Below are 68,126 nucleotides of genomic sequence, written 5' to 3' on the forward strand. Positions count from 1 at the left end.
TATTTCTGCAAAATGAGGATGTACTAAATACTGATGTATTTTTATTTTTTTTTTCTGTTGGGGTGCCCAAATTTATGCACCTGCCTAATTTTGTTTAAAGAAATATTGCACACATTCTGTAAATCCTATGAACTTCATTTCACTTCTAAAATATCACTGTTTGTCTGCTATATGATATATTTAACTGAAATTGCTGATCCAAACAACCAATGATTTATAAAGGAAAATCATGGAAATCATCAGGGGTGCCCAAACATTTGCATACACCTATATTTTGCAGCAGTGAGGCAGTTAAGAGGAGCTGAGCTCAACTCTACCCCAGCAGAAGGGGCCAGGTCGCCAAGCTGCTACAGGGGGAAAAAAACAAAAGTCATTACCCTTTACAGCATACAACGGTCCTGCCATGAGGCTGAAGTCCTCAAAAGAAAAGCAGGTTTGACTTATGGTTTTGATTTATAAACCAAATTAATCCAGATAGTTTAATGACATTAATGTCAACTCTGTCATTTGAACAAAGTGAAAATATACACACCTTTTAATTTTAAAATAATGCACTAATTCTGAAGTTTTGAACATATTAACACACACAGATGCCAAACTGCATTATGGGTAAACTGACTCGCAGTGGTCAGTGTAGTTTGGTTTCAGCACTCAACAAACTTGATTTGCTGTCAAGCAGTGCTCTGTTCAATACGCCGCACATGGGCTTCAACATGTCACACCAAGATGCAATGTGGTATCCATTTTTTCATGGAAATTACATGATTGAGCAAATGTTATAGTGTGGAAGGTGAAAGATGATCCTAAACGTGTAATACTAAGTACTGTAGTACTAAGTACCAAATACAAGTCACCTTATCCTACACATGAAGCACCTATGGAATAATAAGGTTCCGTTGGTAAGCACCTTTAAGATATAGCCAAAACGTTCAGAAGAATTTTCTCCTTATTCATATGCAACAGTCAATGTATTTTCTGGAGTTCTGATTGTCACTTTATTCTCATTTTTCCTTTTTTTCATTTACTAGTTTTGTAGGCCGTGTAACATATATGCCAAGTGTTACTAATATAACACAAAATTACACATTCATTATTATTATTAACAATAATAACCATTTAAAGTTGGATTCAAAATAGTAGCAGTGTTTATTTGTATATGTGTGTGTGTGTGTATATGTGTGTATGTGTGTGTGTGTGTGTGTGTGTCACAACAAATCCATAAATGCATAAAGAGGTGGAACATGGGCAGCTCAGTGTATGAGAAACAAAGTCAAAACATGCCCCCATCTTCCAGTCTGAACCAGCTAAGCTAACAGGCTAACTTCAGTTGGGGTTTGGGGAGCGCGTGGTGGTTCTCATAACTATTTGCTTTGGTGTTGGCATCAAAAGCTTGACCCTGATTTGTTCCTCACTTCAAAATGTCCTCCATTTTCAGGATTCTCTGGCTCTGGGTAAGACGGACGATGAAGCACTGAAGCAGTTTCGCCATAAGTTTGACGAAGCCCTCCGGGAGAGCTGGACAACCAAAGTCAACTGGATGGCCCATAATGTGGCCAAAGACAACCGCTCCTAGAGTAGCTTTGAACTTTTAAGGTCAGCGGTCACATGCCAAGTGGACATGGTGTAGTAGGACAGAGTGCAATGGGCAGGATCTGCCAAGGAGACAGGGTGAACATCACCTTTACCTAAAGAAGGGAAATTGAGTAGAATGCTCCAAAAAATAGTCATCCCACTGTACTGTACATAAGGAGTAAAACTACTCTCCTAAAAAGTTCTCATACCTTGCACTCATATGTCCCAGTCTTTGCCTGACAGTGTACCTCCTGGAAAGAAATCTACATTCCTGGTCATGTGAGATTCATGTGGAGTCGTGATGCATAAAGTTGTTGCATGTTTTGCACAATATTAATGGAGTAAATAGCCAAAGGAATTGACTGGAACTGGCCACTCTAAACCTTTGGAAATGAAGCGTCACTACGTAGCGGGCCGAAGCACAAATGTTTTGGAGTGGTTCTACTTCATCTTGTGGACTTGAAGCTGTTTGCATATTTGGGCCTGGAAGAGGCACAGTCTGAGCATCCAGTCCTGTATTGAATGACACAGTACAGCAGGAAAAAGCATCTGATTCCCCCCTGTCCCGTGATGTAAAATAACCACAATGTGTGCATAACATCTTCAGGAGGCATGTTATTGGGGTATTTTCCTCCTGCTGCTTCAATGTGTGCCTCTAAACTGCAGTAAGATTGTATGTATGTATGTGTGTGTGTGTGTATATATATATATATATATATATATATATATATATTTTTTTTTTTTTTTTTAAGTATTCCTCAATAGCCTATTTACGTGCCAGACTACTAGTCCTGAAATGGTGACGACAGAGTGGTGGCGGAAAAACATGGCCTGAGCCTTTTGGTCCAATGCTTGAATCTCATTTATCATTTGGACCATTTAACACTGGATCCTCCCTGCAGAAAGACATACATGAAATGTCTTTTTTTTTTTTTTTCTTTCTCAATTACAGTGACTTGCAAAAGTATTCAGCCCCTTGGTATTTCATGCATTTTAATTTGTTTATGGCATTTCAAATGCAAAAAATAAATCAGGCTTCGCAATATAAAAATTTCTAAAATTATCTTCCTTGGACTCAAACTGAAAGTAAATCTCGACAACTTGATAGAAATTAATTAAAAATTTAAAAGCCAAGATGATGGGTTGCATAAGTAATCAGCCCCTTTGGTATAATACCTGGAAATAATCAGTTTAATTGCCAGTTTTCTTCAGACAAGTCAGGAGATGGATACATCAACATTTCCAAGTCACTGAATGTCTTGAACTTTATTTACATCAGTTATGAAGAAATACACACAGTATGGCACTCTATGGTAAATCTGTGTGAAGTAGACAGTTCTCAAAAACTGAGTGACTGTGCAAGAAGAAGAGTGAGGAAAGCCACCAAGACACCCAGACAACCCAGAAGACGTTATAGGCTTCTGTGGCTGTGATTGGAGAAATTGTGCATAGTGCATGTTCTGCATTTTGTATCCCCAGTTATACAGCTTCATGATGAAGTGGTACAGAGGAGGACTTTTTCACCAAAACATCAAATCTAGGCTTGCATCTCAGCTGTACCGTCTGGCAAATTGTAGCTGAACATTCAAGTCTTCTTCTTAATAAAACCCTTCTCTGTACCACTTCATCATGAAGCTGTATAACTGGGGATACAAAATGCAAAACAGGCACTATGCACAATTTCTCCAATCACAGCCACAGAAGCCTGTAACAACTTCTTGGTTGTCTTGGTGGCTTTCCTCACTCTTCTCCTTCTTGTACAGTCACTCAGTTTTTGAGAACTGTCTACTCCACACAGATTTACCATAGAGTGCCATATTGTTTGTATTTCTTCATAGCTGATGTAAATAAAGTTCAAGACATATTCAGTGACTTGGAAATGTTCATGTATCCATCCCCTGACTTGTCTGAAGAAAATTAAACAGATTATTTCCAGGTATTATACCAAAGGGGCTGATTACTTATGCAACCCATCATCTTGGCTTTTATATTTTCAATTAATTTATATCAAGTTGTAGAGGTTTACATTCAGTTTGAGTCTAAGGAAGCTAATTTTAGAAGTTTTTATATTGAGAAGCCTGATTTACTTTATGTATTTGAAGTGGCATAAATAAATTAAAATGCATGAAATACCAAGGGGCTGAATACTTTTGCAAGCCACTGTACCTAAAACATTTAGTTTTATTTTGAGATTTAATATGCATCTTTTTTTTTTCTCCCTTCTCTCTCCCCCAAACTTATTCATTTGCACAAAGCGTTATTTGAAGCATTTGTGAGTCATCACTACTCTAATATCCTCTCATCCTGATCTCTAAAAAGACTGTCAGGCTTTCAAAGGACCAAGCCACTCACCACAAACTCACTGATACTTCTAACGTGCCTGTTAGGACCAAAATACATAGTAATTGTTTAATTATTTTATTGTTTGTGCTGTTTTTTAATGATCAGTTTTGAGAAATGAATGTGCAAAAATGTGCCGCTTTTTTTTTTTTTAAGTGCATTTTGTTTTTTAGTATGAGTGTGTGGTGTTCAGGGGCCAGGAGTCAAAGCTACTTCATGTCGACATATGATGCTCTGCCACCACATGCGTATGAAAATTTTTTTGTGCAATATCCATAAATGAGTAAATGTACCATATATTCTGTAAACTCAAAGGTAAGCCAGTAATGTTATTGCACCACTGGCCTTCAAAAGTCTAGACACTGGATATTGTTAAATGTTCAGGCTTTTATTGTTTTTGCTGTTTTTTGTTTTTTTCTCTCAAAGCAGTTTTATTAAATTTATTTTCCACCATACTGAATTTCTTGTCGTGGTCCTTTGTCTTATTTTATTTGTGGATTGTGTGACTCTGCACCCACAGAGGGCAGCACAGTGGACTTCACCTCTGTTTTGCCCTCTGAATGATCAATAACACAGCAAAAATGTTCGGATCTATTTTTGCTTCTATTACATGCATGGGAGGGAGGCACAAGCAGCCTCATTGCCATAGTGGGGAGAATTAGGCTTTTTTTTTTTCCAAAAATCTGTCAACAAATTTCTTACCCACAGCTTTTTTTTGTTTGTTTTACATCGTGTTCTTATAGGTGTATCTAGTAACACCTCCCAGTTTATCCACACCCAAATCCTCGGGGAAACACCTGGAGAGCCAATCAAAGTTGGGATGCCCAGGGGCCTTGAAAAAAATAGTAAAAATATTTTTTACCAATATTAGCTTTTGAGATGTCCACCTAGGGGGTTTTAGAGATGCTGAATCTATCCCAGACATTATTTTTGAGTAAAAATGACTCCAAGTCCATGAAAATCCATAAAATATGGTTTTATTGAACAATTACAAAACAGAACTTCCTTAATCAGTTGAAAATTGAACAAATCTCACCCAACTCCCCTGCATCTTCCTCACTACTGTTATCATTTGGCTGGTTGATGTTCTTGCAACAGTTGTCAGCTCTCAGCTCAACAGAGGTTTCTGTTGCCTCCTTTAGTGCTGCACACACAATAGAAGTGTCAGTGTCATCCGAGCATTGTTGTACACTGATCCCATTGGAAGGTCTCAGCAAGGAATAGAATGAATTGGGCCTTCTGTGCTTGATAGGTTCCACAAATGCCTTCAGAAACCTTACTAGGGCTGTCTTGTCTGGCTTTTGCAATTTCTGATTCTTGTCAAATAGAGACATTGGTGTTGGTGTCAACTCAAAGTGCAAAGCTTCTTTGGCCTTGTCTTCACACACTAATTACAATGAGGTGGTTGAAGAGCTTGAGTGAGTCAATGATTAGCTTCACCCCATTGATTTTAGGAGCATATCTGAGGCTTGCCAATGACTTGACCTTGTACTTGGTTTCAATTGTATCAGAACAGTTTTCCCATCCATCTTGGCCTGTATGGCTCTGCCAATCTCCTCTGCCTGATCAGCATTGACTGAGTCCCAGAGAGTGCTGCTGTACCACATGGAGAAAGATTACCAGGGTTTTCCAGTCCCGTATGGAATCAAAGGGGTTGACTTCACCCAACCTCTTGAACGATGGTACAGTTTGGTTCTGCAATCCAAATGGTACTTCAGGTTGGGGTCATCTCCATCTTTCCAGTCCTCATGTAGTCTGTTGGTCAGCATTGCATCATCTATGATCTCTGAATAAGATAAGAGCTGCTGATAACTTTTTTTCTCTTTTTTTTTGTGGTTTTTGAGAGTTTATGCAACTCATTCCCAGAACCACCACAGATGAAGTTCCTAACTGCTTCCATATTGTCCTAAAAGACAAAAAAGCTTGAGCAGTTTTTTTTTTTTGTTTTTGTTTTTTGGATGACACAAACATTTAATGTAGAATATATCCATACAGTCACTTTAATAGATTGTTTAAGTTACAAGTTGATCATCTACACAGAGTATTTATAATGGTTTATATAGCTAAGGTACAAGATTTTACATTAGTCTGTTTGCTAACCTAAGCTGGATTCTAGCAAATGACATTCTAGTAATCTAAACTGCAGAAAGTGAAAAAGGATTTACTTACCATGCCAGAAAGTAACTCTGTTGTTTTGCTGGATCAGTGGTTGGTGTCCCTCACTGACCAGGGTTCCATCTGCACGGAAGGATAAAAGTGTTTACAAAATTCCAATCACCTATTTTTCTACCAGAATATTTTTCTTGCAATACTTCTGCTTTTTGTCCAACTGCAGATAGGTAATACTGAGCCGTGCATAATGTTATTACTGTGGTATCTTGTTTAAAAGTTTTCAGAGTGGATTTATAGCAAATTTAATGCTTAGACTAAATTTTTCACTTAAAATCCATAGTCTAAATATGAAATATCAATTTTTTTTCAGGGTAAATGAGTCGTTTTTACTCAAATCTAATGGCTGGCATAGATTCGGCACCCCTAAAAACTCCGACATTGACACCTCAAAAGCTAATATTGGGGGGGGGATATTTTTACTATATTTTATCCAGGCCCTCTGGGCACCCCAAGTTTAATTGGCTTTCTGGGTGATTCCCCGAGGATTTGGCTGTGGATAAATTGGGAGGTGTTACTAGACACCTACTATAAGAACACATGGTTAAAAAAAGTTATTGGTAAGAAATTTGTTCACAGAATTAAAAAAAAAAAAAAAAAAATGCCCAACTCCCTAACTACCAAGGGAGAAGGAAGTTTGGAAAGTTTTCTTTTTACATAGCAAAAATGTTTGCTTACAATGAAATGACAGAAACCACAATTAAGCATTGTTTTTAGGAGCATTTCTTCCTTCAGGAGAGCTGTGTAGTCTCCAACGGACATTGAAATAACAGGTAAACCTCTTTAAAGACTGACAGTTTTTTGAGGGGTGGGAATGCATTCAGCCTCTCACTTTTGTTATGCCTAAGATAAACACATTCTTCACCCAGTTTGAGCTGCACATGCCAAATGAATATATCACAGTTTCTACTTTGACTATAATTGGGTTTCATGAGGACCACCCACTTAACAGAATATGCCCATGATAACTTTAATACATTTCAGATTCTCACTTGATTTGAGCTGCACGTCTCAAATACATGCATCTTGGATGAGTTCAAATTTGAGCATGATCATGTTTTGCAAAAACTGCCTGTTAGAACAAACTTTACTCCTTAAAAATGTGCAAAAAATTCTGTATATTTATCTGTTTTTGCACATGGGCACTTGCAGTATTTGTTTAAACACTGTTAAGTCTTTTGCATGTTATTACGAAGATGACTTTTATAGTGTCGTGATTACAATTTTGCTCTCGTACCACAGAGTTGCTCCGCTTGCTCGGGCTGTCTGTTTTTGAAGAGTGAGCGGTTCCTGTTTATAGAAAATGAAATGTTTGTGTGCCCACACATGCGTTAGTGACGCAATGAAGGACTCATCCAAGGAATATCCGCATATATGTAGGCTAAACATCAGAAGTGCACAGCATTTTTTTTTTTTTTTTTTATTGCTTCAATTTTTTTTCTCTTGACACATGAACAAAAGTAAAGCTAGCTTGAGTAATAAGCATTCTTTGACTATTACTTGAAGCTGCAAGCATTGTGCTGTGTGACTGTGTTCACAGCAGTTATGTAATGCAACCTGGTGTATTGGTTGATACAAAGTGTATAGAAAATGAGAACAACTTTAAAAGAAATACAATGATGTAAAAATCTGTAAATTGGAGACTGCGTTTGTGTTTCTTAATGACTGATGTAAATTTTATACAACCCCAATTCCAATGAAGTTGAGATGTGTAAAATACGAGGTCTGTCAATAAAGTATAGGTCCTTTTTATTTTTTTCAAAAACTGTATGGATTTCATTCATATGTTTTTACGTCAGACACGCTTGAACCCTCGTGCGCATGCGTGAGTTTTTCCACGCCTGTCGGTGACGTCATTCGCCTGTGAGCACTCCTTGTGGGAGGAGTCGTCCAGCCCCTCGTCGGAATTCCTTTGTCTGAGAAGTTGCTGAGAGACTGGCGCTTTGTTTGATCAAAATTTTTTCTAAACCTGTGAGACACATCGAAGTGGACACGGTTCGAAAAATTAAGCTAGTTTTCGGTGAAAATTTTAACGGCTGATGAGAGATTTTGAGGTGATACTGTCGCTTTAAGGACTTCCAACGGTGCGAGACGTCGAGCAGCGCTCTCAGGCGCCGTCGTCAGCCTGTTTCAAGCTGAAAACCTCCACATTTCAGGCTCTATTGATCCAGGGCATCGTGAGAGAACAGAGAAGTTTCAGAAGAAGTCGGTTTCAGCATTCTATCCGGATATTCCACTGTTAAAGGAGATTTTTTTTTAATGAAAGACGTGCGGACGGGTCCGCGCGTCAGGACGCAGCCGGCGCGGTGTGGCGGCACAGGAAAAACACCTCCGTGTTGATAACCATTTGTAAAATCCAGGCAGCTGTTGATGGCTTTTAGTGGAGTTAGTATATGAGAAATTGTTTAACAGCTGGACATGTTCCAACTTGTCCTTAAGGCTTCCAACAGAGGTGTTTTTCCTGTGGCGGAGCGTCGCAGCGGCTGCGAGCCGACGCTGCAATCCGTCTGCACGTCTTTCATTAAAAAAATCTTTAACAGTGGAATATCCGGATAAAATGTTGAAACCGACTTCTTCTGAAACTTCTCTGTTCTCTCACGACGTCCTGGATCAATAGAGCCTGAAATGTGGAGGTTTTCAGCTTGAAACAGGCTGACGACGGCGCCTGAGAGCGCTGCGCGACGTCTCGCACCGTCGGAAGTCCTTAAAGCAACAGTATCACCTCAAAATCTCTCATCAGCCGTTAAAATTTTCACCGAAAACCAGCTTAATTTTTCGAACCGTGTCCACTTCGATGTGCCTCACAGGTTTAGAAAAAATTTTGATCAAACAAAGCGCCAGTCTCTCAGCAACTTCTCAGACAAAGGAATTCCGACGAGGGGCTGGACGACTCCTCCCACAAGGAGTGCTCACAGGCGAATGACGTCACCGACAGGTGTGGAAAAACTCACGCATGCGCACGAGGGTTCAAGCATGTCTGACGTAAAAACATATGAATGAAATCCATATAGTTTTTGAAAAAAATAAAGGACCTATACTTTGACAGACCTCGTATAAAGAAAAATAGAATACAATGATTTGCAAATCCTCTTCAACCTATATTCAATTGAATACACCACAAAGAAGATATTTAATGTTCAAACTGATAAACTTTGTTATTGTGCAAATATTTGCTCATTTGGAAATGGATGCCTGCAACACATTTCAAAAAAGATGGGACAGTGGTATGTTTACCACTGTGTTACATCACCTTTCCTTTTAACAACACTCAGTCACCGTTTGGGAACTGAGGACACTAATTGTTGAAGCTTTGGAGGTGGAATTCTTTCCCAATTTTTGCTTGAGGTACAACTTCAGTTGTTCAACATTCTAGAGTCTCTGTTGTATTTTGTACATCATAATGTGCCACACATTTTCAATGGGCGACAGGTCTGGACTGCAGGCAGACCAGTCTAGTACCTGCACTCTTTTACTATGAAGACACGCTGTTGTAACACATAAGCAGGGGGGTCCCTGGAAAAGTCATTGCTTGAATGGCAGCATGTGTTGCTCCAAAACCTGGATGTACCTTTCAGCATTGATGGTGGCATCACAGATGTGTAAGTTGCCCATGCCATGGGCACTAACACACCTCCATACCATCACAGATGCTGGCTTTTGAACTTTGCGCTGGTGACAATCTGGATGGTCTTTTTGCTCTTTTGTCCGGAGGCCACGACGTCCGTGATTTCCAAAAACAATCTGAAATGTGGACTCATCAGACCACAGCACACTTTTCCACTTTGCGTCTGTCCATTTCAAATGAGCTCGGGCCCAGAGAAGGCAGCGGCGTTTCTGGATGTTGTTGATGTATGGCTTTCGCTTTGCATGGTAGTTTTAACTTGCACTTGTAGATGTAGCGACGAACTGTGTTAACTGACAATGCTTTTCTGAAGTGTTCATGCGGTAAGATCCTTTACACAATGATGTCAGTTTTTAATGCAGTGTCACCTGAGGGATCGAAGGTCACAGGCATTCAATGTTGGTTTTTGGCCTTGTCGCTTACGTGTAGAAATTTCTCCAGATTCTCTGAATCATCTGATTAGATTATGCACTGTAGATGATGGAATCCCTAAATTCCTTGCAATTGAACATTGAGAAACATTGTTTTTAACATTGCACTATTTTTTTTCACATAGTAGTTCACAAAGTGGTGATCCTCGCCCCATCTTTGCTGAGCCTTTTAGGGATGCTTCATTTATACCCAATCATGAGACTCACCTGTTTCCAATTAACCTGTTCACCTGTGGAATGTTCCAAACAGGTGTTCTTTCCAGTCTTTTGTTGCCCCCCCCCCCCCAGCTTTTTTGAAATGTGTTGCAGGCATCCATTTCAAAATGAGTAAATATTTGCACAAAAACAATAAAGTTTATCAGTTTGAACATTAAATATCTTGTCTTTGTGGTGTATTCAGTTGAATATAGGTTGAAGAGGATTTGCAAATCACTGTATTCTGTTTTTATTTGCACTTCACACAACGTTCCAACTTCATTGGAGTTGGGGTTGTAAGTCTGGTTAATCATGTCTACCAAGCAAAGCTTTCAGTCTCCTTAGAGAAAACTGCCCACATTGTGACTCACTTGTTAGGGAATTCCACCCACCTGTATGGGCCCTGGTCTGCTGCATGCCAGTAAATAAGATGTTTGTGTGGTCAAAAGAGAGGATCTTAAAAGTTGGGAAACAGCAATTACACTCTTATACCATCAGTCAGATCTACCAATCAGCTCAAATGTTGAGTGACTATTTAAATCTTTGCTCCTACACTTGTTTACAGCCCACAACATGACTCAGATGTAGAATAGATGTCCTATATGCTAGCAAGTAATTGTGGCTCTTGGACCAATACTGATCTAGAATATTCGGCTCGATGCAACCTCTCATAGATAGTGTAACAAATCTTGTCCATGTTTGCGCTTGGTGGTAAATCCTGAAGTGCTGATACCAGGAAGGCTGAACACTGGATGTGCTACAATCTCATTTTTGCAGCCTCACTCAATACCAAATGTTTCCTTTCTGGCTTTTGCTGTACAAACTCACCACTGCACTTTCTCCAGTTGTAGGATTCTCCTCAGACGTACTCAGTCTGTTGTTGAACACTCCTGTCTGGAGATTAAAGTCTGTAGTTTCTAAGTTGCTTCAAAAGCTACATCTTTGATGATGCCAAACACTCTTGATGTTGTCACGTCCTAATAAGGCATTCACCTTATTGAAATATCCCATAATCCCTTGCATGCCAGAGAGTCACTGCAGTCTAAACAACATAGAGAAACCACACAACAATTGCAAATGAGCATTATACTACCAAAATATAAATTTTTATGTCTTTCATAGCATTTATATGAGACCCTGAAAACTTGCGAAAACAAATATTCCAAGTATTCCATGTCTGCTACATTTAACCTGCGTGGAACTTCATATACACAATCCGAATTTGACATTTTATATGCATTACTCTGGAGCAAGGAGGACAGTGTTGTAAAGGACAATAAGCAGGGAGTTAAAGAGCAAACAGTCTTTTCAGAGTGTCTCAATGCATTTTTCAATGTTATTGACATTGCGCAGAGTAGCGACCTCTGAAATTTTGCGAGATTTGAAACCTCAATAGGGCGAATAAGTAAATAGAATGTTCTCAGACATATGTATCTAGAATCCATTTTATGGTTCAGTATCACGGCAACATGTGACCCTGCTCTGGATTTATGTAGGTCTGAATAATGTTTCATGGGAAGAAGTCAGTGGGTGTATTGTAGTGAAGGAGAATAATCAGGTCAGTGTAATCAGACAAAAGCACTGTATTGGGACTTTCAATGAGAGAAAACTGAAGAACAGTATTAATGATTTGTAGCTGTGACAGCTGGAGCAAAACATTGTCAAGAAGAGTGAACATGATCGAATGCCGTCAGGTACATATAGGATCTATAGCACAGTGGTGTACTAGGACCCTAAAGACTTAGACTTTTGTTCTCCTGCAAAGGTATCTGCAGCTCCAAACACCTCTGTCCAGAGATGTCACAACTCTACAAGCTTTTCCAAGGTGTCTTTCAGTCTCAACCGCTGAGGACACAAAGATGCGAATATCGTTGCCGTGATGAGTAAATCTCAACAAATCTAACACTGCAACCCTATGCAGATACACCTCTTGTGGTTGAGTCCAGAAACTCATTGAAAGCGTATAGGTCTTAGTTTTGATCCAGGATAATTACAAACCCAAACACTTCTACCCCACTAAGCTTATTTGCAAACTATTTTATGACAAATTCAGCCCCAACATATTACTTTGACCACTGCATTAGTTATGCAAATGAAACATGTTTCTCAAATACAGTTGATGATTTCCATGATTTTCCTTTATAAATCATTGGTTGTTTGGATCAGAAATTTCAGTTAAATTTATCATATAGCAAATGAACACACTGATATGTGAGAAGTGAAATAAAGTTTCTAGTATTTACAGAAAGTGTGCAATATTTATTTAAACAAAATTAGGCAGGTGCATAAATTTGAGCACCCTTGTCATTTTATTGATTTGAATACATCCATCCATCCATCCATTTTCTTCCTCTTTATCCGGAGTCGGGTCGCGGGGGCAGCAGCTCAAGCAAAGTCATCCAGACCTCCCGATCCACACACACCTCCCCCAGCTCCTCCGGGGGAACCCCAAGGTGTTCCCAAGCCAGCCGAGAGATGTAGTCCCTCCAGCGTGTCGTGGGTCTTCCCCGAGGACTCCTCCCAATGGGACGTGCCCGGAACACCTCTCCAGCGAGGTGTCCAGGGAGCATCCGGAAAAGATGCCTGAGCCACCTCAACTGACTCCTTTCGACATGGAGGAGCAGCGGCTCGACTTTGAGCTCCTCCCAAGTGACTGAGCTCCTCACCCTATCTGTAAGGGAGCGCCCAGCCACCCTGCGGAGGAAACCCATCTCGGTCGCTTGTACTCGTGATCTCGTTCTTTCGGTCATGAGCCAAATCTCATGACCATAGGTGAGGACCGGAACACAGATCGATCGATAAATCCAGAGCTTTGCCCCCCTACTCAGCTCTTTCCTCACCACGATGGTCCAACACAGCGACCGCATCACTGCTGATGCTGCACCGATCCGTCTATCGATCTCACGCTCCATCTGTCCCTCACTCGTGAACAAGACCCCGAGATACTTAAACTCCTCCACTTGAGGCAAGGACACTCCACTGACCTGAAGAGGGCAAAGCATCTTTTTCCGGTCGAGAACCATGGCCTCAGATTTGGAGGTACTGATCTTCATCCCGGATGCTTCACACTCGGCTGCAAATCGCCCCAGTGCACGCTAAAGGTCCTGATTTGACGAAGCCAACAGAACCACATCGTCCGCAAACAGCAGAGACAAGATTCTGTGGTTCCGAAACCAGCCCCCTCTACACCCTGGCTGCGCCTAGAAATTCTGTCCATAAAAATAATGAACAGAACCGGTGACAAAGGGCAGCCCTGGCGGAGGCCAACGTGCACTGGAAACAGGTTTGACTTACTACCGGAAATGCGAACCAAGCTCCTGCTGCGGTCGTACAGGGACCGGATAGCCCTTAGCAAAGGACCCCGGACCCCGTACTCCCGGAGCACTCCCCACAGGGTGCCCCAAGGGACACGGTCGAACACCTTCTCCGGATCCACAAAACACATGTGGACTGGTTGGGCGAACTCCCATGAACCCTTGAGCACCCGATGGAGCGTGTAGAGCTGGTCCAGTGTGCCGTGACCAGGACGAAAACCACACTGCTCCTCCTGAATCTGAGGTTCGATCATTGGTCGAATTCTCCTCTCCAGTACTCTGGAATAGACCTTACCGGGGAGGCTGAGGAGTGTGATCCCCCTATAGTTGGAACACACCCTCCGGTCCCCCTTCTTAAACAAAGGGACCACCACCCCGGTCTGCCAATACAGAGGCACTGTCCCCGATCGCCACGTGATGTTGCAGAGGCGTGTCAGCCAAGACAGTCCCATAATATCCAGAGACTTAAGGTACTCAGTTAGGACAGATTTCATCCACCCCAGGAGCCTTGCCACCAAGGAGCTTTCTAACCACCTTGGTGACTTCGGCCTGGGTAATGGATGAGTCCGCCTCTGAGTCCCCAGTCTCTGCTTCCTCTTCGGAAGACATGACGATGGGATTGAGGAGATCCTCGAAGTACTCCTTCCACCGCTCCACTAATCACCGATTAGTTATTTGAATACATTCAGCACTAATTATTGGGACACAAAATTGGTTTGGTAAGCTCATTGACCCTTGACCTCCTTACACAGGTGAATCCAGTCATGAGAAAGGGTATTTAAGGTGGCCATTTGGAAATGTTTATCCTCTTTGCATCTATTCTCATGAGTGGCAACATGGGAGCCTCTAAACACCACTCAAATGACCTAAAAATAAAGACTGTTCAGGGGAAGGATACAAAAAGCTATCTCAGAGATTTCAGCTGTCAGTTTCCACTGTGAGAAACATCGTGAGGAAATGGAAGACCACAGGCACAGTATTAGTTAAGGCCTGAAGTGGCAGGCCAAGAAAAATCTCAGATAAGCTGAAGCGAAGGAGGGTGAGAACAGTCATAGTCAATCCACAGACCTGCTCCAAAGACTGACAACATGATCTTGCTGCAGATAGTGTCTCTGTGCATTATTCAACTATACAGCGCACTTTGCACAAAGAAATGCTGTAATGCAGAGGAAGCCTTTTCTGCGTACACGCCACAAACAGAGTCACTTGAGGTATGCTAAAGCACTTTTGGACAATCCAGCTTCATTTTGGAATAAGGTGCTGTGGACTGATGAAACTAAAATTGAGTTATTTGGACATAACAAGGGGCAGTATGCATGGCTGAAAAAGAACACAGCATTCCAAGAAAAACACCTGTTACCTACAGTAAAATTTGGAGGTGGTTCCATCATGCTATGTGGCCAGTGCAGGTACTGGGAATCTTGTTAAAGCTGAGGGTCACATGGATTCCAGTCAATATCAGCAGATTCTTGAGAACAATATTCATGAATCAGTGACAAAGTTGAAGTTGCGCTCATGAATAGAATAAACACTGCTCAAAATCTACCAAGGCATTCATGCAGAGGAACAAGCACAACATTCTGAAATAGCCATCTCAGTGCCCAGACCTGAATATTATTGAAAATTTGTGGTGTGATTTTAAGCGGGTTGTCATGCTCAGAAACCAACAAACCTGACTGAACTGGAAATGTTTTGTAAAGAATGGTCAAAAATACCTTCAACCAGAATCCAGACTATATAGGAAATGTTATTTCTGCAAAAGTAGGATCTACCAAATATTGATGTATTTTTTCTGTTGGGATGCCCAAATTTATGCACCTGCCCAATTTTGTTTAAATAATTATTGCACACTTTCTGTAAATACTAGAAACTTCATTTCACTTCTCAAATATCACTGTGTTTGTCTGCTATATGATATACTTAACTGAAATTGCTGATCCAAACAACTAATGATTTTTAAAGAACAATCATAGAACAAATCATCATAGAACAAAAATTCTGTTGCATTTTGTGGTTGGTCTGGCCTGATATTGACTAGACTATTGGGGGTAAATGCAAAACTAAAAACAGTATAAAAATACAAAACGACATATTGGTTCTTATGGGGGAAGTAGAATTATGCTTATCCCCAGATACCACAGCATTAAGTGGGTGAGATTCTCTGACACCCCTAGATGGGACGCCAGTCCACTGCAGATAACTTACTCAGCTGAGACTGGTATCCTTTCACAGCTGGTTGCACTGAGCCAATGCAGATAAAGTGTCTTGTCCAAAGACATAGACAAGTAGCATAAAGCCCATGTGAGGAATCAACCGCAAGTCTACATACCGGTAGTGTAACTCCTACCCCACAGCCCAACCTGAACTGAATTTTTATGTTGGCATTTAAGAAAAACAGACAGAGAATAAGAGATTTGGCTCCGGCATGGACACCGAGAAGCTTGTGGCAGACAGCTGGACATGTGCTCAAGTGGGTGGCTGCTTCCTAAAACTGACTCAGCCTAGTTTCCTAGCATGACATCCACGGATGAGCTTGGCTGTGTAATGGAAAATATGGTTTTGTGGCTACCATACCAAAGTGTGAGTATAACACAGCTTGACGCTGACGTATTATCCGCTATTAATGAACTGAGGCAACAAGCCGTCAGGTTGGGCTTTTCGTATTGAAGAAGGGCTGAAGGAGAATGCTCTCAATCGCTTCACGCGGACACATGCAATTTAACAAGACATTTTTGTGTGCTTACTTTACTCTATACTTTGAATTTTATTACAATTACTGCCTTTGAGAGAAAAGTTGAATCATTGCCGCCCACTTCTACACAGTCAAAGTTTATACCTGATGATGTAAGAAGCGTTTGGCCAATTTCACAATCTGACCAAATCATGGACTTGACCATGAATTAGCCATGAACAATCTCCAAATTAAAAGAACATTATAAGTGCAAATACTTTCCTATTTAGTGAACTTTGATGCATAAGAGTAAAGGTGTCAGTCAGTCAGTGGGGTGGCTAAATCTCCACAACTAACTCCATAAAACCACCAATTTTGTGTTCTGATGGATACATGTGGGCACCAGTGAGCCTCTTATTTTGGTCAATGTCTTGTGCATGTTTACACATGCGCAATGACCATAACATGAACAAAGACAAACAAACCTGTCATGTTTTTGAAGCCTTGTTACTAATTGCAGTATCCCAGTGGTGACTAAGACCACTGTTAATTTTGTGGTTGGAATAGTTTGACAACATTAAGACAATACAGCTGGTCAAAAAATCTGCTTGTGGAGGGCAGCTCGTGACATAACGGGTCATCGCAATGTAGGAATAATTTGTATGTTTTTGTTGTTGTTGTTGCTTTTATTGATCATTTTTTCATCAAAGACAAAACACCAGCACATCATTTACAAAGGTGCAAGCACAATTAAAGTGGAATCAAATGTCTGTTACAACCCGAACATTCATGAACATCCAATCCCAATATACTAACCCTAGGCCCTATGAAATAATAAATGAAAAAAATAAAAATAAAGATAATGAAAACACACAACACACTCATGACAGTCAGTTCAATTAGGTCCAAAAGTTTTCAAAGATCCAAGATAAGCGATACAAGGTTGCCACACTTTTAGAAACCCTTCAGCCCTCCCCCTGAGTCTAAACGTGACTTTTTCCAAGTTAAAAGAACATGAGATCTTTCAACCATAAAGAAATGGGTGAGGGACATGGAGTTTTCCAGGATAATAATATTCTGCGTCATGCTACCATGAGTTAGTAAAGGACACGGTGGGGACTCCAGGAACTCCAAAAATAGCGATCAGTGGACAAGGCTCCAGCCTGATGCCAAGAACGTGAGAAATAACATTATCCAGTATGGAAATCCAGTATAGCTGAAGTTTGGGGTAAAGAAAAAATACACGGCTTAAATCACGGAGAGGAGTTATGTCTATCGCACAGATCAGAAACACTGGGATAAATTTTGGATAATTTGGACTTTGATAAATGTAGCCTGTGTAAATTGAATTAGGGAAAGTCTTGCACAAGATGATGACATGGGTGATTCTTTAACTACGGGCACTATTGGCCTTGTAAATGTAATTTCCACCACACCATTGCCTTACAATATAAAGTGCCTTGGGGCAACTGTTTGTTGTGATTTGGCGCTATATACATGTGCTCTGATGTTACTGTTTATCTCCATAGAAACTACCCACACAATCTTTCATACAAACTTTTTAAAGGGACATTATTGTTGTGGTGGAAATTACGGAAATAGTGTGGGACAACTACATTTTGTTTAAAAAAATCACAACAGTTGTATGACATTGAATACCCCAATTATGTTTTGATTATTTTACTGATATTTTATTCAGAGATATTTTAAAACATTAGAAAAAACGTTTTTTACTATTCATTTTTATCATTGAAGATCATAAGTCTGGGTGTGGGACAAGCACAAAACGGCAATACTTGCATATAATGATGCTGAAAAAAGGTGAAAAAGTCATAATAGACTACTAGGACAAATTTCTTCAAACACTTTCATTGTAAAGATAACTATAAAAATGTGAAATTTCCCCTTTTTTCTTTTTTCATAAAATATGATCAAGGGACATAAAAGTGCCCGTAGTCTAAGAATCACCCACATATGAATTCTTTCTACACCCCTATCCCAGAAACCTTCCCTGAACTCCAGACCCAACTCTTGTTGCCAATTACAGATAGTTTTATTGACTGGATGATTGTCCATTCAAAGAACAAGATTATATATCTACAATATAAGAGCTTTGTTATGGGGCATAAGTTGAAAGAGGTCCTCCCAAGGATGTTTAGGGGGCTGAGAGGGCAACTCTGGACAAATAGTAGATGCACCATGTCTAATTTGAAAATAAAGAAAAATAAATGAGAAGAGGGGCAGGCCATATAAGGAAGACATATCAGCAAAACCAAGAAAGTCATTATCCCTAAAAAGATCACAGGAACATTTAATTCCCTTTTTATCCCATAAATGAAATGCAGCATCTAAGAAGGAAGGTGGAAAGAGCAGAAGCAGAAACACATTTGAAGTGAAGCTGAAATTGATACCACATTTTAAGAGGCAAGTACAAGAGGGTTATCTGTGTATCGAGACAGGGACACAGGGAGAGACAAAAATAATCAGGCTGGGAGAGAGGTAGACAAACACAACGAAGCTTCTAACTGACACCAAGTTGTATGAGAATCTTTTAACCAGTAAATGTATTTTTGAATGTTAGTTGCCCAGTAATAAAACATCAAATTAGGCAAAGACAGACCTCCACTGAGCTGACATTTTTGTAATAATGATTTATGTACTCTTGGAGTTTTACCTCCTCATATTAATGCGGAAATCATTTCATCGATAGAGTTTAAAAAAGGTTTTGGGTAAGAACAGAGAAATGCACCCTTGTTTTCACTCAGGGTCACCCACAGAGCCGTATATACGAGGTCTATTAGAAAAGTATCCGACCTTATTATTTTTTTTCAAAAACCATATGGATTTGAATCACGTGTGATTGCGTCAGCCAAGCTTGAACCTTCGTGCGCATGCGTGAGTTTTTTCACGCCTGTCGGTTGCGTCATTCACCTGTGAGCAGGCTTTGAGTGAGGAGTGGTCCACCCCTCTCATCGTTTTTTTCATTGTTTAGGAATGGCTCAGAGACTGCCGCTTTGCTTGATCAAAATTTTTTCAGAAACTGTGAGGGACATCAAAGTGGACACCATTCGAGAAATTCAGATGGTTTTTGGTGAAAATTTTATGGGCTTCAAAGAAATTACGGCGTGTTACTGTCGCTTTAAGGACGGCCCAGAGCGACTGGTGGTGCGCCACGCTCCGAAGCCACCATCGACAGGCTGAGCGACCATTTCATTTCTAAACGGATGGCTGTATGGATCCGTGACCATCGTGTGCAATTTCTCTGGTTATCACAAGAGCTGGACATCAACCATTTTCCGTCAGATTTCACTTTTAACAAGAGATTTTGTCATGGAAAGCCGAGCGGAGGCTTCGCGCATCACGATGGATTCACTACTGGAGCGAGACAAAACCACCTCCATTTTGGTCTCACAGGACGACTTTGAGATGGCGTTCAGACAGCTGTCGGTGGTTTTTCCATCGAGTGATTATCCGAGAAATTGTGGATGTGCCTGGACATGCCAGAACATGTCCTGTGAGGCTTCATCACGGCGTTGCTTTGTGCCATGCGGCACCGCCGTGACGCGCAGAATTCCTCCGCACGTCTGTCTCAGTGTGCCAAAAAAGTGCTGATGTCCACGTCTTTTCACAATTCCTGTGCTAGCCAGATGACATCCCGGATAAAACACAGCGTCCAGTTTGGAAATGAATGGCACATTCCACTGTTACAGGAGTTTTTGTCATGGAAAGAGGAGCGGAGGCTTTGCGCGTCGCGGCGGTGCCGCATGGCGCATAGCAACGCCGTGATGAAGCCTCACAGGACATGTTCTGCCATGTCCAGGCACATCCACAATTTCTCGCATAATCACTCGATGGAAAAACCACCGACAGCTGTCTGAACGCCATCTCAAAGCCGTCCTGTGAGACCAAAACGGAGGTGGTTTTGTCTCGCTTCAGTAGTGAATCCATTGTGACGCGCGAAGCCTCCGCTCGGCTTTCCATGACAAAATCTCTTGTTAAAAGTGAAATCTGCCGGAAAATGGTTGATGTCCAGCTCTTGTGATAACCAGAGAAATTGCACACGATGGTCACGGATCCATACAGCCATCCGTTTAGAAATGAAATGGTCGCTCAGCCTGTCGATGGCGGCTTCGGAGCGTGGCGCACCACCAGTCGCTCTGGGCCATCCTTAAAGCGACAGTAACACTCCATAATCTCTTTGAAGCCCATAAAATTTTCACCAAAAACCATCTGAATTTCTCAAATGGTGTCCACTTTGATGTCCCTCACAGTTTCTGAAAAAATTTTGATCAAGCAAAGCGGCAGTCTCTGAGCCATTCCTAAACAATGAAAAAAATGACGAGAGGGGTGGACCACTCCTCACTCCAAGCCTGCTCACAGGTGAATGACGCAACCGACAGGTGTGAAAAAACTCACACATGCGCACGAAGGTTCAAGCTTGGCTGACACAATCACACGTGATTCAAATCCATATGGTTTTTGAAAAAAAAATAATAAGGTCGGATACTTTTCTAATAGACCTCGTAAGTACTAGAGTCTGCAGTCGCACTGAGACGTGTCCCGGCAAGGCGGCATGGTCGCCATTTTGGATCAGGGCAACTCAGTGGATGGTGCACAGACAGACAGGCTGTGCACTTTTGCAATGCCACAAACGGAGGAAGTAGGGAGACATTTCCTTCCATAATTAAGCAATTTTGCTTATTCTTGTTATTTTTTCTGTGACTTTTGAGCGATAAACTGGTGTAAAGTGTCATGCCTGTGTACCAAATCTGAGGATTTAGAAACCACCTGAAATTTTATTCAAAGCTGAATTCATTCAGTACAATACAAAAATTAATTTAATTCATGCGGACTTTGTGGAATTAATAATAGGGTCCATGTGCCCAGTCTGGATTGTGTGATTTTGTGCCTTCATGTCAGCAGAATTTGGAAGCTGGAACATATCGGATCTGTGTAAACTTTCAATGCTAAAATAAAACAAAATAATAATTTCATAGTCAATGATGCATTTACATTCAGAACTTGGCTGATGAAATCATTTGCTCATAGAATTAGAAATCGTTTACACCTGCAGGTTGTGTCGTCCGCGTATTTGGAATCCTCTCAAAGGGAATTATTTATAATATATATATTGTAATGGATTGATAAGCTGTGCTGTGCTGAACGCAGCAGCAGCTGAATGTCTCAGCTCAGCTGCTGATTGCAGCTGGAACAGAATGGATCCATGTAACTTCTAATTTCCAACACTAAGATTTTGGAATATGTAGATGACAGGGTAAGTTCAATACTTTCCTTCCATAATTTAATGTAAATTAATTTTACTGGCTTGATATCCAGGTCAGAATGGTATTTTAACACATATTTTGCAAGCTTTTTTCCCGTGTGTGCTCACTCGCGTATCCGCATTGAAAATATCTCACATCCAGGCACTTTGTCAATATTTTGCCCGGTTACAAAGTGCCATGTCACTCTCGATGAAAGGACATTCATGTTTAGTAGGCAGCATTGGGAGTGCGCTCTCTAGTGCTTATATATGGCTCTGTGGGGTTGCCACAGCAGATCCAAATTGGTTCTGCATGTTGATTGGGCACAAATTTTACACCAGATTCCTTTCCTGACACAACTCCACGTTACATGGAGAAATGAAGCAGGGGTGAGGTTTGAATTGGAAACCTTCCACACTGACACCAAGTGAACTAACCACTTGATCACCACCCCTGCACTGAGCAAGTAAGTCCCTTTGGCCGCTCCCTTGTTTTAACAATCTGCTGTGGCAACCCCGAGTGAAACCAAGGGAGCAGCCGAAGGGATTTACGTTTTTTACTAACAAAGAGAGAGTAAAATTCAATGAAAAAATTGAATTGATGATTGCTAGTAAATGTGACTTGAAGATGTTTACACTTATGTTCTTTCAGGAAAAACTAATATATGCAAGTAGCATTTACTTAAGAATTCCCCTTGTAAAATTTACTTGGAATTTCTGAGTGAATAAACTTTCCTAGGTTTTTTCAAATAATATCACTCCAATTTTTTTCAGTGTACCTAAAAGAGACACTGGTAAACTGGCCCATCTTTGAAAAGCTGGCCTTATACTGTTGTGTGGGCCGCCAGAAGAGGAGGTACTGCTGGCCCACCACCAGAGGGCGCCCTGCCTGAAGTGTGGGCTTCAGGCACGAGAGGGCGCTGCCGCCACGGACACAGCCGGGGGTGACAGCTGTCACTCATTATCTCTTGACAGCTGTCACCCATCTACACTACATCATCCCACTCCATAAAGACCGGACGTCATCTCCACCTCGTTGCCGAGATATCATCTACCTTAGGAGGTAACCGTCTCAGCCTGCATATCCAGATAAGTGGTTACTCAGACACTGCACGAGTGTGTGTTAGAGGTGGAGGTGGAATTCCCACCGTTGTTGTTACTGGGTGTTCACACACCCACATCTGATTGTCTCTGCTCCTCGCCAGCAGTACCAGATCCGACACGCGGAGACAGTGGCCACCTGCGGTGTTCGGGATTTGGCGGCTCCAGTATTCTCCAGGTTCGGTGGCGGAGGAAATCGTGTGGTTCCGGTTCTTCTCAGGACAGGCGTCCTCTATCCTTGAGCCTGCCCACACGTCACCTTTGCTAATTGACTATTGTACATATTCTGTAATCTGCTGTGTTTGGTTGTGCTTTTCACAACAGTAAAGTGTTCATATTTGACTCTTTCATTGTCCGTTCATTTACGCCCCCTGTTGTGGGTCCGTGTCACTACACTTTCACAACATATACTCGACAATAAAGGAGTAAAATTTGCAGCCTGCAGAGCCTGAAGTGAACCAGTTACATTCACTCCCAAGTCCTTAAAACCAGATGAGTGAGAAGTTTCGGAGTACTGCCTTAATAGATGTTAAATGTCAATCAATCAATCAATCAAGTTTTATTTCGAAAGCGCTTTACAACAACCAAAGTTGATCAAAGTGCTGCACACAATTAAAAACAACCATAAGATAAAACATATACATCTAAAATATATTACAGTTGTCAATTTCCAGGGGGAGTAAAGAACTGGTGTGATATGGTCGTGTTTGCGAGTGCTGGTGAGGAGGCGAGCAGCTGCATTCTGCACCAGTTGCAGACGGTAAAGAGAGGCTTGACTAAGTCCAGTGTATAGAGTCCAAATAGTCCAAACATGAACTGATAAAAGCATGGTTTTCTCAAAATCTCTGCGGTTTAGTAAAGGTTTGACCTTAGCTAACTGTCTGAGTTGGAAAAAGCTTGCTCTAACCATGGAGTCAATTTGTTTATTAAATTTTAAATCTGAGTCAAAAATCACACCCAGATTCCTGACAGTGTGGTTGAGCTGAGAGCCAAAATAAGTTATGTTTTTAACTGAATTTACATGGCTGCAGATCCAAAGAGGATGAATTCAGTTTTTGACTCATTCAGACAGAGAAAGTTTTGTGATAGCCAGCACTTTATGTCAGTGAGACAGGAATTAATGGACTGTGTGTCTGAAAAAGAAGTCACAGGCAGATATATTTGTAAGTCATCCGCATACATATGAAAGGACACATCATGATGGGCAATAACAGAACCTAATGGCATAATGTACAATGAAAAAAGGTCAGGGCCAAGAATTGAACCCTGTGGCACAGCGGAGGTCAGAGGAGCTGGTGAAGAGGAGAGGTCGTTAATCATAACAGTAAAGGACCTATTTGAAATATATGACCTGAACCACTCCAGTACACGTCCCTGGAGACCCACCTGCTGGGCCAGGCGGGTCAGCAGGATGGAATGGTCCACTGTATCAAATGTTGCAGTGAGATCCAGTATAGCCAACAGCACGGGTGTCTTGGAGTCCAGAGACAACAGAATGTCATTCTGCACTTTTAAAAGTGCCGACTCTGTGCTATGGCATGCTCTGAATCCAGATTGAAATTTATCATAAATTTGATTCTGAACCAGGAATGAGTTTAACTGAGTGAAAACAAGCTTTTCGAGAACATTGGAAAGAAAGGGCAGATGGGACACCAGTCTGAAATTTGACAGCACAACGGGGTCTATGTTGGGTTTTTGATAAGTGGCATGACCACGGCCTGCTTAAAAACAGTTGGCACAGACCCTAGCTTTAGACAGGTATTGAAAAAATGAAGAAGAGATGGTCCAACTGTGTCAAAAACCTGCTTAAGCACCCTAGATGGAATAATGTCCAAAGGACAATTAGTAGGTTTCAGTTTCTGTACTACATTGGAGGTACAAGTTGGATTTGTGACATAATATGTAAAAGTTAATCATCTGCATACAGGGCAACCCTACTCCCCATTCGCCTCCTGAAACAAGGAAGAAGTTCTGAGACTTACTCATCGTGGCACTATTGCTAAAGCAAAAAGTAAAGGTGAGACGGGACAGCCTTAATGTGTACCATGTGACAAAGTAAAATAGTCGGATTTTACATTGTTAGTACAGGGAGAATCTTAGCAAAGAGAGGAATCCAAGAAATAAATCTATTGTCAAAACCAAATTTCTTCAGGACTGTGAAAAGGCACACCCATTCAACTTTATCAAATGCTTTTTCAGCATCGAATGAAATTACCACTTCAGGGAGATTACTATAGTGTTTGGAATACAGCATAATTTGGATGGTATTTAATCTGTTACAAAATCATACCTTTGCCTTTCCAGCGAGCTCATACAAAACTTAACAGCTGAGTCCATCTCACATCCAGACACAATGTCTGAGATGACTTTTATTATTTTCGGTTAAAACAGCTAGTCAAACAAGATTTTACTACCTCCAGCAAGTAGGTATAATGCTTTCACCATTTGTGTCTGTTTTTTTTTTTTTTTTGTCCATCTGTTAGCAGGATAATGCAAAAAGTAACAAATGGATTTCAAATGAACTTTTTCATGATATTGTAATTTTTTTGAAATGCACTTGTGTTGCTCAGTCAATAAAGCGGGTTGTTAGTTCAGACGCTGAATGCTGTGTCTTTAAGCAAGAATCCTCAAGGGAACTTGACTTCACAGAAGGAAAGACGTCATAAATCACTGCTTTTCATTGTATCCAGGGCAGCTGGCCAGCACATGCATCTGAAAGTGCGCAGTAAATTTTCCTGATGACACGGCACCAACTGGATTGTAAATTTCTCCATCATTTTGAATGAATGAACATGTGAGCAACGAGGCAGAAAAAGAGACACTTCCAAATTCTATGTGCCAACTCTGTTTTTGCCTCACTCTTGGTGTAATGGAGCCTTCTTTTGTTGCTTGAGCAGACATGCCCGCATTTATGTAATTTTTACATAAAGTGGGTAGTTGTAGCTACTCCAGCGTCACAGCACACGGGTTTCAAACAACATGGTACTCCACGTGCGCCGAATGAATAGTTTATATAAAGCGACGACAAGCGCGTGCGCCAATGAACTCCCGCTGCTGCAATGCCGTCATGTTTTCCATGGAAACCCACAGTTTACGACCAATCGGAAGCGACGGTGGGAGGAGTCTGAATTGAGGTCGCGCGTCGGCTTCTCCCATTGGCTGGGAGGCAGGCGCTGGAGCGAGCCGGGCCGGTTTGTTGGCCACTGTGTCACAGAGACTGGTGCTCATTGAGGAATATTGCTGCCTACTAGCCGCTCTTTCATCCGCTCTTTAGTGTCTCTTGGACCTCACTTCCGAAGACACTAAAAGAAGACACCCCTATTTTGTCCACACAGGTTAGTTTCCCTTCATTTTCAGGTTGCAAATTTCGGAGAAAAATTTAATTTCAAGCATTAAAAATGGGTTGCATAACGGACTGCAGTGTGCGCATGCGCAGCGACTGTTTCGCACTACTTTTTGTGCTTTAATAACCACAAAATTCTATTTAGAGGTTACAGGTTCGCCGGTAAAATAGGAGAAATGTCTGTTCTTATGGTTTAGGTTGTCCATGGCAAGCCCACTGTGTTTTTGAGTGTTTTTTTTTTTTTAGCGATATGTCTACTTTTACGTAACTGTGTCAGTGTACCGTGTTGTGGATTGCAGGTCAACGTGTGGATTTTGAATAGCGGGTCATGATGGAGAGTTATGTGGGGGAAGGGATGCTTACTCCCTTTAATTTAATAATTACTATAAACATTTTTATTCACTTTTAGTGTATATAGGAAGCAGCTCGTTTGCCTTTATAAAACTGTCTTCTGGCTATTTTATTATAATTTTTAAAATATTTTTTACTGGATGTAGGTCTTGTGTAATGTATGTATTTCATTTGTCAAACATTTGGTGTATTTTTTCCTTTACAAGAGACTTAATTCTATTGTAGTTTATTGATGTTATTAATTTGTTACTTAAGTCTTTTGTAGCTTAGTAATGTGTTATTAATTTGTGACTTAATGTTAAGTGCAGGAGCACAGCCTCTGTCATTTTATCAAAAATATTCCAAAATATTTTTTATAACATATTTTTTATCAAAAATATTCTGCGACAGACTAGCGTCCTGTCCTGGGTGTACCCCGCCTTGCGCTCTATGACTGCTGGGATAGGCTCCAGCCCCCCGCGACCCTTAATTGGACTAAGCGGTAGAAGATGAATGAATGAATGAATATTCCAAAAAACAATTAACATTAAAATATCCCATTATTTTATAGGTAAAAGTAAAGTCCCTTTGGCTGCTCCCTTATTTGCACTCGGGGTCGCCACAGCAAATCCAAGGTGGATCTGCATGTTGAATTGGCACAGGTTTTACGCTGGATGCCCTTCCGGACACAACTCCACATTACTTGGAGAAATGTGGCAGGGGTCGGATTTGAACCCAGAACCTTCTGCACTGAAACCAAGCGCATTAACCACTTGGCCACCAGTCATATTCACAACCTGCTGATTGTTTTGGATTTTTATAAACTAATTGGAATATAAATCACAGATGGACCAGGTGGACAAATTTGAACACATTAGTAATTAGTTGACGTATTCATTCATTCACATTATGATTTTGGGGGCTTGGGAATTGAAAAAGCCAAAAAATAATGAGGAGACACTTAGTTGTATAATGTTGTCTTGCATTACAGTAGCAACACATGACATTTGTTGGTTCAAAATGAATGCATGTGGTTTTATGAAAGAATCTTACATTGCTTTGTGCTGTATTGTAGTCTAACTCCATGTTGTATAATTCCCAAGATGTGTGCTAGTGTGTTGGCTGCATTTGTGGTCTGGGCTGGAATCACAGGGAGTTCAGTTGCATTATGTCACCCTGCTGCTTCCTTTTGTGGACTACACAGCAGTGCGCACTTACTCCACACAGTCTTGGACATGTACAAATGCTGTCATTTTAAATTGCAGTATTGTGCCTTCACTTGCAATACCCTGCCAGCTTTTCATTGACAAAACTCTCATGCTTCTTACAAGTTTTTTTTTTTTAAGTTAAATGGTTAATCATTTAATCTATGTCAAATAATTGGGGTGGGGGGTGGCCATCAGATAACTTATTTTGTAAAAAAACAAACAAAAAAAACAAAACAAATGTCCAAGCTCTTAAATATAAAGTGGTAACTTAAAGACCAGTATTTTTGTTTGATTCATAATTTTAATAGATAATTCAGTTATCTGAGTAATTTCATAATAATTTTGCATGGCTCATTCAATTAATTAATCAGCATCATCTTGACTATTTAACTCTGGATACTGAAGTGCTTTTATAGGGCAAGCTCATTTTGTTTTTACAACCTTCTCATCAGTCAAGTGTCTTGCATGCTCGACACACCTTTGACAAAAAAGAGAAATCTTTTCCTTTATCCCCCCCCCCAAAAAATGCTACTACAATTGACTATGAGTCACTCCATAAAAACTTTATTGCTCTTATGTTAAGTTACATTGTTGTTATAGCATTTTAAAGTGCTTCCGCTTAATAAAATACATATTTTGTGTCATATGGTGCTACTGGACAATCCCTTATTGGGGTCATTAAACTCTGAAATGATAAACAATAATCCTTTGTGTCTCTTGATGCTAAACTTGAAGTCAACACAAATCTCTTTTGATTGGCTGACAACAATGTAATTTGTTACCACAGACTGTATGTTTAGTACCACACCCTGCCCTCTGCGTATTGGTCATTACAGTAGCCAATAGGGAGTCTTTGTTTGCTTGGCTGCTACCTGTTACCTGAGTTCAACTTGGGAGTGGTCATTCAACAGTGGCAGTGGATGTGCGTGTGCTTTGGAAAGGTTATTTATTTGTTTGTTTTTTGCATTTTATTTATTTTGCTCTGTGTGTTTTGAAGCTTGCTGAGTCTTCTGAAAAAGTGAGGTGTTACATGAAGCATAAAGAATAGACAAGTTGCTGAACATGTGCGCTTGCATAAATAACTGCAACCTGATACTGGCCAGCAGAAAAGCAGAGGCGTAGTTTGGAATTGGCTGTGATAAATGTATTATCTTTATGGCTTCGACTAACAAAAATAGGTCCTGTGTAGGTGGACGAGGCTGCAGAGCTGTGGGAAACTTTTATTTTCACCAGGCTTAGTTTCAAGAATAAATCAGCTTGTGTGATGTATTTAAGGAATATTGGTTAGTTGGTTTAGTCGTAGTTAATTTGGTTAATTCTTTCTTGCATGCCAAAGTTACATTCATCAGTTGCAATTCAAGTGTAAATTCAAGCTGAAGCCTCAGCAGACTGACTGTCTTATTATTTATTTTTTATTTATTATTTATTTATGTGCATATGTGTGTCTTTGTATGTAGGTGCGTGTGTGTGTGCAGAGTGCAATGGTACCAAACATATGGAACCAAATTTGCACTCTAAATGGAACCAAATTGAACTCTAAATGCAATGCAACACAAATGGGATGAATAATCCATGTCAAGTGACATATAAAGCACCAATCAAATGACAAGCATTCACTCAGCCGTTATACGTATAACAGCAAATAGCATAAATGCTCATCTCACTTTTCGAGACTCAAAGCCTAATCTTAAACTGTTTTGTCTGGTCATCAACACACAGAAACTGCAGCTATTCAAATTAAATATGAAATGGAGAAAACTTTTGTCATATTTGAAGTGTGAACTAGTGAATGATGTGCTTTATGATGAACAATCTCACTTTTGATGAATCTGAATTTTGATGATTCATGAATTGATACAAATGTGCACCATGTTGTTACATAATAATGGTGATTCGATTTTTGCTATGAACATGAACAATGCTTTAAGACATGTGACTGCTTATCTGTGTGGGTTTTGTAGTTAATCAGAATTTCTAATGTGGCAGGGCCACTTTATCTCCAGGGATTATCATTGTGTTGCAATTGTTGTCCTTTAAATTTATTGTTAGATTTCAGATGTGTCAAGCTATTTGCAGTGGACAACTGGCCTGTACAGAGGAGGAAGCACCTTTTTCTTTTCAGAAAATGCATTTGTCCTACCTCCAAAGTAGTACTGATGCTTTTTGGGTTTGTAGGTGAAGGTTGGTCTGGTCTTCAAAGCTGTGCTCCCCTCTGTAGTTTCATCTTTCATGTAAAAAGTTCTTTAGAAAAATTTAACCAAATCACTCTGGTCTGGGGCTTAAGTTTACCTGGAAAAGGCAAAGATCTTTTGAAGGGTGTGTGTGTGTGTGTGTGTGTGTGTGTGTGTGTGTGTGTGTGTGTGTGTGTGTGTGTGTGTGTGTGTGTGTGTGTGTGTGTGTGACAATTTAATTTTATCAGTACTACTGTGCCTTCCAGCTGTCCATCTTTCCATGAGTCTTGTAAGCACAACTCCTCAAGTGGGTGGTGGATTTCAGTGAAACTTTACATTTTGGTAGCACACCACAGGACAATGATGTCCATGAAGGAAATGAACTGTGGTCCATATCTTTAATGGGAGATAATTGGGCGTTTGTTTTTATTTGATGCGTCATATGTTATCGATTTCATAAGCACAGCTCCTTCTAAATTAGGTTATGGATTTCAATTAAACTTGACACAATGGTAGCCGACCATGTGAAGATGTGCCCGGAGGCATACTGTATAACTGCAGTCCCATGTGGACACAACTGAACTTATGTTGTTGTTCTTGTAGATATCATATTTGCTAGTTACATAAACAAACCTGGTGGGTTCTTAACTACAGAGGTTCACTGCTTTGTTATGTAAGGTATTTTGTCACAAAGATTTACTCACATATCCATACATGCAAATGACTACTACTGTGAAAGATCAAGAGCTATCAGTTTCTGAGCTTACCGACAGGTTTATACTTAATTTTCTGTTTAGCCTCATTAATTGTGTCTAATTTTAGGACTGTTTCTTTACTGTTGATTTAACCTATCTGTGGATATGCTAACAGTACATATTTGCACTTCACACACCACATTTATATTATTATAATAGTCTAGTTCAGGGGTGGCCAAGTTCGGTCCTCGAGAGCCACATTCCTGACACTCTTAGTTGTCTCCCTGCTCCAACACACCTGAATCCAATGAAAGATTCGTTAGCAGAGTTTTAATGAGCCTTTCATTGGATTCAGGTGTGTTGGAGCAGGGAGACAACTAAGAGTGTCAGGAATGTGGCTCTCGAGGACCGAACTTGGCCACCCCTGGTCTAGTTTATTCTGTCTATAGTTTTTTTTTATGTTATTTTGTTAGTAGTACAATGCTGGAAAACCATTACTCAAAAACTTGGTTTTCTTGTACTTGTAAATGGGGATGTAATAATAATTCAATATTGATTAGCTAGATGTTGGAGTGCGACTCTGGGGGACTTTCACAATTGTTGGATATAGACGATGAACTTTTGCTGCCTTTCTGCTGGATGGGTTGGTCAGGTCACTGTGACCATTTGAACTAACAAGTCCCTGGATGCTTGGTTCCATCATCTCTGTTTGGCTTGGTGGATATTTCTCTGTTGTACTGTATTGATTTTTGTCATTGGTCGTATGACCAAAGCAGATGGTCACACTTCTGTGTCTGGTCTGCTTGAGGTTTCTCACTTAAAACACCTGAGGGAGTTTTTCCTTACAACTGTTGCCAGTCTGCTTGCTGTGGGGGGTTGGTAAGGTTAGACCTTACCCTTGCACAGCGGTGGGCACAGGTAACCAAAAAGTTAGCTTTGATAACCATTAATCTGATAACTGAAAAGTTATCTTTTATGATGCTAAACTGATAAACTGCTAAAAAATGTATCTTTATTACAGATAACCGCTAACATTTAGTATTGATTTGGATGCGGCCACATCAGATTACACTGTCGGCTTCTGATAAACCAGTTTCACTTTCACTTTTCACTGCTGGTAAATTCAAGGCTCACAAACACATAAGAACGCATGAAAAATGAATGAATAAAAAAAATAAAACCCCATACACTGTCATCATCTTTCAAAAGCAGTAAAACACAGTATTAGAAGTTACAGTTTATCTCTGTATTATATACATGAACTACAAAGCTGCTGCTTTTTTCACACGTTTTGAACCCTGCGGCTTAAACAACCGAAATATGTCCATTAATGCATTGATTGGCAGAGTAAAAGACACGTTAGTAAATATAAATTCTTACCTGTTAGTTTCAGTGGGATTCATCTCAAGAAATAAAGCGTCCTTTTTAAAATCCAAAACAGAGTCTAAACAGTGAAGAAAAGTCCCTCTGTACACACAGCTGCACCGTGAGAACTCCTCTCCCCCAACAAGTCTTAGCGATTAAATTATCCCATCAGCCACAAAGAAATAAAATAAAATAATGTTAAAATGAGTCCGTTTTTATTTGTGTAGAGTGGACAGTAACAGTGTAATGCCCAAAATGAACCTGAACTACACTACCCAAAATGATGCTCCTTGCGTCGACCGGCCAATCACGTCTTACGCTTAATGATGATGTCATCAGCAAGTGACAGGCAGCCAGTCTGCCATAAATACACAACAGATGGAGTAAAATGTTTGATTTTAGGGTTTACAAATGTTTTTGACCGTTAAACTTTGCTCACTTTGCCAGCAAAAAAGTTATTGGACTGAAACTTATCGGAACTAAATTTATCGGAAGATAATTGGTCCGATGATGGTTTTAAAACTTATCTGAAAAGCTAATCCTGCAGCAAAAACATTAGCTTCGATAATTATCTGCTATCGGATTAGCTGAACTGTGCCCACCACTGCCCTTGCGAAGCACCTTGGGGTGACTTGTGTTGTGATTTAGTGCTATATAAGTAAATTGAATTGAGTGCATTGCATTGAAATGTAATGTCCCCTGTTTTTGTTTGTTTGTTTGTTGTTTTTTGTCTTGCAGACTACACCCCCTCTTCATGTGACATTGCTTCCATTTGCCTCCAATGCCCAGCACTTCATGGCATTGCTATGTGGATGGTAACTTCACTTGCCATTTTCTTGCTTTTTGGCTCATCCCATGTGTGACAGCAGTGACCCGAACCACTACTTTTGCTCAGCTCTGGACGGTTGCACTCGTAGCCGTAACAGGGTCTGCATCCCCGTAGAAAAAGAGGAGGGCTGTCTCTGTGATTCCATTACTCAACTGCACTGCATGGCCAGTAGTTACAGCGAGGGCTGTGGTGGGCAAGATGGGGTTGAACTGGATCCTGAGCTGGGATTGGCCTCTGAGGGGAGTGACAGCAGCCATGATCATCCAGTTTCTTTAGGCTCCAGTCATGAAGAAAGAAAGCGTTCGCGTCAACCCTTGCATGAGGATGTAGAGATGGGTGGCAGTGGCTCAAGTGGGAGTGGGACAGAATCCCATGGTAATGACTCGCATGGCAATGAGTCCAACGGTAATGAGTCTGTGGACAGTTCAAATGGCAATGGAAAGGACTCTGCTCTGTTGGAGTCATCTGGGAGCAACAAGAGGTGAGGGCCCATCAAAGTAAATTGAGTTTTTTTTTTTTTTTTTTTGGACAAAGATGATAGAAGTAAGTTTCATTAAATGTAATAGAAGTGCAGTTTTCTCCTGTGTGATTCATATGTGGTGAGATAGAGTCGTGGGTGTTCTTTTCTATGTTTTGTTAATACTACTACTACTACTACTACTACAAAAATACAGACTGCAGATGTGGTTGTTTACAGTATTTACAGATGATGACATCTGATGGCAAGGAAGATTAAAATCCACATTTGCTGGAGGCTCACTGAAGTGATTTATCTGTAAATTGCCAATTTTGTATAGTTTAAAAAAAAAAACATACACACACACATCTTCAACCAGTTTGTCCAATTAAGGGTTGCGGGGGGCTGGAGCCTATCACAGCAGTCATAGAGCGCAAGGCGGGGTACACCCTGGACAGGACAGCAGTCTGTCGCTGGGACACATATAGACAAACAAACACATCCGCACACACAACTGTGGACAATTTAAAGTTTCCAATCCACCTAACCTGCGTGTCTGTGGATGTGGGAGGAAGCCGGAGCACCTGGAGAGAACCCATGTAAAAACAGGGACAGCGTGCAAACTACAAATGAAATTTAACTCTAAATTGATTAATTGGCTTCCATGGCTAATTTTAAAAACTCATTTAAAAAAATTTCAATTATGTCCCATTCTTGGAAAAAAAAGTTCAGGTGACCTTTTAAAGCAAGCAATGTATGTGCTAGTGCGTACAGCCCCTATGCTGACTGTAGCTTTGAACTTATCAACACATTTGTTTCAAAATAGTTGGTGGTGTAATGATGCCCTATTTATCATGACATGTTGTTCTTTTTGATACAGCTTATGGAAAAATGTTCTGAAACAAGTGTTGGAAAGCTTTCAAAACATTCCAAAACATTGTTTTGTGTTTGCCATCACTAATATGCATCACAACCAAAAAGATTTCATAGCATCCCCAGCTACATGTTCTATCTTTTCTGTAATTTTGGGTGTTTACTTACCTCCTTTGTTGAATATTTTGTTCAGTATGATCAAAAAAGTGATACTCGTGGCATTGTTGATACACTGCACAATCTTTAGGCACCTTGACACTTGCACAAATTTGATCCATGCACTGGCACACAGTCTTGCGTGTCAAAGAGTATTTGTGTCGTAAATTGCTGTGAACTATGTGTGGCTGTGAGCCAGTGTGCAAATAAAATTTTGAAATGTTAAAAATTTCTGCTTCACATTAATTTCATGCCACTTGTGTGAACTAGTCATGAACATTGTGTAACCTATTCGAAAACACTGCGTGTCACTGCATGTCAATACGTGTCATTGTGCGCAGGGCATCTGAACCTGAAACTAGATTATGAAGAGATGTTCCATCTATAATTAACATCTAAGCTCATGAGAAGGAATGAAAATGCAACTGTTTTACCAATCCATTACAATATTATAAATAATTACCTTACATAAAGGAATGGAATTGGGAATGGCGCTGTGCAAAAACACAGGAAAGAGGGACAGCGGCAGCCTCAGCAGGCATCACAGTACACGTGCAACAAATGCAGCAGAGATTGTCACTCGCGCATTGGACTGATAAGTTATTCACTCAGGTGCAGATAGAAACAAAAGACAAAAATTTCCTGTGTACTTGAATTGTCAATTGTCTTGGTAGTATGGTCCAAACAGAGGGTCACCCTTTTGAGTCTGGTCTGCTTGAGGTTTCTTCCGCAAATCATTGGAGGGCGTTTTTTCCTTACCACTGTCGCCTGTGTGCTTGCTCTAGGGGTTTGTAAGGTTAGACCTTACTTGTGTGACGTGCCTTGAGGCAGCTTTGTTGTGATTTGGCGCTATATAAATGAAATTAATTGAAGTTGAATTGGAAAAAGTGTATAAAAAAAACAAAACAAAAAAAGCAAAATAACAAACTGGGCGCTATACCATCAACTTCCGCAGACGGACGGATGCCAGATACTTCTTACAGAAGTAGTTTTCCTTTTCTTTTTATTGTTGTTTATGCACCAGTAACACCAAATCATATTCCTTGTATTCTTTATGTTCTTTGGCAATAAATTGGATTCTGATTCTTTGAGACAAGTTTCCAAATGTGTTCTCCACCACATGGTGCGTATGAGACAACCTGCAGCTGTAGATCATGTCTTTGTGATTCTGGGAGCAATGAGAGAATGGTTTATCAGCCAAGTTCTGAGAGCAAATGCGTCATTGGCTATGAAATTATTTTTTATATAGCGGGCGCATTGGCACAAGGAATTGTGGACGGATGCCAGATACTTCTTACAGAAGTAGTTTTCCTTTTCTTTTTATTGTTGTTTATGCACCAGTAACACTTCTTGTGGACGGATGCCAGATACTTCTTACAGAAGTAGTTTTCCTTTTCTTTTTATTGTTGTTTATGCACCAGTAACACCAAATCATATTCCTTGTATTCTTTATGTTCTTTGGCAATAAATTGGATTCTGATTCTTTGAGACAAGTTTCCAAATGTGTTCTCCACCACATGGTGCGTATGAGACAACCTGCAGCTGTAGATCATGTCTTTGTGATTCTGGGAGCAATGAGAGAATGGTTTATCAGCCAAGTTCTGAGAGCAAATGCGTCATTGGCTATGAAATTATTTTTTATATAGCGGGCGCATTGGCACAAGGAATTGTGCAGCACTGTGCAGATCAAATTTGTTCGTGTCCGGGTGCCTTTAGACTCACTTAATATATTTAGTCTTACTGTCTGTTTTGGCATTCTGAGTATTCAGTGCTCTATGTTTGGTCATTTGTATGCATTCTTGAATGATGATGCACATTTTGTGTCTTTACAGTTCAAACTCTCATAGCCCCTCCCCACCAAGCAGCTCCAATGCCTTTAGTCTGGTAAGCTCTGAGCAGGACAACCCTTCAACCAGCGGCTGCAGGTCAGTGTGCATCTTATATTGATCATCATGCCTGTATGAATCAACCTCTATGCCTATGTTTTACAAGCCAGTGAAGCATTTAGATGATTGTTTAACTTTTTGTTTTTTGTTTTTTTGTTCATGTTACTTGTACTGTAACCCTAGGGTCTACCCTGTACCTATATAGTTTCACAAAAAATAAACTGACATATAAGACTCGCTGTTCATTCCTTTTTGGATAGACAGGGTTTAGAAACATTAGGAATCTATGTTCTTGAACCACTGCAAACCCACAGATCCTGCACATCTACTTTCAATAAGTCACGTTATGCCACACCCCCTCGCACACACCCGTGGCTTCCTATTTCACACTCCATCCCCAAAATCTGTCCTCCTCAGCATGTGACAGCATTAGTGAGACCTTGTCATTTTGACACACATACATTTGTCTCATGCTCGTTCTGCAGTAGCGACCAGTCAGCTAAGGCGAAGACCCTTGTCATTTTGACACACATGCATTTGTCTCATGCTCGTTCTGCAGTAGCGAACAGTCAGCTAAGGCGAAGACCCAGAAAGAACTCTTCAAGACTCTGAAGGAGCTGAAGATGCATTTGTCGGCAGAAAAGAGGAGCAAGGGCAAATCCACCACTGTCAGCACACTCAAATATGCCCTGCGGTGCGTCAAACAGGTCAAAGGTAAGCCTCACTTTTCTTGACACTTTTTCTTGGTTAAGTTGATTCATGTAACAGCATTGGAATGAGGTGAACAGTGCCCTGTTTTTTTCTTAATATTGAACAATTGTGGGTGATAACTTTGTGAAAAGTCATTAGTTGTAAAGAATGTTAAATGTGAAAATGTTGGAAATGGCTAATCTCTTTGTGTGAGTCAAACATGACTTGTAGAACTAATGCTGTGATTTATTTTTTATCTGTCTTTCCAGCTAATGAGGAGTACTACCAGATGCTTATGATCAATGACAGTCAGCCACCAGGGTTTGATGTATCATCATATACCATTGAGGAAATCAACAGCATTACCTCTGAATACACCCTGAAAAACACTGTAAGTACTTTCAAAATAAGTGAGATACAGTTAAAAGGCACATAACCGTTGTCTTATAAATGCAGTTACCTTATACAGTAGTGTTCAGAATAATAGTAGTGCTATGTGACTAAAAAGATTAATCCAGGTTTGAGTATATTTCTTATTGTTACATGGGAAACAAGGTACCAGTAGATTCAGTAGTGTCTCACAAATCCAACAAGACCAAGCATTCATGATATGCACACTCTTAAGGCTATGAAATTGGGCTATTAGTAAAAACCGGAGTGTCGCTCGCTCTCCACCTTTGTGCGGATGACTTTAAACTGGTTGTACCACTCCTTAATCTGTGTGATTCCCATATCATTGTCACTGAAAGCCGTCTGAATCTTCCGAATGGTTTCCACCTGGCTGTCGCTCAGTTTCTGGTAAAATTTGATGTGGTGCTGCTGCACTCGTTCTGTCATTTTCCTTGCAATAAAATACGCCCAGCGCGCTGCACACGTCCTCACTCAAACGCTGCTTGCCAGCAACTGAAGCAATCGACAGGCGTGAAAAAATTCACGCATGCGCACGAAGGTTCAAGGTTGGCTCACACAAGCAGGCTTGATTCAAATACATCAGGTTTTTGCAAAAAAGAATAAGGTCCTATACTTTTCTAACAGACCTCATATATCGCATACCAGGTATCAAGGATCAGTTTGGATATGTCATAATACTTGAAAAGGTCATGTTGCCTTATGCTGAAGAGGACATGCCCTTGAAATGGGTGTTTCAACAAGACATTGACCCCAAGCACACTAGTAAACGAGCAAAATCTTGGTTCCAAACCAACAAAATTAATGCCTTGCAGATGTGAAGAAATCATGAAAAACTGTGGTTATACAACTAAATACTAGTTTAGTGATTCACAGGATTGCTAAAAAAGCAGTTTGAACATAATAGTTTTGAGTTTGTAGCGTCAACAGCAGATGCTACTATTATTGTGAACACCCCATTTTCTACTTTTTTGTACTAATAGCCTAATTTCATAGCCTTAAGAGTGTGCATATCATGAATGCTTGGTCTTGTTGGATTTGTGAGAATCTACTGAATCTACTGGTACCTCGTCTCCCATGTAACAATAAGAAATATACTCAAAACCTGGATTAATCTTTTTAGTCACATAGCACTACTATTATTCTGAACACTACTGTATAACAGAGGATTTGTCCTCAGTGGCATCCTGATATGAAAGGACATCTGCCTCACTGATGTCTTCTGTCTAATTCCCACAGGACATATTTGCTGTAGCTGTCTCGCTTATTACAGGGAAGATTGTTTATATGTCAGACCAGGCAGCATCCATCCTGAACTGCAAGCCGGAAATGTTTAACAACGCCAAGTTTGTGGAATTCCTGTCACCTCAGGACGTCAGTGTTTTCTACAGCTTCACGACACCATACCGCCTGCCATCATGGAGCATGTGCACTGGTGCAGGTACGAATGTGGTAGTCATGGAGGAAATGATGTCACCCATGTGTGTTTATGTTAGATTGTTCATAAGATTTATCTGTAAATTAATTGATTTGTGTCAACTTTTGGTGAGATGGTTTGAGTCTGGTTCATGAGGGCTGACCTTGACACAAGCATGCACCCTGACTGTTTGTCTGGTTTGTGGTATGTTATCATCTGAAAATGCTTTATTGGGTTCATAACTTTACAGTTTTAAATTGGACATGCTATTTGGAATTAGTTAAAAATACACTTACTGATAATCATTAGAATTATTTCATTTTCACTAACTGACACAATATAAGACTGGACACAGGTGGTAGATTTTAATTTCCCAGTTACCAGCTTGTCTGCAAGAGGCATATGGGTAATCTCACACTGCTTACAAATTTCTTTCACATTACACAACCACCCCACGTGTGCAACCACACTTCGCACATATTTCATACACGGGTTTAATCGAATATAGATTAGTGTCTTCTTACGTACACAAAGCTGTGCTGTATTGCTGTAGTCATCATATCATACTGCCACAGCCAGCTACTCTGCTCTGGCAGTTTATGAGGTACAACCGCTATAAAATCAAGTGTAACCTGGTGTAATGACCCTACATCAAATTGTAAATTTGTAAAGTTTATGATAATTAATTGTTGCTGATAATTGTCACTTTTGGGGCTGTAGGTATTGATGCGCATTTCTTATCTTCTTGATTGCAATTGCAATTTGCTGATCACTGCAGTAATGAGGCACTCACAGTGCCATGACCACATAGAAATGAGAGAAATGCAGAGAGAAATGCAGAAGTGCACTTTCATTCATATCTATTCATTCTCATTAATCAGAATGTTAATTGTGGCATTTCCACTCTGTAGTCTCCCAATCTTATGACTACAAAAACAGACAATCTGCTGTTTCAAACTGATCACTGGGACACAAGTTGTATCTGTCTTTATAAACATGACAAGTGTTCCGACTACAGTCTTTAAACTTTAATGCTGTCATTTGTGTATGCACCAACATCCTCTCACATTGCACATGGCGACTTGTTGAATTGTCATTTATATTGTTCTTTTCTCTTGCCTTTGTCTTCTTCAGAATCATCTTCCATGGAGTGCATGCAGGAGAAATCCTTCTTTTGTCGCATCAGGTGAGTGATAGCTGGTCATTTCTGTTCAGAAGTCTTGCTAGGTGGGAGACAAATGACAGCACAAGTGAGAGGACTGTGAAAGTCAGTAGCTGTGAGCTTTGAAACGTTACCACCATCTACTGGCCAAAAGGATTATTAACAGCTATAGACATTTGTAGGATTTATTGAGGTTTTCAAATATTACAATGCTCCTTTGTCACATGTACAGGGATAATAGGGATCTAAATAAATTAATGTGATATGTCAGGTCTAAATTTTGTATATAGCAATGGAGTTTTTACATACAGTACACACACATAAAATTCAGTGTGTTTGAGAATGTTTAATACAAAAATCCAACCACACTTCATTCTAAAATGAGTTTATACATTGTTATTCCTTTGAAGCCTCTTACGATGAAACTCAGTGTCTATGAAGGCTTGCTTTGATGAGCTCTGCTAAACAGCGTATTTGTGTGTATGTGTGTGGTAGTGGCGGTAAAGAAAGAGAGGGGGACCTGCAGTACTATCCTTTCCGTATGACTCCATACCTGATGAAAGTCCAGGACATGGAGCTATCTGAGGAACAGTTCTGCTGCCTCCTGCTGGCTGAGAGGGTGCATTCTGGATATGAAGGTGAGACCTGTGACTCCAGACACACAAATTCAGTCTCATCTCAGTGTGTGGACCTCAGTAGAAGTCCTGGTCAGGATTTTGAAACTCTTGCACAAATGTGGCAATTTGACTTTCACAGACCAAAACATTTGGTGCATATCGGTGATGCTTATAAAGTTAATTGTAGGTAGTTGCGCTGATAGTACTCATACGGCATAATCTCAGTAGTAAACTGGAAAAAAGCTTCATGATCCTAATGTTTAGAGTAGGAATTCTGATATTTAAGGGCAACTTGCAAAGAATGACTTGTACTTATTTGGAAAAAAATAAACTACACAATACATTTTTGTTGTACATGACATAGAATAAGCCTATTGAACGATTATTTGTATTAGCCCCTGCACAGGATCTCGCAGAGCTTATTTGTGTATTTAACACAACTTAAAATGCTACTGGGTTGGAAAAATTTGGGATTGCACTCTCTAAAAATATAACTGCAATCTAAAATCATTTGTATTAATTCCAACAAATGCACAAACAAGCTTAAGACAGAGTACAGTGTAATAGACGTGCTACTGAGAAGTGAAGTGATGCATGTACTTGATACAGTACTTGTGAAGTATACTATTACTGCTTGCTTTTTATGTATTTTTATTTATTATGCTCTTATTTGCTTTTTCAATCTTTTTCTTCCCCCTGTGCAGCACCCAGGATTCCTCCTGACAAGCGGATCTTCACCACCACCCACACACCAAACTGTGTGTTCCAAGATGTTGATGAGAGGTTTGTGACGCATGCGCCCCCATCCCACCCCCACTCATACCTTACTGAGTCATCACAGATCATTTCTATTCACTTTATTTGTAAAGATTGAAATCACAGTATGTCTGTCGTCTTTATAATGCTGACAACATACAACACTTCTGTCCTTAGGACACTTAATAATCATGTGATTACCTGCCGCTTCCTTTCCTGCAGGAAAAAAAAAAGAAATTTAAAAGATTTTGTTTTCATGGTACAGAAAAGAAGAGAATCTGAAGTTGGAGAAATCTGAAAATACATCTGAAAATATACAGCATAGATTGCTTGTTGCTTAAAAAAGAGGCACATGTGCTAAAATGATTAAGTATTGTTTATCGAACATTTTGTATAGAACCACAAATTTTACACAAATGCGTGAATTGACATTTAATTAATCAACTTTCCACTAAATATCCATTTTCCTGAGAAAAAATACTTGGAAGGCAGAACACATGAGTATAAATTGTTGGAGTTTTTAAAACCAGATAAAACTTGGAAATAAAACTTCAGATATTTCACTTAGGACAAGACCCAGATGAGTACTAATGAATTTTATTTATATCCTGGAAATGTCAGACCCTTCCCTGAGCTTACAATAAAGTGATTCAGATTCTGATTATTGTGTTTTCTTTCTCCTTCAGGGCTGTTCCTCTCTTGGGTTACCTCCCACAGGACCTGATTGGGACACCATTGCTGCTCAACCTTCACCCAAGTGATCGACCTTTAATGTTGGCTGTCCATCGCAGAAGTAAGAACCACTCGTCTTTAGGAATCACAAATATTACAAAAACGCAGTGGTGATGTTTGTGTGCAAACAGAATATTTTGCTCTGTCAACAGTTCTGCAGTATGCTGCTCAACCATTTGATCATTCCTCGATCCGTTTCTGTGCAAGAAATGGAGAGTACATCACCCTCGACACCAGCTGGTCCAGCTTTGTCAACCCCTGGAGCCGCAAGGTTTCTTTTGTCATTGGCAGGCACAAAGTCCGCATGTGAGTACCAATGATACTGAGGACCTTCACAACATTCTAATGTTAATATTCTGCCAACAGACTTCACTCGAGGTTTAACACAATCCATAAAAACCTGTATTTCACTGCCAAGATGAACAGTTATGTACTGTGTTTATACAACATGAATTATTTGCTTTACATTATATTGAACGACACTCCTTTATATTATTTCAAGTAAAGACAGTGCATCAGATCTTAGTTCTCACTCTGAGATATTGTTTTGAAATGGTGAATGACATTGTTTGCTGTCATCGTCTTCACCCACAATAATGATGAGCCACAGTGCCTTCATCTTTAGCTTACAGCTGAATTTATAGCTTCTGCATTCAATAATATTCAACTATTGTCTGAAAGACCACTGACCTAAATTTTCAACTTGTGCTGTCTTTTATATGATGTATGTAGATTTTTGGCGGTTGTACGCATTGAAAGCCAGGAAATGCACAGCACAAGTATTTTTGTTTATTTTAATGTGGCAAGTTATTTAAATTTTATGTCTGAACTTTTCACTTGAACTGTAGTTGTGTTGTGTGGTTACTGTAAAATGTGGGGATCAGCCATGATAAAGTGGCGTTTTTGTGGTTTGTTACTTGGCTCATGCTTGCTGATAGTATGTGTATGTGTATTTAGGGGTCCTGTGAATGAAGATGTATTTGCAGCTCCTCCTTTTCACGGAGGGAAGATCTTGGACTCAGACATTCAGGAGATTAGTGAACAGATTCACAAGCTGCTGCTGCAAGTATGTGAACACACCAGATCTTCATTTGCAGATGTTGTTTCAAACACGGTTTGTTAAATTGTTGCAAAAACTGTTGTCTCATCAGCCGGTCCACAACATGGGCTCAAGCGGTTATGGCAGCCACGGCAGTAATGGTTCTCACGAGCCACTGGTGGGCATCAGCTCATCCAGTGAGAGCAACGGAAATGTCAACACGGTAGAGGACACATGCAAGACAAAGCCTTCCAGAACATTCCAGGAGATTTGTAAGGGAGTCCACATGCTGAAGAACCAGGACTCGCAGGTGTGCCTGCACTCCCTTTCCCTTTCGCCATCACGCTCAACAGCCAAGCCAGAGCAAAAGAAGAGCACTGACAGTGAGTAAACCTTAATATGCAGGCACAGTGTGCCATTTAATGGTCAATAAAAGTTCATTATCAGACAAACATACAGTGCATGATAATGCATCACTTTGGGCTGTGTAGATGCAAAAGATCAGCACAAGGGTTGGGCATGTCGACCCTGTAGGTTCTTCTTCTCAGTGGCTGAGTAGCGAGAACACCACACATTGGCATAGTTTGGCATGCTTTTAATTGTAGTCCTGCATATTAGTTTCTGTGACAGCTGAAGCCTTTAAACCATTAAAAAAGCAAATTAACTCATTATTTGTGTGTGTACATGTCATTCACTCTTTCTCTAGCAGAAGCAGCTCAGAAGAGTCCAGCGGTGCGTCTGAAAGACTTGGCTCCCGCTATGCAGGTGAAGGACAGCACCGCAGCTAGCCTTGAGGACTTGTCCTGCAAAGACCAAACATTCTGCTCCTACCAGCAGATTAGCTGCCTCGACAGTGTCATCAGGTAATTTCTTTGGCTTTGTGTACTACATTTGTGCAAATCTTGTAGTCTTACTTCAACCCATTCCTTTTCCTCAGGTACTTGGAGAGCTGTAACATCCCCATCACAGTAAAGAGGAAGTACCAGTTTTCCTCCAACACCACTTCTTCCAACTCAGATGATGACAAGAGGGGCTCAGAGGATGGCATGCAAGTGCCTCAGGATGCAAACACAGGCATGTGCACATCATGCAGCTGTGCACACATAAATATTGATTAGCTGTTTCATAAACTGTTCACCTTGTTTCAGATCCATTCAGATCATACTATTAAATCCTGGTCAGTTCTGTGTAATGACCAGTTATTTTGGTTTGGAGTCCAAGTTTTCACATCTGTTGTCTCATAACTGCTAAACAGGGATATTTGAACAGCACAGACAGAGGTCACTTGAGGCCCAGGTGATTCAGTCTCAGCTTTGTTCTTTCCTGCTCTCAGGTTTTGCTCAAACTATGTTTAAATATAGCTGAACAGAATGTTTGAGTTGCTTTAAAAATATTTTAACACTTAATCAGCTGTTTTCTTCACCCACAAATTACAAACTAAGGTTTTGTTGTAACCATCTGCACAGTGTAAGCACTTAAAAGTGAAACTTAAAGTAGGTAAGACCTCAGTCTGACTCTGATCAAAAGGAGGGCTGCGAAACAGACTCACTTAATGTGACTTACTTTCACATCAACCATAGATGTGGGTTTTTAACCACATCAGCATGTTGTTCTGACAAGGTAACCTTGCCTCCTGTTTAGTTACTGTTGTCAGTTTTAAGTTTTAAAGCTCTTAGATTTTTTTGCTGCATACCAGAAGCAAAATGTATTTAACCTAATGACCTGCATGAATTTTGCTAGTGCGACACAAACGCATCTACAGTGCATCCAGAAAGTATTCACAGCGCTTTACTTTTCCACAATTTATGTTACAGCCTTATTCCAAATTGGAGTAAATTATTTTTTTCCTCAATTTCTACTCTCAATGCCCCATATTGACAACATGAAAAAAGTTTATTTATTTATTTTTATTTTATTTTTTGCAAATTTATTAAAAAGAAATCAAACGTACATAAGTATTCGCAACCTTTGCTCAGTACGTCTTTGATGCACCTTTGGTAGCAAGCACCTACCTTTGGGTACTTTTACTCATTCCTCTTTGCAGCACCTCTCAAACTCCATCAAGTTGGATGGGGAGTATCAGTGCACAGCCATTTTCAGATCTCTCCAGAGATGTTCAATCGGATTCAGGTCTGGGCTCTGGCTGGGCCACTCAAGGACATTCACAGAGTTGTCCTGAAGCCACTCCTTTGATATCTTGGCTGTGTGCTTAGGGTCATTGTCCCTATGCTTCACTATAGGGATGGTGTTGGGTAGGTGATGAGTGGTGCCTGGTTTCCTCCAAACGTGACATTTGGCATTCACACCAAAGAGTTCAATCTTTGTTTCATCAGACCAGAGAATTTTGTTTCTCATGCTCTGGGAGTCCTTCAGGTGCCTTTTAGCAAACACCAAGCAGGCTGCCATGTGCCTTTTACTAAGAAGTGGCTTCGGTCTGGCCACTTTACCATGCAGGCCTGATTGGTGGATTGCTGCACAGATGGCTGTCCTTCTGGAAGGTTCCCTTGTCTCCACAGAGGAATGCTAGAGCTTCAACAGAGTGACCATCGGGTTCTTGGTCACCTCCCTGATTAAGGTCCTTCTCCTCCAATAGCTCAGTTTAGACGACCAGCCAGCTCTAGCAAGAGTCCTGGTGGATAAGAACTTTTTCCATTTACGAATGACAGAGGCCACTGTGCTCATTGGGACCTTCAAAGCAGCAGTAATGTTTCTGTGAATACTTATGTACATGTGATTTTGTAGTTGTGTTTTTTTTTTTTTTTTTTTTAATTTTTCAATAAATTTGCAAAAATCTAAAAAAAAAAAAAAATTGTTTTCACGTTGTCATTATGGGCTATTGTGTGTAGAATTTTAAGGAAAAAAAAATATATTTCATCCACTTTGGAATGAGACTGTAACATAAAAATTGTAGAAAAAAAAATGCAGCAATGAATATTTTCTGGATGCATTGTATTGCCCACATTGGACTCTTAAGATTATTATACAAATAATCAATGTTTATGAGTTCAATGGTACGAATATTTCATGAGGTGAAAGCTGGAACATATGCTTTCACCGAATTAAATATTTATTCCATTGAAAGAATGTAAAAGCAAAGAATGTAAAAGCATTCATTATTTGTTTTATATAACGGCTAAAATAGATCCTTGTCATTTGATATTTTATTATACAAATAATGAATGTTTATGAGTTCAGTAGTACAAATATTTCATGAGGTGAAAGCTGGAACATACCATTCAACTTGGCTTCGCCTCATTGAATGGTATGTTCCAGCTTTCACATCATTAAATCTTCGTTCCATTGAAAGAATGTAAAAACATTCATTATTTGTTTTATATAACGGCTAAAATAGATTCTTGTCATTTCATATTTTATTAATTTAAAAACAACAAAGGGACTTACATTTTGGGGGTTCCACTGTAACGTGTAGTCCAGTGATGCTGTGCACTGACTTTGGACTTCCATTAAAAAAAAGACTTTGTGTAGTTCCTCAGTCCAGCCAAAAATCAAATCAGCTTTTCATGTGAACAGGTCTTCATGCATCCAGACGGCTTACAGCAGAGTGGATTTTGTGTGTGTGTAGCAGTGTAAGTTAGCTCAATCAAATCATCGTGTCGTCCGCCATATGTGCACACACACACGTGACTGGCTTGGTCGACCGTGTATGCGCTCAGTGCAGCGAAAAAAAAAATCACATCAGAAATGAGTCTAGGTTTTCTTTCTTTCTTCCTGCTAACAGACAGCACAGTGGATTTGTTGTGTGTGTGCATCTTACAAGAATTAGCAGCGTCATTTAGCTCAATCAAATTATGTCTCGGGAAAGTCGTTGTCCCCCGCGCGTGCGCACACACACACATGCATCCTGGTTGGCACTTGTGCGTGTGTGTACAACAACAAAAAAAGACTGTATGTCCTCAATGCAGCGAAAAAAAAATCACATCAGAAATGTGTCCAACTTTTGTTCTTTCTTCCTGCTAACAGCCTCTAGGCAGCACAGTGGATTTGTTTGTGTGTGTGTGCACGAGCATGTGTGGGGGCACATGTACTCGTGTGCATGTTCCCGTGCACGCATGCGTGTGCGTGCGCGTGTGCACATGAGTGCATTGGTACCAAATATATGGAACCAAATTTGAACTCCAAATGGAACCAAGCCGCACTCTAAATGCAATGCAACACAAAGGGGATGAATTGATCCATGTCATGTGGCATACAAAGCACCAATCAAATGACAAGGATCCACTCAGCCGTTATATAATAATTTATAAACAACAGAAAAGGGACTTGCATATTGGTGTTCCACTGCTGCTGAAGTCCAACACGAATTTTAAATAGGAGTCCAAATTGTGACATGTAGTCCGGTGATGCTGTGCACTGACTTCGTACTGCCATTAAAAAATGTTTGTGTAGTTCCTCAGTCTGGAGAAACATCACTTCAGCTTTTCATCTAAACAGCTGTTCATGCCTCCAGACGGCTTACAGCGGAGTGGATTTTTGTGTGTGTGTGTGTGTGTGTGTGTGTGTTAGAAGAACTAGACACCGTCAGTTAGCTCAATCAAATCATCGTCCTGCTTGTGTCGTTGTCCTGCGTTCACGCGCTTAGACAAGTGGGACGGCGCTTGTGCACGCTCTGTACTTCCTCAGTGCAGCAAAAAAAAAATATCACGTCAGAAAATTAGTCCAGCTTTTGATACACAGCTCTTCTTGCCTCCAGACGGCTTACAGTGCAGTGGTTTTGTTTTGTGTGTGTGTGCGCGTGCCCATTTTGCGTGTGTGTGTGTGTTTGTGCGTGTGCCCATTTTGCGTGTGTGTGTGTGTTTGTGCGTGTGCGTGTGCGCACAAACCAAATTTGCACGCTAAATGGAACCAAATTGCACTCTAAATGCAATGCAACACAAATGGGATGAATAATCCATGTCACGTGATATACAAAGCACCAATCAAATGACAAGGATCCACTCAGCCGTTATATAAAAGCCTCTATGCAGTTTGATGGAATCAACAGCCACATGATGCTAAAGCAGGATATGACTTTGCTCACCAGGAAAAGAACCACTCTATGCATATGAGGCATCTTACAGTTTCCAGGAGCTTCATAGTAGCGCAAGATCTAGTAATATTCTTTTATGTTGTGGTGTGTTGGACCATTTGCTTTCAGCTAGTGTACTGTTAAAGTTTAAACCATTGCTGCCTGTGGATTAAAGCTAACAGTGCTGTCTTTCCATTTAGATTCTTTGATGCTTGACACTCAGCGAGGTCTGTCCAACATGAAAGCACCTAAGAAAACACCATCTGGAGCAACTGCTGTGGTCGGAGGCACACTGACACCCCTCACCCTGCCAAGTAAGGCTGAAAGCGTTGTGTCCATCACCTCACAGTGCAGCTACAGCAGCACCATCGTCCACGTGGGAGACAAGAAACCTCAGCCAGAGTCAGGTAAGTGTCTACAGAATTGATTTAGAACCTTCACAATAACACTTGGACACATCCTACAAGTATGTTTACCAAACTGAGAGCACCACAATTTAGATTTGCTTACTCCAGGACATTTAAGGTATTGTTCATATACATAAGCACAGTTAACGCTGTGAATCGTGAGCTTTTGGAATCAGCTGTTGTGACGCAATTTGCTGTCATCACGTTGCTGTCCCAACATCCCAATTGTTTTGAAATAAGATGGCCCTGATTATAATACTAGCCCCGTTTTTCAAGATATATTTTTGTAGAAAAGCTTTCTGACATTGATACATTCATCTGTAAATCTCTTGGAAGAGCTGCTTTGAGGACTGTTGTAAGCTAGGGATGTCCCAATCAGGTTTTTTTGGCCCCGATCCGATTCCGAGTCATCTGATTTTGAGTATCTGCCGATACCGAGTCCCGATCCGATACTTTAAAAAACTGAATGAACAATGAACAAATGCTAAATATATAATAATTTCATTTTAATCACCTTATTTTATTATTTATCACTTAAACAGTGCACTTCTCCTTGAGGTAGCTTGAACAATCCAGTAATAATCTACCAGACAAAATGTACAAATTTCCATGTTATTTTATTTGTCTAAAAATAAATGTCAAAGGTTCCTTATGTTAAACAAGAAATTATATAATCTGAAATAACAGGTGGTTTTTAATTTATAGATGAAAGGTTTTTAAAGAACCATTTATTGATTTAGCTATTTTAATTACAAGTGTTCTAAACTTTATTAAACAGTAATCAGAAATTTTGAGGTAACAAACAACAACAACAAAAAACATTTCCAAGGATTTTTCTTCAGACACGTGGTTTCTGCACGAATTTGTGGTTCAAATCCCCACCTGACTGGAAAATCACTAAGGGCCCTTGGGCAAGATCTGTTGCTCCAAATGTGTAGTGAGCACCTTGTATGGCAGCACCCTGACATCGGGGTGAATGTGAGGCATAATTGTAAAGCGCTTTGAGCATCTGATGCAGATGGAAAGCGCTTTATAAATGCAGTCCATTTACCATTTGTACAGATCAGTGGTTTCTGCCACTAGTCTTCTGTGTTTTGGCCCAACGTGTCGTTCCTATTGGACAGCGCAAAGCTACGTCACAGCTCAGAGCGTCGAAAGTTCAAAAGTCAACTTGAAAAGTAAAAGTTAAAAAAAAAAAACAACTTACATTTGCGTCCTGACACTCCTCAGTGTACCCCTCTGATGCTTTATCAGTGTTCAACAAGTTCAGAGCAGCGCAGTGAACGTGAATGAAGACAGAAGCTCTTTAAGACGCGCTCTTTAAGATGCGCTCTTTAAGCACGTAAACACACAAACAGCAGTTCTGCGAAAGAAACTGCGCGCGTAACTCGCCCCACCTCTGTCCGGTTGAACTTATGTTTTTTTTCTTTTGTTCAATTAAAAAAAAAAAAAAGATTGGGTTGAACTTTGACCACATCAGCCTGCCGACAAGCGGCAATGCACGCTCCCATCAGAAGCGTCATGTCAAAAGCCGACCTAAAGCAACGCTTCTGACGCCTCTAAAAAGCAACGCGTCTCACGCCTCTGACGCTTCCGACGCGTGACAGGCCCATTAATCTGCAATAATGAGCCTGAAATAGCGCTGATCAAAATAATGAGGATAAAATCTATATTGGATTCCTGATGGGGATGCAACGTCCGATTTCGATCAAGTCTGAAACCACATGGTCGGGCCCGATTTCCGATCACGTGATATCTGGCTGTTAGCATCTTTAAGAGAGTCTGTTTGGATTCATCATCTTCTAAGATTACACTTTCACACCACATTTCTTGGTTGCTTGAGAGTTGTTTGATTCGGTTGCATTTATCACCATGAGTTTAAAGATGTAATCATACCTTCTCCTCTGTTGCTGGTTAACTTATGTGATGTTTGAGGTGTTCTCTTTTCAGGGATATTACTGTCTGTCCATCATGTAGCTCTCTAAGCTTTATTATAGGGGAGGATTACTTCAGTCCAGGGAGGCATACTCATTTGTTACTACTGTGGATATTTATGACTTGTAAGACTTGAGACACTGAATATAAGACAAGTCAATTTTTTCAGACATATTTTTTTGTACCTGTTCTTATTATATATGCTGATACTAATGTTTTGTATATTCCCTGATAATTACACTCTTATTCCTTAGTTGTATTTCAGTATGCTCCATTTTATTGGCTGATGTATATCACTCTGATTTGTCTGACAGAGATCATTGAGGATGTGGCGGAAAGTCCGGTGCCCCCTGCCCTTCCTGTTAGCATGGTGTCTCCACCAAGCCATGAAAAGGAGGCCTACAAGAGACTGGGCCTGACCAAGCAGGTGCTGGCAGCACACACTCAGAAAGAAGAGCAGGCATTCCTGAATCGTTGCAGAGAGCTCCACAATGCCCGGATCTTCCAAAAGGACTGTTATTCATACCTGCACAAGCAAAGAGCTCCAGCTACTGCTGAAGGTATAGATGATGAAGATGATAACAATAATAACATTTGATCATCACTAAAATGATTCCAAATATTTTGCTTGGTCTCAAGATTATAAAGTCCTGGTCAGGATTATTGACACCCCTGAATTTTAATGAAACATTTTCAAAAATAAATACAAATTAATAAATTTTGTCCAAACTTATTGAACATCAACAACATTAAAAACACAGTCAGATCACAAGATAAAAAAAATACAGACAATGCACTTGTTAGTTATTTATACACTTTGATAAATTTACAATTAACCCGTTTTGCCCCACTGGCAACAATTGTTGCCGAAGTGTATCACTGTCACTTTCTACTCACAATAAAACATCTAAAAGGGACTAATGCAGTGCTTCTCAATTACAGCAAAGAATAACTTTATTAACATTGTTTTTTAGTCTCTAACAGAAAAAAAATTGTATCACATTGCTTGAAGTTAAAAAAAATCCTTAAACTACAAACATTTTTTGACTGTCATTTGATACTGAAAAATAAAATCAATAAATAAGAAAATCAAATTGATCAGAACACTTACTCAGGAGCACAATAAATAAAACACTTTAACAGACAAAACAAAAATGAATAAAACAATTTGTGCTGATGTTTTTTATTATTATTTTTGGTGATTTTTATTTATTTATTTATTTTTATTAGTTTTTATTTTTGCAGCACTTGCATCATCCAGCATGACAGAGACCACTGCTGCTCGGCTCCTCTGCTACGGTGCTATGATGCTAACGGTGCTCGCCGGTTTACTGAAGCAGCATTCACAAAGCGGGATGATTGCTGGCAATATTCAGCACATTTTCGCTGAAAAATCTCAAGTGGCATATCTGTGTGATTGGGGCATAATGTCGTTAAGTGACGCCTTAATTTATTTGTCTTCATGCTGTCCGCTGCCAACATTTTAAGACACAGCGGTCTTTCGTTGTCATCCGCCGTAGTGTGAAAAAACCCAACATAGAGCTGCGTTCCATTATGCTAGAGTCCTAAATACTCCCTGCACACACTCTGACAATGAGAGCACCACTGGCACCTACTGTAGTGGATGTGCAATTATGCTTTTTTTCTAGTACGGGAAAAAAAAGCATGTTCCCCGCGCTCACACGCCCCCCCGGCATCGCACCGCGCCCCACTAGAAGGACTCTACTAATGCAACTTATCCACTTATAAAAAAAAAAAAAAAAAATCTGGGCATAAACAGGTTAATGATCACTTTTACACCCAGTTTTCTTTAGACAAGTCAGGGGACTGACTGAGCGACTGTGCAAGAAGGAGATTAGTGAGGGAAGCCGCCAAGCAGAGAGAACATAGAGAGGGCCGACTTCCTATATGCTGCATTGTAATTGGCTGAGCGCCGGCCGCCATTTTGATTGTGTGTAACTGGGTGTTGCTATAGACGCACAATGGCAGTCTTTGTGTCACTCTAGAGTCGTATTAGAGACAAAGGTTTCTGTTTATGTGCATTTTTCATTACCATGGATCATAACTATCATACAGCAACATCAAAAAAACATCAAGATCTAAAGGAACTGAGTATTCGGCTATCAGTTGCACCACGTGCACTCAAACAAACAAGGAAGTGGCATTCTACTCCTTTCCAAAGGGTATCGTTAAGAAATGATTTGATCCACCAACATCAATAACCTTTTTGCTTAACGATTCCCTTACTGGTCCTTCAGAGTGGCTGTTGTTTTTGGGGGGTGTTGGTCAGGAAAATTATCATTTCTCTACATTGATTACAGACCCTGCAGCGGGTCTGTAATCAACTTTTCTGCAGCACGGCTTTGCTTTAAACCTTGACCCAATGGAAGCAGTGATTTGCAGATTGAAGCAGTGCTTTGATCTAATGCTTCGTTGATTCATTGTTTTATTTCGCTTTATCTTAATTTTCCCCGGCTAAAACTCTAAAGAGCATGTGTCTGTGAGTAATATTGACCTTTTTTATGTTAAACCAACCTGTTATGGTCTTCTGAAACAGTTGACAGGTGTATTTTATAACTTAAAAACGGGACCGATGCTAACGCGTTAGCATGTCTATGGCATTTTCAATGTTAAAGTTAGCATTAAGCTGTTGCAGCTTTCAGCATGTTTGTGTGCATTTGTTTTCCGTATAATAATGGCTCAGCGTTTGTTGCCGTAAAAGAGTCAAATGTATTACAAATTGTAGTATTTTTAAATTATTTTTGTTTATATATTAATAATAATAATAATAGCAACAACAACAATAATAGTAATAATAACTAATAATGCTACAATACAATTTTAGAGAAAGAGACAAAAAGAACTGGATTAAAAACACAACAGAAAATATAAAATATAAAACTAAAAATATAAAAGATCAGGCTGCCTAGGCTATAATATACTTACAGCGCCTTATTTTCCACTCTATACACTCTACAATCATAACAGCTATTTAAATAAACATTTGTAATAGTAGGTCCTTGTGTTCTAAAGTCAAATAGTGCATTACAGTAGCTTGTAGTATACTCGAGAAGTTTTGTTTACAAAATATCACTTCACTGCAGCAGCCAAGCCGCCCCAGTTACACACAATCAAAATGGCGTCCAGATTACATCATTTTGTGGGAGTCGGCCCTCTCTATGTTCTCTCTACCACCAAGACTCTCATGGCAACTCTGAATGAGTTATAGGCCAATCACAGCCTCATGATAGAGTGGAACAGAGAAGGATACTGTGACAAAATGAATAAAATTTAGGCTCTGGTTTCTCATTTGCTGAAAATTCCTATTTTCCATTTAAGAAAATCCTGCTCTCTTCTCCATAGGTGGGCTCTTATGGTATACAGGTGTTACAGCGCATGTCACCAGAAAGAAAGAAATGTGTTTGTGTTTAATGTGAAACTCCAAGTCTGGTTTTAATAGTGGAGTTGATTGTTACTTTGGAAAAATGACCTTGTGATTTCCATGTGTATCATCTCCACTTAGATTTGTCTGGACTGCGAGCTCCTACTAAACAGAATACAACCAGGCCGGAGGCCACAACCAAGAAGGGCACCCGCAACCGGAAGTCCAAGAAGCCCCGAATGCAGCACCCTGACTCCTCAGATAGTTTTGTGTCTAGCCGAAAACCCCGACCTCCTCTCCAGGGTCTCAACCAAACTTCGTGGTCCCCATCAGAAGCTTCCCAGTCAGCATTTAATGTCTCCTACCCTGCTATAGTGCCTGCCTACCCACTGTATCCCACCACCCCAGCTGCCCCACCTCAGGCCCCGTGTACCGAACCTTCTGTTTCAGCAGGCTTTGGAGAGGTGCAGACCATCCAAGCCCCACCCACTGCCACTCCATTCCCAGCACCTATTGTTACACCTGTGGTGGCTCTGGTGCTTCCCAACTACCTCTTCCCGCAAATAGGGCAGTTAGGACCGCTGGGTGCTGCTTCTAGACCAACTTTCTTTCCTGAACAGACGCCGTCACAGCCTGCATACAGTACCCAGCAACCGTTTCAACCCCCGCAGTCAAGCTACTCCATGCAAACACAATCTCCCTACGTCAGCCAGCAGCCCTTCCCTGTCCAGCCAGGCTTTGCTACCCAGCAGCCTTTTCAGACCCCCCAGAATGCCTTTGCCACCCAGCAGCCCTTTGCTGCCCAGCCTTCATTCCCAGTGCAGACTCAATTTGTGGCTCAACCTCCATATTCAGCTCAGCCTTTCTCATATGGCCTAGCCCCTGAGCCCTCCAAAAACATGGCCATGGAGCCCAGAGAGGGCGCAGTGTCTCGTTCCTCCACTCCAGCCTCTGCTCCTCGAGAGCCCACCACCTCACCACCACTGTTTGAATCGAGGTGCAGCTCCCCCTTGCAGTTAAATCTCTTGAGCATGGAAGAGGCGCAACGATCACTGGATCACCAGGACAGCACAGCAGAAAGAGTAGCAGCAACCGCAGCTGAGAAGAATGGACCCCTGGGGACATCAGAAAATTACCAACAGGTGAGAAATGCACTGCCTTTGATTTAGAGCAAAACACACTGTAAAGACTTACCAGCCTTATGAACTAAATCAGCTGGCTATCATTGGCTTCTTTCCAAAGTTGCATGTTGCATCCACATTTTATTTGCCAGCATTGCATGTGATTGAACTGACAAGGGGCCCAATGTTATTACATAATAGATTATTCAATTTATCAGAACCAAGCTTTGAACCTATGCTTGAACTCTCTGACGTAAACTCCTCTCTTTTCATTAAGAAACAATGCGCTGTGGTCTGGTCTACTCTAATCTAGTCATCAACAGAAAGTTAACGGGAGAAATTTTTATTTTGGCATGACATTTCTTGCTTGTGTGTGAGACTGTGAGATTGATGCTGAAAGCATGAGTGTCACGCCAGATGCGTGAGAGTTGGCAACCTTGGGATAAAATGCTGGTGGACAAAAATCACTTGCTCAGTGTTGTTAGAAGAGCTTTGCCAAGCTAGTAGGTGATAAGATGCACAGCAGGCATTTTCTCCTCTTATAGTACATCAGTTTTAAAAGTGATTGACACATTTCTACTCAAATAAACCTCCACAGTTTCCAAGTGCCTGTCTGAAATCATTCTTAAGTGGAGCAAATCACTGAATGGTTTAATTCTCTTGCATGTACACCAACATTTCCACACAATGTGGTCGAGTCCTAATGAGGGTGTTTTATGTTGCAGGTGGAGTCTTCAGGTGCTGGTGCTCACAGTGATGGTAACTCTTCCTCGTGTGACATGCTGGACATATTGCTGCAGGAACAGGAGGATTCCCACTCTGGCACTGGCTCTGCTACCTCAGGATCTGTGGGCTCTGTTTCTGGCTCCAGATCGGGTTCAGGCTGCAATGGCTACGGTACATCAGCCAGTGGAGCTTCTGGCAGCAGAATAGGTCAGCAGAAGATGATGACTTTACTTAATAAAATTTGGTCCTCAAAATGCAGGCAACAGTGTTTCAGAGGGATATAAATGTAAAATGTTACTTTGATCCCACTCTACCCTATAAAACTTGCGCCTGCTGCGCGGCTGTGCTCAAGACTGGAGCACTGAACGTCACTTGGATAGGTTCTCCCAGACGGAATGGAGGATGTCTCATTTTGAGGAAAAACAGTTTTGGTCGGTTGTACGTTTGGAAAGAGGTGTTGTTTGATTTAAAAAGGTGATTCGCTGTGAAGTTGATTGCAAAATGATCCGTCTTTCCACCTCGGCAGAGAGCCGCAGCACACATGGAGCGGAGGATATTATCATTACTATTAATATTTTCATGAGGGACACTAACTTTAGTTGAGGGACCAGAGAAGCGGAAGATATTAATGTTCCAGTCCACGGCAGAGTTCCGCGTCGTGGCTGCCCCACAAAAAAGGCACGTTAATGACGAACGAATAAAAAATGTCCATGTGAAGCGGTGAGCGATTCTCGCAGACAGAGTCCCATTTAGAGACTTTAATCATCAGAAAAGACAGAAATGTCTATGGTACAGGCTGATGAATAAATTGTGGATGTGTTGCTTCTACATCAGAACTCTACAAGCGGCTCTACAATCAACATAGAGAAGTGATTGTTTTCCCGTTGTACACCCTCAAAAACAACGTAACAGCCCAACTGCAGTGTAATTTTTTATTATAATAGTGTAACGGACCGTTACGCTGTTATAATGCTGGTGAGAACCCTTCTCTGGTGTGACTTGTATTCCAGAAAATACAGAAACTCAAATAAGCTGAATAGGTCTTTTTCTTCTGTTTATTTTAGCATTTTGTTTCATGCACGTTCGCATGTAGTCAGTTTGGCTTTCACAATATCTCTACTTCTGAAAACTGTTCATAGGGAGCAGCAACACAAGCAAGTACTTTGGCAGTGTGGACTCCCTGGAACATGAGAGTAAGAGCAAAGTCAGAGTTAAAACGAGAGGCGAAGGAGGCTCTGATGGAGAACGGTCACAGGCTAAAGTCTCAGCCCAAGGGGAGGGAGAACATTTCATCAAATACATCCTCCAGGAGCCGCTGTGGCTGCTGATGGCTAATGCTGATGACAAGGTCATGATGACGTATCAAATCCCACCTCGGTGAGTCACAGCAATGGTGAAATAATAAGTAAAGGTGTTGCTTTTTCCGTCTTACAGCTACTGTTGGCTGTTGTATTTTTAAATGCAGTAGTACCACTGTTAATATCAGTGTGTCTACGTCTTCAGGGACATTCAGAAGGTTCTGCGGGAAGACAAAGAAAGACTGAAGCAGATGCAGAAAAGCCAGCCTCACTTCTCCTCAGACCAACGACGAGAACTGATAGAACAACACCCTTGGATGAGGAGAGGCGGGTTACCCGTTGCTATCAATGTGAAGGTAAGAACCATGAGTCACACTCACACGTTATGTCATTTAGCTGAAATGCTGGACATCTTTTCACAGTCAGAAACATCTGTTATTAAATACACCCCCAAATCAGAAAAAGTTGTGATGATATGAAAAATGCAAATTAAATCCTCCACAGTGATCCTGACATTGACTTTGATTTCAAAGTGGGGATAAGCCAGTTTTACTGAGACAAGTCAGGATGGATACATGATTTCAAAGTGGGGATAAGCCAGTTTTACTGAGACAAGTCAGGATGGATACATGAACATTTCCAAGTTACTCAATATGTCTCATACTCATTTACCTCAGTCATTAAAGAATGCAAACAGTATGATACTGTATGGTAAATCTGTGTCAAGTAGGAAGTTCTCAACAACTGACTGATCATGCTGGAAGGAGACAAGTGAGGGAAGCCACAACGACACTCAGACAACTCTGAAAGAATTATAGGCTTCTGTGTATGTGATTGGAGAAACTGGGAATGGTGCAGCATTTGCTTGTTGCATCCCTATTCACAGCTTCATGTTGGAGTGGAGTGAAGAAGGACTGTAAAACAGGAAACAGGTCAAATCTAGGTTTGTGTTTCCCATGTGGCTTCTGGCAAACTGAAGCTGAATTTTAGCATGCTATTTTTAAGAAATTCCCCCTCTGTCCCACTTCATCATAAAGCTGTATAACTTGAGTTGCAACAGACAAAAGTTGCACAATGCACACAGTGCTGACAACTACAGAAGCATATAATGACTTTAGAGTTGTCTTGATGGCTTCCCTCACTAGTCTCCTTACAGCATGGTCACTCTGTTTGAGAACTGCCTGCTTGACACAGATTTATTTGTCTTGCGTTCATACGGTCTGCAATGAAATAGAAGTCAAATAAAGGTCAGGCTCACTGTGTTTATACCGTCGCAACTCTTTTTGATTTGGGGTTGTAGCTCTGTCTGACTCTGTGTCACACTGTGACTTAAAATGCCAAAGTGTAAACATGTGCCTGTTTGTTTACAGGAATGTGTGTACTGTGAAGACACTGTGGCAGTCCCCATCGAGGAGGACCTGCCAGACATGGACATGGGCGAGATCGGAGAGGAACTAAGCCAAGAAGGCCCAAACTGCCAGGGCCAGTCGGAGGAGACACAGCCTCTGCCAGATTCTGTCTCCTAAACACCCAACACCAGCAGGGGGCACACTCACTCCATTGTGGAACCTCATGATGATCTCACACAATTGTGTGCCTCATCATCCTCATCACACACACACACACATGACAGCACAGCTTTGTGTTGCCATAGTGATAGTTACAAGGACTCATGCTGCTTGTGTGTTTACATGTGTATGCTGGGTTTGGAGACAGCTGACTTGTTTCTGTGAGGGGGCAGCAGTGCTTTTGTGGGGTTCTTGTCTTCATGAACTGCAAACAGCACTGGCTCTGGTGCGTACACACATAGAAAATGTCAGCAGTAGTCTGAGCCCATCCTGTGTGGATGGTGAGCTTTGACCTCCAAATGATATATTATTTAAATATTTCCAAGGCTCTTTGACAGCACTTTATTGATCTGAGGCATTAGGGCCATCTTATGTACAAATTAATATAGAAGAGGGAGACCAAAGAGGAGGTTCATGGATGTGCTGAGAGACGACATGCAGGTGGTTGGTGTGACAGAGGAAGATACAGAGGACAGGGTGAGATGGAAACAATTGATCTGCTGTGGCGACCCCTAACGGGAACAGCTGAAAGACAAAGAAGAAGATCTTTCCAAAAGTCACTAATATTTTTACAAAATAATTGTTTACCAGATTAAAAATGTCATCACCGTGCAGCCTAGCAAAGTGCTATACTGCCAGATGTTACATTTGTTTCCTTGTATAATACAAAGTCTGACAAGTCAGATGGTGGGGACCCCCTCCCTCCCTTTTTAACTTCTCTACCTGAAGAATGTATTAACACAGCAGTCAACAGAACGATAAATGACTCACATTTCTGAACAGTGATAATCTTACTTGTAGTACAAGATGTTATTTATTTTCTATTCGAACATTTATGTGATAGCTGTGTGAGCTAAAGCCAAATCCATTCAGCTGGAAAAACTGAATATGAAGAGTTTACAGGTGCTGATCACCACCTTTACAGGGTCATTTAAGTCACTTTAGTTATACTTAAAAACTGGATCGAGCTGGTCCTAAAAGCAGCACAGGTGCTAAAGGGCAGTTGTGTGACAGATTAAGAAGCTGCTGAAATAAGTTTGCAATATAGGACCATACACACTATTTTATTTTAATTGATACCAGTTTGTTGGATGTAGGGTACACTTGGGCATTTGATTGTCTCATGAGACTCAAAGATTCATTCCACAAAATGTCTTTGGTTTTATATTCTCAACCGTGATATTCCAGGCAGATTCTTTGAACTCCAGTTTCAAGTTTGAGTTGTATAAACCTTTTACTTAACTTTTTTTTTTTTTTTTTTTTGGTGACTCCACTAAGTCATGCTTGGACATGGAACAGTACAGATGCACTTTTGGTCAAAGTGCAGGATTATACAATGTTGCCAGCAGGGGGCAGTATTGAGCATTGCCACAAAGAGTTACATATGTAGCAGCTATTTCAGAAAGTGAAAATTTTATAAGGGGATCCGTGTTGCCTTGGAAACCTGTGTGCTGGTTAGATCTGCAACTAGCAGGTGTTTATGTGACGAATCAATCTGTCAGTATTTGTCTAACTAATTGGTTAGTTCTGTGGTCAACATATTTCTGTATATTATATATTATAATATTATATCTTTGTGCTGGATCCATCCTGAGTTTGGCACTTTACCTTGAATGATATAGCTAAAAAAAATTTAACTGAAAAAAATTATATTTTCTGGACTCATCGTGTATACACTAAAATGTTTCAAACATTTTAATTCCATTAATTATGGTCTGCAGATCCAGAATATTAACAATATTTCATTTCAAGTTTGAGTAACTTGCTATTTACTGTATGCAGTTTAAATTCCATGATTTTCTGTAAACAAAAACCACAGTCATAGGAAAGACTGATGTTCAAGTAGATCAGATAAAGGAAAAATAACAGGAATAAATTCTGTGACTTTGTTTTATTGCTTTTAATTATATTTCAAAAATAATCAAATATTTTAAGGCAATTTTGACAATTACAGAGTTGAAAATCCAAGTAAATTCTGCATTTATTTATACATACCAGGTGGCTGTGGCCCACACTTTGGAAACCAGTGACTTAACTTACAAATTGGGTTCTTTTTTTATTATTTTTGTGGCACTGTTGTTGACTTGATCATGCTGATGACTGCTTTCTCGCAAGAAAGTAACACTCATTTTGGACATCTTTAACCATGCAATGCCTGTGTCATCCAGTATGAAGCAGAAAAAAAAATTTGTGATGACAACAAAAAGTAGGAACAACTGTGGAACTTAGTTGATAGTTGATTTATTTTAAAATTCTTTCACTTGTTACAACTTATATATATATATATATATATATATATATATATATATATATATATATATATATATATATATATATATAATTGTTTTTATTTTGCTATTGTCTTTTATTTTTGAGAGGTTACCTCTCATCAATCCCAGGTCATGTTACTGTAACTATCAAATAACATTGCATTTAAATGCACATATGAACAAAGTTGAGTGGACAGAGTGATGGACTTGTTTTGTTTGTGGACTCCTCCAGTGTCTGTGAGTAGACACACGGAGAGGACAAATACCTGCCAACACATATAGCAACTATCTGTCTTTTTTCTGCGCAAACTCTCTAATAGGACCCTCCCACTCTCACCTGTGTGTAATGCATTAAGAGCATACAAATGTGGTTTGCAACACATGGAAATCAGTATGCAGACAGAGAAGCCTTGAAGGCTCAAAGCCTTGACTTTGTCATAAGTCCTGAGGATGAAGGATTCTACAACCCCAATTTCAATGAAGTTGGGACGTTGTGTAAAATGTAAATAAAAACAGAATACAGTGATTTGCAAATATTCTTCAAACTATATTCAATTGAATACACCACAAAGAGAAGATATTTAATGTTCAAACTGATAAACTTTATTGTTTTTGTGCAAATATTTGTTCATTTTGAAATAGATGCCTGCAACACGTTTCATAAAAGCTGGGACAGTGGTATGTTTACCACTGTGTTACATCACCTTTCCTTCTAACAACACTCAATAAGCATTTGGGAACTGAGGAGACTAATTATTGAAGCTTTGTAGGTGAATTGTTTCCCATTCTTGCTTGATGTACGACTTCTGTTGTTCAACAGTGCGGGGTCTCGGTTGTCATATTTTGCACTTCATAATGCGCCACACATTTTCAATGGGCGACAGGTCTGGACTACAGGCAGGTCAGTCTAGTACTCGCACTCTTTTACTACAAAGGCACGCTGTTGTAACACGTGCAGAATGTGGCTTGGCGTTGTCTTGCTGAAATAAGCAGGGACATCCTTGAAAAAGTTGCTTGAATGGCAGCATGTGTTGCTCCAAAACCTGGATGTACCTTTCAGCATTGATGGTGCCATCACAGATGTGTAAGTTGTCCATGCCATGGGCGCTAACACACCCCCATACCATCACAGATGCTGGCTTTTGAACTTTGCGCTGGTAACAATCTGGATGGTCTTTTTCATCTTTTGTCCGGAGGACACAATGTCCATGATTTCCAAAAACAATTTGAAATGTGGACACATCAGACCACAGCACACTTTTCCACTTTGCATGTGTCCATTTCAGATGAGCTCGGGCCCAGAGAAGGCGGCAGCATTTCTGGATGTTGTTGATGTATGGCTTTCGCTTTGCATGGTAGAGTTTTAACTTGCACTTGTAGATGTAGTGACGAACTGTATTAACTGGCAGTGGTTTTCTGAAGTGTTCCTGAGCCCACACGGTAAGATCCTTTATGCAATGATGTTGGTTTTTAATGCAGTGCCGCCTGAGGGATCGAAGGTCACAGGCATTCAATGTTGGTTTTTGGCCTTGCTGCTTACGTGTAGAAAGTTCTCCAGATTCTCTGAATCTTCTGATTATATTATGGACTGTAGATGATGGAATTCCTTGCAATTACATTCCTTGCAGTTGAACGTTGCGAAACATTGTTTTTAAATTGTGGGACTATTTTTTCACGTAGTTATTCACAAAGTGGTGATCCTCGCCCCATCTTTGCTTGTGAACGGTTGAGCCTTTTGGAGATGCTCCTTTTATTCCCAATCATGACACTCACAGTGTCCTCAGTTCTCAAACGCTTTTTGAGTGTTGTTAGAAGGAAAGGTGATGTAACACAGTAGTAAACATACCACTGTCCCAGCTTTTTTGAAACATGTTGCAGGCATCCATTTCAAAATGAGCAAATATTTACACAAAAACAATAAAGTTTATCAGTTTGAACATTAAATATCTTGTCTTTGTGGTGTATTCAATTGAATATAGGTTGAAGAGGATTTGCAAATCATTGTATTCTGTTTTTATTTACATTTTACACAACATCCCAACTTCATTGCAATTGGGGTTGTATTTTAAGTGGGTTCAACACAGGTGGACAGTGGGATGCATCCAGAGCTTTTACTGTGTACACGTGGATGCAGGCAGTGTTGTCTAAAGCTGTCTTATTGGCACTGTATGACTGTGATAATGTTCTCACAACTGTGTGCACTTTTGTAGATAAGAGAATGTGCTGTTTGAGATATGGAAATAATGTAATAAAACTACAGAATATAACCAGTGACCTGCTGTTTTGAATACTACATTACACTAATGTTCTTTTGTTGTTTATTCTTTGTTTTTAAACTCTATATTCAGCATATTATCTTGAGGTATTCTAGCACAAAATACACTTTTGTACAATTGGCTATGCAACACAAATGCTCATTCTACAATATCCACCGGTGGGCACAGCTAGCCTACGTTAGCAGTTAGTCGACTAAGTGTCATAAGATTTTAGTCTACAATCTCACATGACTAAAATATTTAAAATAATTTGGATGACTAAACCTAAATATACATAATTAACATAAGCTTATCACCAAATCCATAGTGTGAAGAGGACAAGAGTCCACAACTGTCCCAAAGATGCTCCTCCAATGTAGGGTGGACTGAGAATAAGAACACAGGCAGGTAGCATGAGCATGGTTCAAACCTAAGAGTACAAATTGGCAAGCCAGCACCCTATCCACTTTCCACTCAGCTACCTGTTCTGTTGTCTTTATTAAAGTCATCCTCAAATAAGACAACTGATAAAGGGGAGTCATATTGTGCAAAGTCTGCCCCCCCCCCCCCCCCCCCCATTTTAATAGTTTAATGTGTTTAAGTTTTCATGTTAAAGTCTCGCAATTCTGATTGTGTTCACAGAAGTGCTTTATTTGTTCTAAAAACAATTAAGGCTGGACACAGCTTGTTTTCAATTATGACGTGTAAAACAAGCACACACACACACACACCCCCCCACCCACCCACCTGCAAGTGCTTATCAATTTTACCTCCAATTTTTAAACCATTCCACTCAATCCCCTGGTATTATCACCATTTTCCAATAGAAAAAAAAACCCCTCATGTTCAATGAAAAATTGCTCCATTATGTAGCAATACCAACAGTTTTCTTCTGACTTGTCAAATAAAGATGTTAAAATTCACTTCACAATGCTTTTGCTCTTTCAATTTTGATAACTGTGGAAACAGAATTTCAAGACCATACATATACCATATCACAACTGAAAATTGCAGTATTTGCCAAAATAATGACTAACTTTTTCACCATTTGTGCAGCCTGGCAAAATGCATAGCTTTTGCTGTAAACCAGTGCCTTTTGATGTGCCTTTTTAAGTTGGGTAAGACACTGACCTGGAAAACATTTCTCCTCAAACAGACTGCATTATGCTGAAGAATTATTTTGAAATTGCTTGTCTGAAATAAAATGTGTTAGATGTGTGACAAAGCATAACAAAATGAAGCAGCTCATAAAATTGTATTAAGGAAAGTTTGGAGATCCCATTAACACCCTTATTACCTCTGCCAGTGAAGTTGGAGGAGGTTATGTTTTTGCCCCTGATTGTTTGTTTCTGTGTTTGTTTGTGAACAGCCTGGAGCCCAGTTTTTCATATATCGTTATGACATTTTACTGAAGATTCATATCCTGATTGGCAAGAACAGATTCAGTTTTCAAAGCCAAAGGTCAAACTCAGGAAAAACTTGGGCAATTGGAAAATCCCAATCTTTAACACTGAACGAATTTTCAAAAATTCATATTTCTGCGAAGAAAGATCAAATTTCTTTCATGTTTGAGAGCGTTATGCAGGATAGTATGCCTTATTGACTGACAAAGTTAGATTTGCATCTGATCCAGATTACAGATTTTCTGGCCATTTAAATTTAACAATGAAAACCTATTAATGTATATTTTACATTATATCTTAAATATGCTCCAATCACTCTCATATTTGAAAGTGAGGTGCAGACTGGCACTGAATATTGCCTGACAAAGTTTGATCTGTATCTGATCTAGATTGTGGATTTTGTGAACATTTAAATTTAAGATTGAATAGCCCATTTGGTGTACATTTTGCATTATATCTCAATCAAAAGCACCTCAGTCGCTCTCATTTGTGACAATGAGGTGCAAAGCTGCATGGGTGGTGGCCAAGTAGTTACAGTTGTGCTCAAAAGTTTACATATCCTGGCAGATTTTTTTTCTCTTTTTTTTTTTTTTGGCCATTTTTCAGAGAATATGAACAATAACAAAAACTTTTTTTTTTACTCATGGTTAGTGGTTGGGTGAAGCCATTTATTGGCAAACAACAGTGTTTACTCTTTTCAAATCATAATGACAACAGAAACTACCCAAATGAGAAATTAGGCACAGTGCAAGCTTTGCATTTTGTATCACCAGTTATCCATCTTCATGATTAAGTGGTATAGAGGAGGATTTTCTTAAAAAAGAAGACCTGAAAGTTTAGCTACAAATTGCCAGAAGGTACATCTGAGATACAAGCTTAGATTGGATGTTTTGGTGAAAGAAAATCCTTCTCTGTTCTACTCCACTATGAAGCTAAGAGTAGTGATGCAAAATGCAAAGCTTGCACTGTGCACAATTTCTCCAATCACAGCCACATAAGCCTGTAACTTCTTCTGGGTTGTCTGGGTGTCTTGGTGGCTTTCCTCACTCTTCTCCTTCTTGTACAGTCAGTCCATTTTTGAGAACTGTCTACTCCATGCAGATTTAGCATAAAGTGCAATACTGTTTGTATTTCTTTGTAATTAATGTAAATAAACTCCAAAACATATTCAGTGTCAGCTTTACCATCAGAGAGCTTCGTCCACAACAACCACAAAAGACTCCAAGCTGTCATTGATGTTAAAGGGGGCAACACATGTTATTAAGAACAGAGGTATGTAAACTTTTGATCAGGGTCATTTGGGTAGTTTGCATGTTGTCATTATGATTTCAAAAGAGTACACACAGTTGTTTGACAATAAATGGCGTCACCCAACCACTATGAGTGAAAAAAAGTTTTTGTGTTGTCATTCATATTCTCTGAAAAATGGCCAAAAAAAAAAAAAACCTTCTGCCAGGGTATGTAAACTTTTGAGCACAACTGTAGTGTGCTTGGTTTCAGTGGGGAAGGTTCCTCGTGTCGCAGAATGAACAGTCCCCCCTAAAAATTGGTGCGGTCTGCCTCCACTGTGCATGCGTCACTTCGGAGCTCAGCAGCTCGTCTGAGATGAACTCTCTTCACCCAAACTGATCAAAGGGAATAATGGGATTATTAACCGATGACAAGGTAAAATCTCTTAATTCATTCTAAAGTCTTTTTAAGCAGAAACGAGGCGATAATCGGTGACTCTCTGAAATGACCGAGGCGCAATGAACGCAGCAGGAGCAGCTCGTCATGGCTGCTGCACTCTGATCACTTCCTCTGTCTTTTATGATGAAATAATGCTGAATTTATGTGGAAATGATTGTTGTACAAAAGCTTCAGATATCTGTCACTGAGATACTGTAGATGATGACTGAAGTGCCATTTTAAGCAGAAACAAAGCAATAATCAGTGAAATACTACAGAGGCTCCAAAATGATGCATGTGCAGTGGAGGCAGGGTGGACTGATTTTTAGGAGGGACTGTACACCGGTTCAAACCCTACCTGTTAGCTTCTTTTATCACAGTGAGTGACTTCCAAAAGAACTGGACAGGAAACGGACTTCAAAGTTTAGATGTTGTATTGTAGAAGTTCTTACACTGAAAGTCATCTCAGCGCTGGGATCTTGACCAGGTCACATGCAAACACCTGGAACAAGCAAGATTTCCCCTCTACCTTTTGTTCCTTCAGCCTAAGCCACCCCCATATGGGCAGTCCTTAACCTGGCTTGAATCAGTGTCTATGTGAGATGGCTGCAAAGTGAGGCAAAAATAGGAGAGCGTCTGTCCGTGTTGCATTCATGGTTGTTCTGTAAAAATCTTATAGTGTGTGTTTATGTTTGTAATGTAGTCACGCAATAAAACAGAGTGTTCCATCATGCTGATTGGTTTTATCAATTAAACATCTATAAACAGATCAGATGGTTTTATCAATTAGACAGTTGTAAAAAGATCAGATAGTTTTACCAAATACAAGGACATTTTGGATGTGCGTCAGCCATTTTGTGTTATGCGTCATGGAACAACACTCTTACACCACCCCGTCACGTTAATGAAACGCGCAAAGGAACTGCTCAATAACTCCTTTTATTTGTGAACTTCACAGAGGATTCACATAACATATCCTCTTAGCATGGCACCACTAAGCCGTAATGACGTAATCATCGCGACTGCGGTGGTGTCTGTCTAACACACATATACACACACACATCTCTCCACATCTCCCCCCTTTTGTTGAACAAGGTAAATATACCAGCAAATACAGTGGCTAACAAAACAACATGCCCACATTCAACATCAAACCATTTCCAAAATATCAAAACTGAAAGTTTCTTTTGTTTTCGAACACAAGACCTCAAAGTCCTTCTAAAATAATGAAAAGTCTTTCTGAACTTCACTCTCACACACACAGAAGGTAGTTCAACAGAAGCATAATGTTCAACAAACATCTCCCTTTTTCCTCTAGCAACGAGAACGTCCCTATCAAAACAAATTAAAAGTTTGTGACTCACCCAAGTGATGTTTGCAACTTGGTGTCTAAACATCTCTGTACCTGAGAGGTAGTTTGATCTCACAACCCCTCGGGGTCATCCTGGTTTCCCCCTGGGAAAGAGAGGGTCGCAAGGGAGTACCTGGTGTAGACCCTGGAGTTGAGCTGCCCGGTAGTGCTGTAACCTCCGAGCCGGTCGGCGCAGAACTGGAATGGGTCACCGGCTGCATCGGGCTCCCACCTGGCATGTGCGGCTGGTCCACAGGCACGATGTTCTCCGGAACCACCCGCAGATGTCTCCTGTTGCGACGCAGCATGGCGCCACCATCCGTCTTGATCAGATAGGAACGCGGTTCTCCTGATGGTTTGATGATCTCCGCTGGGGTTTTCCACCCTCTCTCTCCATCTAACATCACCCTGACTGGTTGACCCAGACATAACTCCGGGAGTGGGCGGGCAGAGTGTCTCCTGTTGTAGAAGCGCCTATATGCCTTTTTGGCCTTCAAATTGTTTTGTAACACTAGGTCCCGTCCCACAGGATCTGGCTGTAAGCTCGTCTCTAGCGTCGGCACGGGGTACGGATCTGCCTTCCCAACATTAGCTGAGCTGGACTGACCCCAGTGGCAGTGATGGGTGTCGCACGGTAGCTCATCAGAGCAAGTGAAGGATCTGGCTGCTTGAGGATCCTCTTTGCGGTTTGGACTGCTCTCTCAGCTGCCCCGTTTGACTGGGGGCCGTGTGGACTGGAGGTCATATGGGTGAACCCATAAGCTTTAGCAAAGTCTCTGAATTCTACTGAAGCGAACTGCATTGCATTGTTGTTAACGAACTCCAGCGGTATTCCCCATCTGGCGAAGATACCCTTTAAGCGATTGATGACCTGCAGGCTACTCGTGGAGGGCAGATGTGCCAT

At 40.5% G+C, this 68,126-nt stretch overlaps 2 protein-coding genes across 3 annotated transcripts in view; both read left to right on the forward strand.

The window, feature by feature from the left end:
- The window catches only part of pik3cb (phosphatidylinositol-4,5-bisphosphate 3-kinase, catalytic subunit beta), a 146,576-nt gene extending 144,443 nt beyond the window's left edge, over nucleotides 1-2,133 (forward strand). The window contains 1 exon segment of the mRNA XM_034167844.1: nucleotides 1,436-2,133. Within this exon segment, the coding sequence (XP_034023735.1) occupies nucleotides 1,436-1,573 (138 nt within the window). The 3' untranslated portion in view covers nucleotides 1,574-2,133.
- A 23,756-nt stretch (nucleotides 2,134-25,889) lies between these two features.
- Nucleotides 25,890-60,532, forward strand: LOC117508181 (period circadian protein homolog 2-like). 2 transcript variants are annotated; one of them, XM_034167845.1, is made up of 22 exons: nucleotides 25,890-26,013; nucleotides 32,529-33,100; nucleotides 35,938-36,030; nucleotides 36,551-36,705; nucleotides 36,951-37,072; nucleotides 38,329-38,530; nucleotides 39,641-39,692; nucleotides 40,164-40,306; nucleotides 40,990-41,068; nucleotides 41,728-41,834; nucleotides 41,926-42,079; nucleotides 42,731-42,839; nucleotides 42,925-43,195; nucleotides 43,519-43,675; nucleotides 43,750-43,886; nucleotides 48,039-48,245; nucleotides 50,495-50,740; nucleotides 53,704-54,704; nucleotides 55,409-55,616; nucleotides 56,549-56,786; nucleotides 56,913-57,063; nucleotides 58,078-60,532. In XM_034167845.1, exons 2-22 carry the CDS (start codon nucleotides 32,646-32,648, stop codon nucleotides 58,231-58,233), a joined length of 4,443 nt encoding a protein of 1,480 aa, XP_034023736.1. In that variant the 5' UTR covers nucleotides 25,890-26,013; nucleotides 32,529-32,645; the 3' UTR covers nucleotides 58,234-60,532. The 2 variants fall into 2 exon arrangements, with proteins under 2 accessions (XP_034023736.1, XP_034023737.1); XM_034167846.1 differs by having other exon boundaries at nucleotides 43,522-43,675.
- Nucleotides 60,533-68,126: the final 7,594 nt, after the last annotated feature.

The sequence above is a fragment of the Thalassophryne amazonica genome, chromosome 4 (genome assembly GCF_902500255.1).
Source record: "Thalassophryne amazonica chromosome 4, fThaAma1.1, whole genome shotgun sequence".
Classification (NCBI taxonomy): Eukaryota; Metazoa; Chordata; class Actinopteri; order Batrachoidiformes; family Batrachoididae; genus Thalassophryne; species Thalassophryne amazonica.

What these genes read in the sequence shown, in the direction of transcription:
- LOC117508181 (XM_034167845.1), top strand. Translation starts at nt 32,646, where the DNA reads ATGTGTGACAGCAGTGACCCGAACCACTACTTTTGCTCAGCTCTGGAC. An exon ending in GTGCGTCAAACAGGTCAAAG is followed by an intron (nt 36,706 to 36,950) that starts GTAAGCCTCACT and finishes CTGTCTTTCCAG; the next exon opens with CTAATGAGGAGTACTACCAG. An exon ending in TGCCTCGACAGTGTCATCAG is followed by an intron (nt 43,676 to 43,749) that starts GTAATTTCTTTG and finishes CCTTTTCCTCAG; the next exon opens with GTACTTGGAGAGCTGTAACA.